The sequence below is a fragment of the Miscanthus floridulus genome, chromosome 12 (genome assembly GCF_019320115.1).
Source record: "Miscanthus floridulus cultivar M001 chromosome 12, ASM1932011v1, whole genome shotgun sequence".
NCBI classification, from domain to species: Eukaryota; Viridiplantae; Streptophyta; class Magnoliopsida; order Poales; family Poaceae; genus Miscanthus; species Miscanthus floridulus.
Genome location: NC_089591.1, coordinates 73587294 through 73648241, shown reverse-complemented (window position 1 = coordinate 73648241; position 60948 = coordinate 73587294). Strand labels below are relative to the sequence as shown.

The 60948-nt window shown below is 43.3% G+C and overlaps 5 protein-coding genes, 1 long non-coding RNA gene and 1 pseudogene across 12 annotated transcripts in view; 3 read left to right on the top strand and 4 right to left on the bottom strand.

Annotated features, from left to right (window-relative positions):
* The first annotated feature begins 14619 nt into the window (after positions 1-14619).
* LOC136497530 (autophagy-related protein 8C-like) lies at positions 14620-18232 on the top strand. 2 transcript variants are annotated; one of them, XM_066493366.1, is made up of 7 exons: positions 14620-14721; positions 14848-14913; positions 14997-15071; positions 16820-16875; positions 16958-17010; positions 17600-17718; positions 17895-18232. In XM_066493366.1, the coding sequence occupies exons 3-7, from the start codon at positions 15032-15034 to the stop codon at positions 17987-17989; spliced, it is 363 nt and encodes a 120-aa protein (XP_066349463.1). In that variant the 5' UTR covers positions 14620-14721; positions 14848-14913; positions 14997-15031; the 3' UTR covers positions 17990-18232. The 2 variants fall into 2 exon arrangements, with proteins under 2 accessions (XP_066349463.1, XP_066349462.1); XM_066493365.1 differs by having other exon boundaries at positions 14621-14721; positions 15017-15071.
* A 10025-nt stretch (positions 18233-28257) lies between these two features.
* LOC136497526 (aminomethyltransferase, mitochondrial-like) lies at positions 28258-31409 on the bottom strand. Its single transcript, XM_066493360.1, has 3 exons — positions 30715-31409; positions 29416-29534; positions 28258-28989 (listed from the first exon to the last, which is right to left on the bottom strand). Exons 1-3 carry the CDS (start codon positions 31273-31275, stop codon positions 28443-28445), a joined length of 1227 nt encoding a protein of 408 aa, XP_066349457.1. The 5' UTR covers positions 31276-31409; the 3' UTR covers positions 28258-28442.
* A 1530-nt stretch (positions 31410-32939) lies between these two features.
* LOC136497528 (signal recognition particle 14 kDa protein-like) lies at positions 32940-35671 on the bottom strand. Its single transcript, XM_066493363.1, has 4 exons — positions 35522-35671; positions 35204-35297; positions 34993-35102; positions 32940-33397 (listed from the first exon to the last, which is right to left on the bottom strand). The coding sequence occupies exons 1-4, from the start codon at positions 35522-35524 to the stop codon at positions 33209-33211; spliced, it is 396 nt and encodes a 131-aa protein (XP_066349460.1). The 5' UTR covers positions 35525-35671; the 3' UTR covers positions 32940-33208.
* A 990-nt stretch (positions 35672-36661) lies between these two features.
* LOC136497527 (glycolate oxidase 2-like) lies at positions 36662-40495 on the bottom strand. Of its 2 annotated transcripts, XM_066493362.1 has the most exons (13): positions 40116-40495; positions 39695-40036; positions 39194-39337; positions 38636-38760; positions 38503-38549; positions 38350-38427; positions 38137-38261; positions 37970-38036; positions 37792-37854; positions 37601-37670; positions 37418-37518; positions 37232-37336; positions 36662-37142 (listed from the first exon to the last, which is right to left on the bottom strand). In XM_066493362.1, exons 3-13 carry the CDS (start codon positions 39331-39333, stop codon positions 36960-36962), a joined length of 1104 nt encoding a protein of 367 aa, XP_066349459.1. In that variant the 5' UTR covers positions 39334-39337; positions 39695-40036; positions 40116-40495; the 3' UTR covers positions 36662-36959. The 2 variants fall into 2 exon arrangements, with proteins under 2 accessions (XP_066349459.1, XP_066349458.1); XM_066493361.1 differs by having other exon boundaries at positions 37232-37518.
* Positions 40496-44881: 4386 nt separating this feature from the next.
* On the bottom strand, positions 44882-49210 carry LOC136496305 (glycolate oxidase 3). Of its 3 annotated transcripts, none has more exons than XM_066491951.1 (12): positions 49072-49210; positions 48413-48556; positions 47451-47575; positions 47322-47368; positions 46678-46755; positions 46465-46589; positions 46295-46361; positions 46145-46207; positions 45895-45964; positions 45714-45814; positions 45431-45535; positions 44882-45346 (listed from the first exon to the last, which is right to left on the bottom strand). In XM_066491951.1, exons 2-12 carry the CDS (start codon positions 48550-48552, stop codon positions 45164-45166), a joined length of 1104 nt encoding a protein of 367 aa, XP_066348048.1. In that variant the 5' UTR covers positions 48553-48556; positions 49072-49210; the 3' UTR covers positions 44882-45163. The 3 variants fall into 3 exon arrangements, with proteins under 3 accessions (XP_066348048.1, XP_066348049.1, XP_066348050.1); XM_066491952.1 differs by having other exon boundaries at positions 48413-48625; positions 49072-49176; XM_066491953.1 differs by having other exon boundaries at positions 48413-48628; positions 49072-49152.
* Positions 49211-54444: 5234 nt separating this feature from the next.
* Positions 54445-56709, top strand: LOC136496126 (uncharacterized; annotated as a pseudogene).
* A 1963-nt stretch (positions 56710-58672) lies between these two features.
* Positions 58673-60948, top strand: part of LOC136496818 (uncharacterized) — a 2488-nt gene continuing 212 nt past the window's right edge. The window contains exons 1-3 of one of the 3 annotated variants that reach the window (XR_010769135.1): positions 58673-59497; positions 59732-59784; positions 60824-60948. The exon at positions 60824-60948 is cut by the window's right edge and continues 212 nt beyond it. This is a non-coding gene — a long non-coding RNA (uncharacterized lncRNA). Of the gene's footprint in view, positions 59498-59731; positions 59785-59904 lie in introns of all 3 variants that reach the window. The other 2 variants (XR_010769136.1, XR_010769134.1) reach the window with 2 other exon arrangements.

Below are 60948 nucleotides of genomic sequence, written 5' to 3'. Positions count from 1 at the left end.
GGAGTTCAATGTGGATACAGGCGAACCGGGGGGCAAATAAAATGAAATTCGTGCACCACTGTGGTTACCTTATACGGGACCGGCTCCCGATCAGTACCCGTGAATGGAAGAAGAAGACCAATGCTCCTCATATCAGTTTTGTCTCCGATCGTGACAAGACATTAATTTGGAATGATGTCTTGGAACATTTCACGCTCCAAACAGATGGTTATGATGATATAATAGATGGTGATGAATTGAAGGAGCAAGTTAGGGATTAGGCAATGAAGAAGATGGCCACCCAGTTTTAGACTTGGAAGAAATACCTATACACGACGTATGTCAAGAAGAACATAGCACCAGATTTTACTGTCCCAGGCCCGATCTCAAAGCAGAGGCCCTAGTGGGATGAGTTTGTACAGTACAAGACGTCGGAAGAGGGTGTGAGTCGAGTGATAAAGAACCAACATAATACCCAACAGAAGACATACCACCATAACTTAGGATCAGGTGGCTACCCGACTGCCATTAAGAAGTAGAACAAAATAGAAGCAGACCTTCTTGCCAAGGGTATCACACTAGAATCACTCGAGTGGGGAGAGCGTGCAAAGAATTAGTTTTTCGCTCATGGGGGAACACTGGACCAGGAGACAGGGAAGTGCGTTTATGACGCAAGACTGCAAGAAGCAGCAGAAATATTGTTTTATGCTCAAAGAGCTATTGCTAGTGGTGCGTTCAGGCCCAACAGAGAGAAGGATGAACTGACATACGCCATCGGGACTATTGAACACGATGGCCGGACTAGAGGCAAAGGAAGTGTCTCGTGGGAGCATGGATTCCCTCAGGACAGACCTTCCTATAGAAGCCGCCAGAGAAAGAAGGAAGAAGAGGCACAACGGCTCCAAAGGTTGGAGGAAGCGGTGCATGAAGCACAGGAGCGGGAAAAAAACCTTGAAGCGAGAATGCAGGAGGAAATCAGAAGGCAAGTGCAAATAGCAGTGAGTGCAAGCAAGCAGGCATCAGAGCCAGGAATCAATATTAGTCAATCTATTCAGTTGAAAAGCAGCTACGCTTCCACAGAGATACCAAATCAAGGGGACACAGGACTGTGCTTCCCTGTGGATGACGTCACTGAACCTTGTACATCGTGTGAGCTACACATTCCGAAGGGGAATTCCACAATCAAGGTGGCTATCGGTCTTGTTAATCTTATCGACCGAACCAAGACACCAAGGATTCATAGGAATATAATCCAAGAAGGATATGCTACCATCTCGGTAGATAAAGCTAAAAAAGGTTTTAGTGATTTGCCTCTTAACATTCCTGGAGATGATGGCGAGAAGACTCTCGGAGAAGCAGAGAAGACATTCATTCTATGGTGCAAGCGCTACATCATCATTCCCAGGATGTCGCCTCTACCTCCTCCTGAACTACCTCACCATAGGTGCAGATGAAAACACTACATCATTAATTTATATTGGCTTAAATAATTAACAATCTGCTCATAATAATATGTCATTCCTTTTTTTATAGCAGATTCTCCCCCAACCTAAGTCTAATTATTCAATCGCCAAATCATCGTAGTGCTCTGTACGATGACAATGTGTTGGAAGGCGAGGCTGCATCCACACCATCTCTAAGGAGGTCTCCAACACCGCAGCCGCCACCTCCAAGGAGGTCTCCAACGCCGCTGCCACCACCTCCAAGGAGGTCTCCAACGCCTCCCCCGCCCCCACCTACCAAGAAGCCAAGTACTAGCAAGAGGCCAGCCCTGCAAACAAAGAACTAGCCCCCGCCGGCAAAGAAAGCCACCGTGAAACCAAGGGCTATTCCCAAAATAATATCTGAAGAGAAGAAAAAAGTAACTGATGCATATAAAAAAGATATGTCCAGATTCTATGACAAACTTAAAAAGGATCAAGAAGCAAGGAGTAACCTGGAGAAACCATACTTCTTCGTAGCTCCAGATATTCTAAGAAAAAAGGTGGCTTCTTACCAGCAACAACAGCGAGAATCTCGTAAGCCGTCCAAAGCAACGTTAACGGACTATGACCGCACTCTCACCAAGTCAATTGAGGCGGCATAGAAAAAGAAGCAGGCAGGGAAAGGAGTTGCACAACTCGGATAACAATCGTACCAATCAGTCCCCCCGCTAGTTGTTGGTAATGAATATAGTTCGAATTTAGGATTAATGCATCAGACAAACATACCTCTGGATATCGATTTGGATCACCTTGGTGAATTTATTGAAGAGACTGGTCTCAACCTTTACCATATGTTTGGTGATGGAAACATTGAGAGTGCGGCGGAGGTTGATATTTGAAAGAAAAAAATTGTACTAGGCCAGAGTCTATACAACCCTTAAGCCTTAGATGATCTGGGGACGCAAATGTATCTACTAAATAAGTGGTACATGCAGGCGTCTACCAGTGGATACTTCTGCGTTGGTGTCAGAATTAGAGACGAACATTGGTTCCGTGGCGATGATGTTATGTATGTTGACTTTGCAGAATTTCATCAACTATGCCACCTGACCTCTCTGGACAAAGTTATCATTAGCTGCTATTGCCTGTAAGTAATAATTCTTTCGATCTATTATTAAACTCATCATATGTGTGTATATGCATATAAATTATCCTAACAAGTACTATATATATGCAGATTTACAATGACAGAGCACAGAAAGAAAGGCTGCAATGAAATTGGTTTTATTGATCCCCATATAGTATTCAAAGACCCAGTTACTCCAAAGCCTAATTGGAAGTCTGAGTCAGAGAGTAACCTCATGAACTTCTTAGTGAACCAACGCCACAAGAAGGATATACTCTTTCCCTACAACTTCAAGTGAGTGTTAATAATATCGATCATCCTTAATGGCTCATATGTTGATTCTAGTTAATTAATGAGTGTTATGCGTTATATCCTATAAACATATGCAGCAATCACTGGATATTGATGGACATCGATCTGGTGAAAAGTCACTTGATAATCTATGACTCGATGAGAAAACTACAACAAGACTACCAAGATATGATAGATATTATCCAGAGGTAATTTCGGTATCTCTAGCAACTATATATACACACAAACATGATGATTAACTATATCTGATGATGTGGCAAATTTTTTATTGGGCAGTGTTTGGAAAACTTTTATTGAGAAGCAACACATGGGAAATGCAAAGCGCCACTGAATGTAATCCATTTGAAAGTAAGTCCCCTAAATCGCATCATCTTTATTAATTAAACATATAGCTTTCACCGGATCACCAGATTGGATGATAAATCTTTTTCTCGTAAAGTGGTGTCTGAGGCAGGAATAGGGGGAACAACTGCTGTGGTTACTATGTTTGCAAGTTTATCAAGGAGCTCTCCCAAAGAACTCCTATAGAGAGACTCAAAGTACGTTAAAAATACACTATATATTCATTTAATTATTATTATTGATTGTGTTACTATGTCTTTATATATATATATATATATGTATGTACATATATTAATTTATTTTTCTTTAATTCAAACCTGTAGGCTCGATGGTTGGAGGAAAAGGTCATACGACAAGACCAGATCAAAGCAATTCAAGAGTCTATAGCCGGATTTTTTTATGACCAGGTCATCGATTCCAAGGGCGAGTTCTACTTCGATCCAACACTGCCATGGAAGCCAAGCTAGAGGATAAGAGGAAAATTGTTATATCACAACAACTGTAAAATACACATATGCATGCATGCATATATATATATATATATATATTTCTATGCTTGAATTGTGTTATTTAATACGTTCATTGTGCTTGAACCGAAACATACTAATACGACTTTGAAAACCTATTTAAAAAAAACAAAAAAAAGAAAAGAAAAAAAAATAACTTTTAGTTCTGGTTGGTAATACCAACCGGGAGTATTTAGTCCTCTCGGGATTAGAGGAGGTTTTCCACCGGAAGTAAAGACTATCTCTGTACCAGCGAAGAGGAGCACACTACCCTCCGGGCTTTCGCCTTAATGAAGCGGAGCCCCGTGCTAAGAATTACGATGTGGCACTAAAGTATACATTATTGATTAATTCTCTATACCATATGGAACAAACGTTCTAGCTTCCCCACGTGCCAGCCCGTTCTGTTCCGGCCCGCGTCCGCTTCCGATCCGCTCAGCCCATCAAAGATCAGATTGACTCCCAACTCGACAAATATCAAGGGTCCAGATCAAAGACGCTATTGGTATTCAAACCGGACTAACGCAGGCGCTGACTTCGAATAAAACACAAGCACATCATGTTGAAGTGAGTGAGAGGGGAAAAAAGGCTATTTTGTATAGCATATATTTGGACCTCTTGCATGCAAATCCTGCGCCTCGCTCTGCCCTCATCTCTGCATGCAAATGCACATGTATACAGCGCGTTTATATTACGGATAGCTACTACTAGTGCTACGTACAGTTTGCCTACACATCTCCTTCGTTGTCATCAGGTCGCCCACGCCAAGCTAGCCAGGGAGTGGCACACTGGCATACCGGTCGGTACGAGATTTCACTGCTCTGTTTACATCCCTTGTGGCATTGGTAGTTGCTGCTAAGTAGCTATATATCCTATCCTAACTTTGAGAAGTCAAAAGGAGTACTGGTACTATGGTAGACAGGTAGTAGCTGCTGATCGATCCGTTCAATTATCACTCGGCTGATGATTCAGTGCATGTAATTACCGTGTGCGCTGCATCGAGCATCGACCACCTTGCTGCATTGGACACTGTCACTAAGAGGACTCCACCCGAATGGCAATATAATCATTATAAGGTCCATCTGTACGCTCGCAACAAAGGCTAGTTGGTGGCAATGGCAACGCACAGCAGCCAGTAGGATAGCAGGGTACAAGGCAAGGAGGCCTGGCGCGGCAGTGGCACGGGTGCGGACTTCGTCGGACTTCTGGCACGATTTGACTTGGGACTTCTGACGGCACATGGCTGGTGGACCGGGTATTATACGGATCGGCGTGATTTGGTATCACCGGGTAGATGATTAATTTAGAGTCTTTTTTAGATGTAGAGATAGAGATTCACTTCAACATGATGTTCTTGTTTTATTCGAATTTCGAAGTCAGCACCTGCGTTAGTCCGGTTTCAATACCAATAGCTTCTTTTGATCTGGACCCTTGATATTTGTCGACACGAGCTTGATATTTGTCGATATATTTGAGTTGGGAGTCAATCTGATCGTTGATGGGCTGAGCGGATCGGAAGCGGGCGCGCGGGCCGGAACAGAACGGGCTAGCACGTGGGGAAAGCTAGTACGTTTGTTCCATATATGGTAGAGAATTAACAATCTATACTTTAGTGCCACGTCGTAATTCTAAGCACGCGGGTTCCACTTCATTAGGGCGAAAGCCCGGGGTGGCGTGCATAAGTTGTTGTGGTTTGTCTGCGCCACGCACACTTTGCAAAAACACAAACAGTAGATTAAAAAATCGTCGGGTCATCAGCTTGACGTCGTCATCTATCGCCCCTCTATGCTATATAGATGCTGCTAGCGTATGACATGTACGCCTAGCTAAAAAAAACTTTTTGCACGTTTCAATCTTTTTTGTCTTTTTTATTTTCATTTTCATCTATTTTTAACTACAAGTATTTAGAATTGAGATTGCAAACAAATCATGGATATTTGAGAGAGAAATCTATAGCTAAATCATATAATATTCTCTAACACTTTTCTATTTTACTAGTAGCCCCGCACGAGTTTATGTTTACAATGCTTGGCGTCTTATTATTCTATAGTAAGATACGGTTTTTAAATTATTTTGTTAATGACACATGATGATTGTTTTCTTAAAATACCACTTCATCACTCGGTTGCTCGATAACCCGCTTAGTCACTCAAACACTTAGTAACTCAATCACTCGGCCGCTCATCCAATTAGTTACTTGGCAACTCACTCATCCGATCACTCGCTCACTCGGCCACTCAACCACTTACAGCATGTTCGTTTGGCTGTGGCTTGTCGTAAACGATCGTAAATTTTCAGCCGGAACAGTATTTTTCTCTCACACAAACCAGCCAACAATACTTCTTCACGAACCAGCAACGATACGAACCAGCCAACCGAACAGGCCGTTAGTCACTCTGCCACTCAATCATTCAGAGCATCTCCAATAGTTCCCAAAACCCACTGTCAATCTTGTTTTTTTTTGGCATGATTGAAAAAAAAGAGATATATATCTCTAACATTCCTTATCCCAACTACCAGTCTCCGCACTCTCAATGCTGCCTGTTTTTTTTTTTTTTTTTTTGAGGACATCAATGCTGCCTGGTGATGGATCGGTGGTCGCACCGACTGTTGGAGCGGACTGGGTGTGCCAAGGTCAAGGCCCAGACACAAGACCCTATGTATGGGCCGGGCCATCACGGGTCCAATGGTTATTGGACTATCCGTGCTTGGGCTGGGCCGCGGGACGTGGGCCTTTTGGCCAACTATAAGCTAGACGATCGAAGTTCAAGAAGCACACCTATCATCACCTTAGAGAAACTTTTGAAACTTGCCGTAGAGAAACTTTACTAGTGCCCTAGAAAAACTTGCCGACGAAAACCCACCCAACCCCTTCGATCAAAATATGTAAGAGCATGAAAAGATATGGATATCGACGATCTGAACTTCACACTGAAGACTGTAGAAGAGAGGATTCACGTATATACTGGCATACTGCTGTCTGCTACCACCGACTGACGCCTTGCTCGTGTTGCAACCTCTGGATATTTGGACGCACACGGTAATACATGCACTGGGCTTTTTTTCTTTGTTTTTTCTCTCTCACACTCGCTTTAACGTGATGTTATTTTTTTATTCGATTCGAAGTCAGCGCCAACATTAGTCCGGTTGGAATAGAGTGGGTCTGTTCCCTGTTTGGTTTCTGGGCTGATAAGCCCAGCTAATGCTGGTTTATTATGAGAGAAAAATATTGTTGGCTGACCGATAAGTCATGGCTGAAACTAACAGACGAACAGGCTGATCTCGACCCTCAACAATGCAAAACAAGCGTGAACGAAGATCTCGGAATTGTTGGGAGTCAATCGGGTCTTTGATGGGCCGGCTGAGCGAACGCACGGCTTGAACTTCAACAGGCCGCGCGGGGGGAGGGGGGGGGGGGCAGTGGCGAATCTAAGATTTTAACTTTAGATATGCCGCTAAAAAAACATTTCATATATAATTTGGTAAATTTATTTTAGCAATTCAGTAACAATTGTAAATTTTACAACGTAATTTGGTATACATGCACTAAGTAACATGTTAAGGCTTCAATTCAAGGATTAAGTTGAAACCATCTACTAGATACAATATAAATAGTTCAAAAGTCATACCGACAGTTTAAATATAGGCATAAAAGAGTACCAGAGGCTTACAATGCTATTTTTCATACTGTTTTATTCGACGCATTCCAAGAAATATGAATGTCTTACTATATCTTCTTCATCAACCAGATCAACCACCAATCTTCCACCACTAGTTCAACCTAATCAGGTGGAGGATTAGAAGGTTCAACTGGCTATGAATGTTACCAAATAGCTATGAATGTAGAAAATAATTTTCTAAAAAAACACGAAGAGTAAAGATTAAAATTTACCTAACCAAAATAGTGAATCAAGAATTCAAGACGATAAGTCCTGGCTGGCACAACCATATATTCTGCAGACAGGACGTGAGAATTAGATGGCGATCCTCCGATCTAGCATTTAGAGCATAGCCGGGGGCGGCAGGGCACTAGGGGTCGTGGCCGGCCGGGGCGTCACAGACTCACCTGTCAGGCGGCGACGTACGTGTTCCTCCGTGGCTCCCCGTCTTATCGAGATTAAATTAGGAAATTCGAACGTATACGGAGCGCACATACCAGACGTTTGGACTTTAGAGAATTAGAGTTCCCTTGTCACATGGGCCACGTCAGTGCATCATATGGACCTCCCGTCATCACGCGATGGTGTCCACGTATGTTTTTTTCTTTTTAACAAATATAACGTATATACAATATAATAGTATATATATATAGGTCTGCAGGGTATGCTGGTGCATACCTGGCATACCCTGTGGCTACGCCACTGGGGGAGCTAATACTCCTCGTTTTATGTTTACTCTTTTCAACGGGGAATAAGTATTTGGTCCCACATTGTAGATCTTAACACGGACGTTCTGCTTCATAAGGGTCCAATCCAGAAGGGATGCGTCCTCAACACACCTACCCAGCAGCCCATGTTGCTGTGGTTTGTTTATGTGCGGCACGCACACTCTAAGGCTATGTTTGGTAGGGCTTCACTTCATTAGTGAAGCTATTTTTTTTTTTTGCTTCAGCTCCACGAACAGTTCCACTGGTAGAGCGGAAGCGGTTTTGATAAATCGTTTGGCAAAATGGCTTCTCTGTGAGAGCATGTTTTTAGGGGCCTAGAGCAGGAGCCGAGAGAAGCCACTTTTTTTTGGCTCCATCCCACCCCAAATCACCGTGAGAGCATGTTTTTAGGGGCTTCACAAGTGAAGCTATTTTATTTTACCCCGTTTGGTAGAAAACGGCTCCAAACGGCTCATGAAACCAGTAGAGAAGCTCTGCCAAACGGGACCTAAAGCAACAATCCAAATTAATCATCAAAAATCCGTTAGACTTGAGCTCGACGGTCGCCATCGGGTGCGAATCGACATTCGAGATCACCTCCTAGAGAGAGATGGTACTGGCGCATGACATATATATACGCCTAGCAATTACCTTTTTTCCATCTTCATTTATCATTTTACAATTTTTTTTTGGTTCACACGGGTGCCCAGCCCTTAATATAAAAATTATTTATTCCATAATGATATTCTTAAACTACAAAGTGCATTCTTCGAATCGTTATATTTTAATTCCTACAATACCTTTGCGCGCGCACCATTATTATTATTTGTTTATGATCTAGATTCATGATCCATGCTCATATGACACTACGACGATAATGTGCGTCCATCATGATACGAAAACTCAAAACCGTTCAAGAAAAGGAATGACGCCCAAAGGCACACCAACATCGAGACCGACAAGGTCACTAGTAAGGGTTTTCGCTAGCACCCCACCCACAGCTGACACGCAAAAACAATCTGTCATCGGTAAGGTTTTTGCTTGGTGAATTTGCGCACAACGCACTTCGACGCGAAGATCATCGACAACACCCTCTTACTCCTTAGCACCATGACTCGAGTGCCCGGCTGCCTCCTCTACGCGCCAACGCGAGCATCCTGGTGCTTCTCGATCGACGTCCGTCATGCGGCGCTCGAGGTTGAGATCGACATCGGAGAAGCATTGGTCCACCTACGTGCTTTGTTGGGCAAACAAACTCTAGATCTCCTCGAGAAGCATCTTCCAATCGGAAGAGACGACTTCCAATTTACGCTGCAACTAGGTGTAGTGGTTGTGACCAGGGACCGGCAGCGGCCGATCTTCCAGATGGTGCGATTCTGCTATAAATCAAGGGGTTATTTGGATCTATGTCATTACAATTTTTGCACTTCTGAGATATACCATTACTATTTGTCTATTTAGAAACTTGCAATTATAATTCCTCTCTAGCTTGAATCATGCCATTTTCTACATATTCGGTAGCATTGGGCCCACACGCAGGTGACTAAAGGCAGCATTCTCGTATGGCCCAAAATACCCTTGCTACTTCTCTCCCTCCGCACGCTGACGTGTGAACCCCACACATTAGCTTCTCCTTCAATCTCAGAAGAATTATAATGGCAAGTCTCCGAATAAATAAATAGTAATGACATATATATCTTAGAAGAGCAAAATTTTTTTTGTAATGGTATGGATCTAAATAACCCTGAATCAAGCGACGGACCGTGAAATTATAGGAATTCGACAACCAGTCAGGTTTACCTAGAACCAATTAATGAACTAAACCAACCAGCCGCGAGTGTCGATCAATAAAAAAAAATTAGAAATGTAGTTGGGGAAAAACAAAGGAATGGTAGTATTTGAGCTATGATGTTCATACATAACTCAATGCACACGTAGACTAGTGGCAACTCACGCACTCACAGTCCTGGGACGAGTCCACTCTGGGCCGGCAACGCGGACATTAGGCTTGCAGCTTCTTTCACCCCTATGAGGCCCATGGACGGGTGTGCTTTGGATGCCATCTTCAGACGCTGTCGCAGAGTCGCTGACGTCATAATGGCAAGGACGTATGGTGTAGTAAAATTTAGTTATTATTGTTTTGTTTTTCGAAATTTCAGTCAGACGATCGAAGCTCAGGAGCACACGTGTATTAGTGCCAAGAATATAAACCTTAATATTTGGACTCTCATCGTGCAGTGAATCTACAGTACGTACTTACAAGTTTACTCAAAATGTGTATGAGCATGAAAGGAAACCGACGATGATCCGAACTTCACGCTCAAGACTGCAGTAGAAGAGAGAGTCCACATATGTAGGAGTATACTATATTTGTGTTGACTCCTTGACCCCATCTTCATCTCTCTAGCTAACAAAACGGTAGTGCTAGCGCCGGGACGTTCGGACTCCGTTTCACGCTTCACGCGGGGCTCACACTGCCCGAGTGACAAGACGGGAACGGCGTGCGGCGCCTCCGATTCGGAAGGACCCGGCCACGGCGTCGTATGGATGCTCTGCTGGCGCCCGAAAGAGACGATGCAACAGAAGGTGGGGATGAGAAATGCAACACCCGATCTACTTTTGAAACATCCAAATACAACAGTTGCAACATACGTCTGAAGGTAGTTGAAACACTTGAAATATGCTTTTGAAACACTTCAAAAAAAACACACGTGAAAACACTTGAAAACCATTGCAACCATATGCAACATCCAAATAAAAACACATGCAAACATATGCAACGTCCACATAACACGCTTGCAACATGCGTCCGAAAAACAAAGATGAAACATAATTCATAAACATACACTTGCAACATGCCTCTGAAACAATTGCAACATGTGCAACATCCCCGATCTACTTTTGCAACATCTATATAAAATAAATGCAATATACATCTGAAACATCTGAAACACTTGAAACATACATATACAATGGCCCGTTTCCTAGACACTACTTTCAATCGGACAGAACAGTGATTGGGCTTGGGCCTCAGGTTCAGTCTTGTGGGGTAAGGTAAGCTGTGGTCCAAAGTGAGGCCTGGTTTTGTAGGAAAATCAGCCCAATAATTCCTGGCCCTGTTAAGGAGTTATGGGCCTCTGGTTCCTTTCTCCAGCCTGAGCCTGCTTCTGTTTCTTGCATAAGCCTTTGCAGGATCCTTCGGTAAGACTACTAGGCGAGACTCGTGTGGAATATACGGCTCCGGTTGAATCCTAGACAACCATAATGATTTTGCTTAACGAAAAATACAATTATTATGACTAGCCACTCCCTTTGATAAATAATTTTTCACGCATTTCCATGTCATTGACTGAAAAGGCTGGAGCATTCGCATCAAGCGTTAGAGCTGATGTAATGGTTATAAGGTCAAATTCCATGAAGATAATTGGCTTCCATTTCACCCTAACCCTTTAATTAATATTGGGAGGTTTACATCTTGGTAAACTAAATGAAAAAAACTCAACCCGCGAAAAAGCCAATACAATAATAGTAGAGTTGTGGGATGGCACTAACCTCAAATGTACTTTGAGAAGATGTGCAGATGCATGGCTCATGAACTTAAGGTTAGATGTCGTTCGGTTAGCTTCAACTATCTGTTTTTAATATGAAGATGCCTCTATTTGGCAATTTAGCTCTAGCGGTTTGTATATTCCTCTCGATCTCTATATAGAACCTTCAATTTTAGGGGGAGGGGGGGGGGGGGGGGGGGGGGGCTCCTATACACGTGCGTCTCTGGGCTTTGGTAAGTAAAAGTACCTTAGAGTCCTTTTTTCATGTGTGGTTACTCTCTAAAAACAAGCCATTAACTAGAATAATTTAAGTATTAAATTAAGAAGAAAAGTAGAAGACATGTCCTTGTCTTTTTATTTTGTTAAGGAAACTATTCATCATTTATTTTTCGTGGAGTGACTTTCTGTTTGTAGGGCAAGATATGGTTAAGTAAAAGAAAGTTCATAGTATGCAATATTTCTCTACTATGGCCCTGTCCGGGCTCTGGAAACTTAGAAATAGTTTATGTTTCTAGGAGGTCTCGTGGAGGGATATGAAATCTCTCTTGCTAAAGGTTGCTATTTTGATCCAAAGTTTTTTATAACTGTATTTTGATCCTAAGTTGGGTGATCCTATGTCCACGAAGCCATGTTCAGGAGTTCACCTCGAGACCCGCGGAGTTGAAGAAGCTAGCAATAAGACCAATGAGACTCATGTGATGATCTTCAAGAAGAACAAGTGGGAACAAGTGTTGTACATGAATGTAGCAAACTGATGGTCCAATACTTTGCCACCGAAGGTGAGGCCCCGTTGTCCAAAAGCTCGTCTTTGGGAGGGTGTGACAAATGGCTCGAGTTAACTAGGCTAGATTTATCTTCTAAGCTGTGAGTGTGTTTTACTCTGTTTTTTTTTTTTTGCAGGCCTGTTTCCAATTGGTGTAAATGTGAATGATGGATGTAATAATGTTTTGGTCTATTTTCAATGCTCTTGCCCCTTTTACATGCCTTTTATTTTATATAAGAAATTCCCCTCGAGCTCCTATTCTATCTTCATTTCCTCTCTAAATTTAACTCAAAGATACATTTCAATGTCATTTTAAGTTTTTTTTAGAAAGGCGGCAAGAGATTTGACGGATTTTTATTAGACGAGCAAAAAGAAACAAGAAAAAAGAATTACAACAAACAACGGGAGACCAAGCTCACCACCACCACGGCACACCGGCCGACAACCCAAGTAAATATCCAACTGGACGACAACTTAAAGTATAGAAAAACACCCTGAAGCCGAAAAAATACAAAACTAGACCAACCGAACAGTGACCAACAAATGCTAGAACTACTCCTGTTGTGGTCCATCATGAAATCTTGTTGCCAACTGGTATTGCTCTATATCTTTCTTGCAAAGGAGTGCCACCTGACTAGGCTGCAGCGACTTGTTCTGAAATGTTCTTCGATTCCTTTCCTTCCATAAATTTCACCAAAAATAGATCATAATGCCATCAAACGCCTTTCTCTGATCTTTGTCTGTCTTAATTCTTCACTTTCATCAGTATTTGTGCAGGGATCCTGTCATTCCAACAGTATCAATCACCGATAGGCTGAACCATCGCTTGATGAAGGACCAAACTTGCCTCGAGAAAGTACAGTCCTTGCAAAGATGATTTTAAGTTTTTTTTAAATGAAGCAATCAATCATTGTAGGGCTCCATGCACCAAGGCTCAAATCTTAGTGTTCATCAATTTACATGTTTATATAATTCAATGGATGCATACATTTCGGTCATTGTAGCAACTAAGGATGTATACAATCACTGAATTATACAAAATGCAAGTAGGTGCACATTTGAACCCTGTTGGTTGGGGCCTGCACCGATGACTCTACCGACCAATATTGTATTATTGACATTGTACACAAGTGATCAAGGACTAAGAACATGTTACTAAAAGTTAATTATTTTTATTTGGATTGTAACATCAACATTTGTGTCATCTGATAACAATCTTTAAACTATCTATTAAGGGGTATGGATGGCTTTTGGCGTGCAACAAGAGGAAACCTTAGTTACGACCAATAGGGGCATCTCCACTTCCACCCGGGGATGGCAGCGACGGATGGAGGAGAACCCTCATCCTTTTAATATTATTGTATATAGATATATAATCATTTCACATGTCATCGTGTGCAAATCCATAGAAACATAAAAAGTCTTGCTCAAAGTTGACTGGAGTTTGGTACAAATCTGCTTTGGTTAAACTCTACTCCTTTCGTTCCAAATTATGGTTCGCTTCAAAGTTTTCCAAAATCAAACTTCTCTAAGTTTAAACAAGATTTGAAAAAAAATACATTACATACAAGTACAAATATATGCAAAATTAAGGCATATGTGATGAAAAAACAATGAAACTAATTTAGTATTGTAGATGTTGATAAAATTTTTCTGTAAACTTTATCAAAAGTAGAGAATTTTGACTTGGAAGAAAGCTAAAGTGCGAGCTGAGAGATTAGACGAGGGCAAAGATGTTATAATTCGAGTTATTTTGGAATGTATTAATTGTGCTAAAAAGGGTAGCATTAAGGAATTGACGGGGATTTCTATATGTATGTAGTACTCAAAAGAATCACCACAACACGTCCAGAGAAGTTTTTCTACAAAGAAAAAGGATAATTGTGACTATATTTATATATTATTATAAAATTGATAAATAATAATGTGAATAAATTCATCAACGAGGATCCCATTCTCTGTTATAGCCGTGGCAGTTATGAATTTGTACGTAATATGTGAAGATTCTCGGTCATAGCTGTAGCAGTTATGAATTTGTACGTAATTTGTGAAGGAATTTATCAACGAGGATACCATTGCCTATCTTCTTTGATCGAGTAGTATTATACGCTGCCTTGCATTATTGGATCATCATGACTTGGGTTTTCTTACGCGAAGGCAGCCGTGCCTGTTTTGTGTTTTCTCCAATCAAGTTTCCTGGGCGTTACGTTTCGTGCGCGCGTGGGCCTTTACATAAGCAACCCCGATGCCCCCACTCCTTCCCCTACCCCTTTCTTTACCCACCGCTCCGTCTCTCCGCCGCTTGCTTGGAAGACGAAGAAACCCTCCCCCACCAACCCAATCCCGCCAAATCCGGTGAGTCCCGTGCGTTTCTCCTCAGCTCTTCCATCAATCGGCCCAGGTTTCCGCCGATCGGGGGGCTTCCTCTAATCGATCTGGTGTCTGTTTTCTGGTTTTGGTCTGGGTCTGGGTGAACTCTAGGTCCCGGAGCAGTTCGCCGCCTTCGTTCGATTCGTTCGCATCCCCCAACGCGGTTCGATCCAACCGGTAAGGTTTTACTCGATTGGTTCTTAGTTTTTGCTGCTCGATCGGCTCGATTGATGTGCGGTTTTCTCGGTGATTTGATTGAGGGATTGGTTGGTGCCTATAGGCAGGAAGGAGCGTGATGGCCAAGACGAGCTCGTTCAAGCTGGAGCACCCCCTCGGTTCGTATAATGTTCCCCATGCCCCCTTTAGGTTTTGTGGTTCTGTAGAAAACCGTTGATCTCTGCTGCTTGCTTGTTGGGGGCTTGGACGATTGACTGTAGTACAGATTTAGGAGGGTAATTTTGCGGATTGGTAGTACTCTGAGGAACTGAACAGATATCCATCTAGTTGAATATATTTGTGATCAGTCGTGATTGGTGGAGTTTCCTTATGTGATTTGCTTTGATTTGTGGGCAAGCTTGCCTCTCTTCAAAAGCTAGCAACTGCAGATTAAATTATCAGAAATGTTATACAACACGTGTGTTTTAGCACAAAAAACACATGGATTTTAGTCCACCAGATCGTTGCCTCGGTTTATCCACGTCTGTCAGATCTGCGTCCGTCAGGCACCAGCAGCGCACCAGCAGATCTGCGCTTCGAATGACCCATGACGCGACGCGACGACCCATGATGCGACACCAGCAGAGGCAGCAGTGCACCAGCAGCGCAGCACCGGCACCGGCCAGGGGACCACGACGCGACGACCCATGAAGAACGGGCAATGGAACCAACCCCTCTGTATTTTGTCCTTCCATAGAAAAAAAAATGTTTTCTGTGATATGTGATTTGTGATATGTGGATCTGTGATCTTGTGATTGTCTTGAGGTAGAAGAAGGCTAGAGATAGAAGAAGGATGGAGGCTGTTGGATCTTAATCTTATGGTGCAAATAAATTCATGTGTTGGAATTGTATAAAACACATGGTTGTGCAGTAGACAAACTCTTAAATTATACATATAAAAAAAAAGGGCGTACCCAGTGTAGAGAGCTCCCGCTCTGTGCGGGGTCTGGGGAAGGGTGTCAGTGGCAAGCCTTACCCTCGCCTGTGCAATGCGAGGAGACCGCGACTCGAACCCTATACATATCTCGTGCCAAAAATTTTGAGCAGCCAATGATTATTGCGGGATTATGTATTTGGTGTTGATTGGGTAGAAGTAATATGTGATTACAATATGTACTTTGACTTAGCGTTCTGCCATTCAAGTTTGTGTTAGACAGTGATATTCAGTAGTTGTTCATGATACAAGTGGCTAGTCAATCTGAAAATCTAAAGTGATCATTGGGTTTGTCGTGTGAGATTTTTCTGAAGTGGTTCCTTATCTGGAGGATCATATATTTGAGATTTACTTACTAATTTCTATGAATCACATAATACATTTGACTCAGAAGAAGTTTGTACCATCACAAGAGTTTGGGCAGCTGTAAAATGCGTTTTAACGTGAAGCTGCAATTGTCTCTTTTAAAACTGTATTTGGTATTGTAAGGTTGCTGATGGTTAACAATGTGGTCATGCCCTTGATAAGTTACAGGGCAATCTGATTTTATTGTGCTTTGTCCTAAGTTGTTACTATTTCCTAGTTAATTTTATAAAAAGAAAAAACTATCTTATATGGTTGAATTGACATGAGTTGGTTGAGCTGGTTTCTATCAATTCATTGACATGTGTGCCCTACTTGACATGGATAATAATAGTTTTTTCTGCTTTTCCTTAAGAAGCTGATAAGATAAAATCTGTACTTGATAACATTTGATGACTCTGTTAGTTTGAGTTCTCTTTGGACAAAGACAATTCTATGTCCCAGCTAGCTATGATTTCCAACATGTTCTCAGTCGCTATGGCCTTGTTCCGTCATTTCCCTATGAGACAATTTAGCTTTTTATTCAGTTTACATCACTGAACCCTTAATCAGACATGCCTTGTGTTGCAGAGAAGAGGCAGTCTGAGGCTAACCGGATCAGAGAGAAGTACCCTGACAGAATTCCAGTAAGCTTCTACCCTCCTTTCTGCACTGCTTCTTTCTTCATGATCGCTTTGATCCAATTTATGACAATATTTTATAATGCAGGTGATTGTTGAGAAGGCTGAGAGGAGTGATATTCCTGACATCGACAAGAAAAAGTCAGTTCTCAACTTTTCTAAGTTAATCATAACCGTTATACAGATATGTTGATCTTTAAATGTTTATGAGTTAATGCTAGTGAGATTTCTACCGTTTTTCTGATAACTGATGGTAGTTGGTGCTATCCATTTTGCATTATATTGGGCTGCCCTGATATAAATGTGCAACAGTATTGCATTGTGGTCGTTTATGCACATATATTATTTCAGTTGTCCCAATTACTATATCACGATCTATGGTTCCATAGAAATTGTTTGTTAATTGCACCAAATTGACACTATTCCTAATAAACAGACTTGTTGAGTTAAATATTTACTACCCTGTTCACTTATGCTGAAATTTGGCTTATGCTGAAATGTGAGAGGAAAACACTGTTCCATTGCTGAAAAAGTAGCTCAAGCATGGTCCTGAAATGGTTGGTGATTTTAGTTTCATTTTTTTGAATCCAAGGGGCTCAATTACCATTCTGTATCAAAAGAAATGCTACTGCATTAAAGCACTATTGCACACATCAAAGTGTTATATGTGCCTTGTCAGCCATAGCAAGCAATAAACTGTTCTGATTTTCTGATTGCCACCATTTTGCAGGTACCTCGTCCCTGCTGATCTTACAGTTGGACAATTCGTGTATGTTGTTAGGAAGAGAATCAAGCTCAGTGCTGAGAAGGCTATCTTCATCTTTGTGAAGAATACCCTTCCACCAACAGGTCTGGAAAATAAATACAGAAACAACATACATCTGGCTCTGATTTTGCTTCCTATAAGACCTCATGACACATACGTTGAGCATTTGGGGACATGATCCCTGTTCTCACTTGATTTTACTTGCATTCTCACTTGATTTTACTTACATTCTCACTTGATTTTACTTGTACTTGTGCAGCTGCTCTGATGTCATCAATCTATGAAGAGAACAAGGACGAGGATGGGTTCCTCTACATGACTTACAGTGGCGAGAACACCTTCGGTCTGCTCTAGATGGATGGCGCAAACACCACAGCTCACCGCAATCGGGTCGCCTTGCCCTTCTTCCCTACTAAATGCCCTGCCCATGCCTCGTGTAAATAAGACCTGCCAAGCAACTGTGTATATTCTGGTTTCCTCGTTGCCAAGTGATTGCACTCTACTGCTAAAACCTACCTATCAGATTGTCGTCGATGTTGTGGACATCCTTTAAACCAAGTAATTGACTGGACCTGAATCTTGGGTCGGTATGTGACATCTCCTATGTCAGTTTACGGTTACTGGTCCTTGTAAGGCTGTAACAAGGTCAATCTGGGTCGCAGTATGCCATTGAATCCGATTGCTGTTGCCGTTTTATTGCTTGGCTGCTGGCTGCTGCCGACAGCAGCAGCTGATAGAAAAGCTCACCGGCAGGCACGAGGGCCTTGTGTCGCCGGTGCCATTACTGCGTTTAGGCTCTGGCTCTGTTGCTGATGGCTGCAGAGCCTGTGTGGTGGTGGGCGTGGGTGTCAGGATCCGGGAATTCGAGCGTGTTTGGTTGGCTGGTTGCCCTGGCTAGGCTTCCCTAACGTAGGCCTCGTTCGCGTGTCCTTCAATTTGGTATGATCTGTTTTTTTATCCTTTTTTTTAATCCAAAACAATATTTTTCTCTCATAAATTTCTTTAGATTCATCCAGGCCAAAATTTCTCAAGTGAACAGGGCCGTAGTTTTCTCGTGTTTGGTTGCATGCCTAAGCCTGGTTTTCTCGTGTTTGGTTGCATGCCTAAGCCTGGCTCAACTAATGCAAAGAGGCCTCTAATGCAAAAGAGGGGGTCTGGCCTCGCTTGGCTTGCTGGGAACGCTCAATCCCATCGTTCCCAGCAAGCCTGGCTTGTGCTAGCGACGCTGGCCCACGGACAATGGTTTGCTCACCTCCGAGAGCGTCGCTTCCTCCGCGCGAGCTCCGCCTTCCCCGTCGCCGGCCAAGCTCCGCGTCTCCGCTATCCTTTATGTCCCTGTCGCCCACCCCCCGGCCACCACGCGAGCGCCGCTGCCCCTGCGCGACCTTCCCCAGGCCCTGCGTGCGCGCTATGGAGGACGCCGACGCCGATGTCGGCCATGGACGCCGCAAGTGCCCTGGCGTGACCTTCCCCAGGCCCCAAATCACCACCGCCGCCATGGACCGATGGACGACTCCAGGTCGAGGTCGTCGATCTCCCTGCCTGAGCCACCTCCGGCTTCGATGTCTCCCTCTACGGGATCGCAATGTCGCCACGAGCTTGCCCCGCTGCTCCTCCTCGACGATCCGTGGCTGCATCGTCAAGCTCCACCGAGCGTCGGCGACTCGTCGGCCTCACCCCGACGCGCCCTAGCTGACCCGTTTCTGCTGACGAGCGCACCACCAGCCTGATCGCCATGGTCACCTCCTCCTATGCCGCCACTCGCCGGAGCTCCTCTCTCTCTCTCTCTCTCTCCTGTGATGGCGCGGTGGTGGGGCTGCTGCTGCTCTTCTTCCTGCTCGCCGGTGGTGGCGTGGGCTAGCTGTTCCGACGGAATGTCCCTAAGAAGAAAGAACTTCATAGGTGCTGAAGAGGTGACGGTGATGCAGCTAAAACTCACCCACACATGTACAAGGTGATTGCATTCAATCTAGGCAATGCAGGTTTAGCTAGTACCGCGAAACCAAACACCAGCCTCTTGCGTTGCATACACCAGGCTGTGGACGTTGGGGCCGGTCTGTTGTTGCTACTAGCATTTAGGCTGTTGGTACGGCATGGGTTCTGCTCTTCTGGAATTTTGATTTGGCCGTATGTTTTGCTGGCTTATGGCTAAGGATTGCCAGGTTTGCCATTGGGTTAGTGAGTGAAGGCGTACACATTTGAAACCCATTTCTCATCAGCCTGGACAGTCGTGTCCCTAAGACAGCTGCTGATGGGAAGTTTGAACCACTCGATGACCTAGCTGAAATTGCAGCAACAGTTCATAGCTAATTGACACGCACAGAAGTAGGTATTTGATCGACCTAAGGCTTGGTAAGCTAGAGTGGATGGACCAAGAGTCCAAGACTGATCGCTTGGATGGTCCCTTTTGCTGGCCGACAAAAGGACAATCCAACGTCTATGCATTCTCTCATCGATGCACTCCCTCGGTCAAAAAAAAAAACGTAATTGAACTTGGACACGACGTATTTGCATATTCAGAGCTAGAATTACGTTTTTTTTTACGGAGGGAGTATGCCTGTACAGGCGTGGGTGACACACTGTTGGCCGCCAGTAGGCAGTAGCCCGGACAGTGCCAGTAGGAGCAAGTATTATAGGAGTAATATGATATGATGTAGGAGTAAGTAGGCTATGTTGAGTTGGAGAGAAAAAGTAAAAGAGAAAAATAGTGTGTGTGTGTATATATAGCGAAAGTTATGCATTTCTTCGGTTTCAAATTAAATTATAAGACGTTTAAGTTTTTCTAGATACATTGATTTTATTATTATTATTATTATATTTAGATATAGTATATATCTAAATGCATAGCAAAAAATTATGTATCTTTAAGAAAAGTCAAAACGTCTTATAGCCAAGCAAACCATGTACTTACTCACCCGCCGCCTCTTGTTCAGTTAGATAAGACTTGCACAATTAAGAAGTACTCCAATTAGGAGCAAACAGATCGATATTATCGTCCGTGCATAATCCATCGCGCGGTACGCCGTGAGCAGTGACGGATCTATCCTCCTGTTCATGGCTGGAAGATTATAAAAAAAATATTATTCGTTAGCTTAAAAAAATATAGCTTATATTTCCTAAGCTAGAGATCGAGCTGCATGCATGCAGGGCTAGACCAATCTCTAGCTAGTAATAGCTACAGGTAGCGTACCTGCTGCTTTCTCTCGTGTCGTCGCCGTTGTGCACGGCTGCACTGCACGGGGTGCATCCGTGCTGCCGTGCATGCATGCATGGTCCATGCGTCGTACTGTACGCACGCAGTAATTGTACGGGTATCTCCGTCCCCTGACTTTGCCATGTGTTGTCACAATGTCAGCTACGAAACACGTAGGCTCCCCATGCGATGTGCGTCAGTGCGTGTGGCCACTACTACTAGCACGCAAATCGTTTGCTCATTGGAATGTACGTAGTAGAAGTATATTTGTATACATTTTCTAGGAGACGCAATAATCACGCAACGGAATGGAAGCACATGCCGGTCGTCCAAGCACAAGCAACATATATATATATATATATATATATATATATATATATATATATATATATATATATATATATATAGGGAGAGGCTATTCAGCAGCCGGCTACAAAATAAGTTATTCTGTAGCCACCTCTATTTACCATAATTTTATATACTAATTTACCATAATGTCAATATATATTTACGATAGTTGGGTTACTATAACACATGGGAATATTTACCATAACGTTATAGTAAACCACTTAGTAAGGAGTTACTGTAAATCTCGTAAATTAACATAGTAATTATCGTAACTCAAAGTGGCTACAGAATAAGTTATTCTGCAGCCAGCTATAGGATAGTAGTTCTATATATATATATATATATATATTTCTCACGGCAACGGCATGTACGCCTCGTCCGTGACCATGTTGCGTGACGCTAGCTAAGCTCTCAGTCAAAAGACATGCAGTATATACGTTGTGAACCGCGCGCCATCCATATACGGAGTATAACTATTCCTGCGGTCCGGACTGGCGGCCATGCATGGCCTTGGATCGAGTCGGCACTCGGCACTACAGATACATACGGAACGAGCGCAGGCGGGCCGGGGAGGAAAAATAAACAAACCGCATGCGGAGGCCACGCGCACCTGCGACTGCGACACACAGGCACACAGCGACAGCGAGGTGCATGACTTACCGGTTACCGCAGCAGAGCCGGCGATCGAGCCACTATACGTCCCGGCTGGCCGGCTGGTTGCTTGGAAGCATGGTTTACCGCAGCGGCCGGCGTCGCGGCACCGCCCGGTGTGACGCCGCTGCCGGTGCCGGTGTCATCACACACGCACACGCACACGGCAGTCGATAGTTTCCGTCAAGGCAATGCACACGCTTGTCCGTCGCCGCATCCACATGTGCCGATCGATGACCATGCATGCATGGCGCACAACGGCACAACGTACGTAGAGGCAGGCAGAGAGAGGACACGACGCGACGCGACGCGACGGCCAAGGCAGAGGCAAACATCCCATGCCATGCCTGCAGTCTGTACGTAGTAGGACGTGCGTGCGTGATGGCAAGTTGCTGCAGAGCGCATTCACCGCGGCCTCCCCCATCAGGCAGCAGCAGTGCCCTTCGTCTGTGCCGCTGCCGCCTATTGGAATCCATCTTGAATGCCTCCCGGCTCCATACACCTGTCCATCTCCATCTCCATCTCCATCTCCATCTCTTTCTCGCTCGAGGCATCTCGTTGCGATCGAGGGTGTGGGTGTGACGAGACTCTGATCGGCCCCCGCGCGCGCGTCGTCTGTTCAATTCAATGTGGCACTTCAATTCTCCAACCTCCTCTTTGTTGGGTTGTTGGCGCATTCACTCGGGCCCTCGCGCTCGCTCGTCGATCGCCGCTACGGCGCTACCACGCATGCACCTAGGCCGGCTAGCTTAGGCCTGCTCCTCTATGTAAAGGCACTATGGCTGCTTCAATTCGGCGTTGCTGTCCCTCCATCCATCCGGCCTATATGTACCCATGAACGTCAGTCACACGTACCACCCACCGTGCTTTGCATGCTCTCCGGCCATCTCCTCCTCACTCTTAGATCATGTTTGGTTCTTCTAAGGGCCTGTTTGGAAAAAAAAAATACAAAATAGAGGAAAAGAAGAAAATGCAGGAATATGATATAGATGTGTTGTGAGAAAACAGAGGAATGTAAAAACACACGAAACATATAGATAGGGATGTTTGGAACGTAGGAATTATAACACAAGATTCCCAAAACATGAGGTATGATTAAAAGAGATGAATGCTTGTTTTATTATTAAAACATTTGTCATTACAACATCAAATTTTAATTACCAAATAAATATATGTGTAAAGTTTTTTTTTGCAAGGAGTAAAGGAAAATAGTAACAATTTAATATAATTAATAGACATGTGATTGTTCCATGGCGGGAGCAAGACAGGAATAAACAAGCACGGACAGCAGCCGTGATTACCGGACTAAAACAGAATAGTAATGTGTGGCAGATTAATTTGCTAACATATAGTTTAAAAACATTTATGTGATTACAAATCAAATTTACCATTTTAATTGTTTCTGGCACGTAGGACCTGTTGTTGGTCAAAAGATGGAAAACTCTATGGTGTCTCACATAAAAATATTTAACTCATTCACTGTTGTTTGTTCTTATCCAAACCTTCTCTTCTTTTAACGTTATCCGTTCACTGCTCATGCTCTCTCTCTCATAAAAATAGTTAACTCATTCACTTGCTGAACTGATGAATCGCGCATGCTCTCTGCAAACACGCTTTCCTCGGGCTTCCGAGAAAACATTGGCTCCCGGTGGATGTTCGGATTCCTTTGTTCTGTGAAGCATGCTGCCTTTTCTGGAGGAACGGTAAAGTCTAGTTCCATGGATCCAAACGGCAAGTGACGTCATCAAAACGCTGGAATCACTTTCCTTTGAAATTCCTCTACGAATCCCTCATTCCAAACAGCCCCTAAGAAAAATGAGAATGACATCTAAACATTTGAACTTGATATTATAATCCAACTATGTGCCAAAACCTACTATTTGGAGATTTTTACTATACACAAACACAATAAAATGAGGTCCAACCACTCTTTTTTTTAATCCAGAATCCAGTCTACATTCATGGCCTGTTTGGAATGCGGGAAATTTTTCTTAGATTCTTGGTTCAATTCAATGTGGCACTTCAATTCTCCAACTATGTGCCAAAACCTACTATTTAGAGATTTTTACTATACAAACACAATAATCACTATGGAAATGAGGTCCAAACACTCCTCATTTTTTTATCCAGATCGAATCCAGATTCTACATTCAGGGTCTATTTGGAATGTGGGAAAATTTTCTTGTTCCAGCATTTTTCTCCTGTGTTCCAAATAGACCTTCACTATCTAGCATCCATAATCCAGATTCTATCGTTCGCGATCTAGCTAGAATTCAAAATCTCACTATAGGAATAAGATCCAAATAGGGCCTTAGTTTATTTTATTTTGAAGACATGGGACAAGGAGGTGAGCCTCTAGCTATCTTATCTAAGTTGGATGGGAGGTGTGGTATATAATGCATGCATTCAACCATCTAGATCTTAAGTTTTCCTAAATTCGAGTTTAGATATTTTTTCTTCTTAATGAAAAACCATCTTGGATGTTAATCACATCCTTCAAAACATACAAGCACCAAACTACCACTTACACATGTTAGCATTGACGCTGAGTCGAAGACTCAAACTTAAATCGACAAGTTCCATTGTAAGGCCAATCTCAATGAAAGTTAGTTTCATGTCCAGTTCCAACACTCCATATATGTTGAAAATAGTGTACACTAGTTTCACCCCATGAAACTCATTTCATCTCGTGAAACTTTGATTATCTCTCTCTCTCTTCATTTATATGATATCATGTCAGCATATTTTTTGCTAAGTTGGTTGTTTATTTAATGGGTGTTAAACTCTACTGAAACTTTTATTGAGACCTGCCTCAGCCCCGGCCCCCCTCCCACACTTGCTCTCCTTTGCATCACCTCCAACAAGGCCTATTAAAGAAGCCCGTGCCTTCCCCTCGTCCTGCTCTCGCTCTTCTTTCACCTTCCTCCGCATGAAACAAAAGGGGGGTGCCTTCACATACTACTGCTGTTCCTCAGCTGTCGTCATTGATGAGCAAGTTAATTAGTCGTCTTATTAGTGTTCTTCCATTCTCTTTCGCAATGATGACTTGCTATTGATGCGGTTTCTTCCTCGCTCCTTCAATTCGGCTGTGCTGCCATCTCTGCTCCGACGCACGTACGCGGTAAGAATGCTAGCTGTGCTTTACCGATCGAGCGATTCTCTAGTAAGCCTACGAGATATTGGCGCGGTTCAATCAGAAAGCTTGCGCTCCAAAGCCCAGGGGCTCCACTCTTTGATTGAGCCGTGCCAATATCACGTCCTCGCTTTGCCCATATATATCCTCATTCTCAACCCTTTGCCAATTACGTAGCCTGAATCACATCTTCTCATGATTTTTTTTGGGTGTGTTTGTGGGGTTGTTCTTAACAACTTCATGCTAAGAGTTTGTGGAATCTCAAAGCACTCATTTCTCCTGCACGTGCGTTTCTGTTAATAACATATACTTACCCATTCTAATGCTTTCTGTGTACTAGTGTACGTACTACCCATGACCCATCTTCTATCTGTACGTGCTAATGTTATTCTTCATCATTTCATGCTTGCGAGTTGCATCCTCGTATCTGCAAGAAATAAGATGATTTATTACATGGTATGTAGCATTCCTCTCGAAAAGGCGAAGACATTGGCCCTGTTCGCTGGTCTGAAACTTGGCTGAAACTGGCTGAAAAATACTGTTCCGGCTGAATTGTTGTGAGAGAAAAACACTGTTTCGGCTGAAAAAATAAGCCGAACAAGCCATTTTTAAGACAAGCGAACGGACCATTGTATATTTAGCATGATTTGTAAAGCTGCGTCTAGCAAGCGTGACTCTTTTGCACCTTCTCTCTCCTTATATATCATCTTTACAGCAGTGCATCATTTTTGTAGCTAGCACTATAGTCTGAGTCAAGAGTATTCATGACTATTCTTAAGCTGAAGATAGGACGACGATGACAGTTCACAACTTAATATGTACTACGTACGTGTAGAATTAGCTATGGCAAAGTTTCCCACTCTTTCATGAGATTTAGCCCTACATCATAATTTCTCGACACTTTCCCCTTGTTTTTCTTTGCATATACAGTATATAGCTAACAGTGCGCAGAAAAACTTCTAGATAGCTAGTACATCAACGACAGTTCATGCTCAATGTGGCATGCTGTTTTCGAAGAGCAGTACAGAGATGCAGTTCTCTTGGAGACCTAATGTATATCAATTAGACACTACACGCAGAACACGCAATGACTTGTAAAGAGGAGCAAAAGAGATGTATATATTATGTAGAGAGACAAAAGGATGCATGCATGCATATTATTGCCATCGTTTGTTGCTAGCTACAGCATGGGCAGTTTCTGCAAAACCGAAAGCTGATCATGAACATGCCCAAGGGAGGCCGGCGACGACCGATCTACTACTACTACTACACTGCAAGTCTAGCTCAGTGCCAGTGGCCCTGGCCTGTACGTCATAAAGAGCGTAGCTTGAAAAGGGTGCTCGCAGTCTGCAGAGTGCAGAAAGGGCATCTCGAATGGACAGCTTTCATGTTTCTGCATTCTGATTTCCCTGATCTTCATTATTATCTATCAGCAGAAAGACACTGTGTTTCGATCCCCAGTGTAACAACAAACCATGGACCTCTTGTTTATCTATCTCTGCATTGTTTTTTTTTTTTTGGCGAGGAAGTGAGGAACTCTGCATTGTGTATATATTCAGCTAGATCTGCTATTTTGGGGACCGATGAAGATGCGGTCGTCATGAGTGCCCGGTCACCTAAGCACTACTAGCTAGAGGTACACTGGTCCTTCATGGACGTAGAGCGGCTTGCACGCAGATTCTGATTGCGTATTGGCATTTGCAATCTCTTTGAAAAGCACATTAAGTTTGTTAATGCCTGCATGGTCCTATATGATTTTTCATTTTTGAACGAATAGGCAGGTACGAGACTACTGCCAATTTCTATTATTATTATTACGAATGAAATGAGCATTATATATATATATTGTGCTATATAAATAGGCAGGTGTACGTAGAATATAATGCCGTAGTAGCGTGGTACAAACATTGGACGCTCTCCGAGAATAGCCAGGAGGACGGACTCCGCCTATCTTTATATGTAAGTGAGACACGGGTACGTACAGACTTGCAGAGCGAGACATTTGAGCTGCTCCCCGGCTCTAATTAACTTGTGAAATCACAGTAGGTGGTGGACTGGTGGGGTACGTATATACTTGAAGAAAACAGACATTTGAGACGTTTCAGTCGTTCTGGGCCGGCAGACGATGATGCAATGCTGGTACGCAGTAAGGTCGTTCAACGGCAGCAGCGAACAATTATTGGCCGCAGAAAACTAATTTCGTACAGTATGTTTTTCTCCCAGCCATATGCGTCGCAACCTAGCTTCAGATTCATTGACATTAGGTTACCAGGATTTTTCTTTTATAAGGTTTGTTCGGTTAGTCTGCGATCCGAGAGGAATGAAGGGGCCGAGATTGAACCGGTGGTAATTTTGCTTCTGCGTTTTTTTTTAAGGGTTCAAAGCAAACAAGCTCTAATTAAGTATCTGATGGGGCTGTGAAGGTCGATCGGAGGTAATCAGGCTCCTTTGGCTGGCATGCATGAGGCAACGAGTTCAGGGATCAGGGGTTTAGGAATGAGTGAGGCCCATCGGACGTTTGGACACATGCATGGAGTATTAAATATAGACTAATTATGAAACTAATTACATAGTTTGTGACTAATTTGCGAGACGAATCTTTTGAGCCTAATTAGTCCATGATTTGACAATGGTTTGTTACAGTAACCATGTGCTAATGACGGATTAATTAGACTTAAAAAATTCGTCTCGTGGAGTACTGACGAGTTATGTAATTTGTTTTTTTATTAGTATCCAAACACCCCATGCAACATCCTCTTGACACACCTCCTAAATTTTAGTAGCTAGATCCAAACACCCCCTAAGACGACTGACTGATATAAGGATCCAAAGCTGCAACCTGGCAGCGCTGCAAGATTTCGTTCGCATTCAGATAGACTGCATGCGGCGTTTGGAAATTAGAAGTCAAGATACAGACGAGGTGCCAGACAGGCACACACAAAGCATAAGTCCGCAGGGAAGCCAGGATCGGATCAGGGCCTCAGTAACTGGTTCAAGGAATCAAGGCTAGCTCTATAGGCCCACACATAATAATTAAAATCTTCATCTGGAGGGAAATTAGAATTCAAGATATATACATGCAAGTAACATGTGGGTGCCATGGTTCAGGACTTCAGGGTGAGCAGAGAGCTTGCAGTGGCAAGTTCCACTTGGGTCGTAATATTGTGGCCCAACTGGACTTTCCAGCCCGTGATCCAACCAACAACTATGACCGGAGCCCGGAGGATGCAACACCCACTCACCCAGCAAGATTCAATTCATCTGCTCAAAAAAGAAGAAGAAGAAGAAGAAGCAAGATTCAATTCTTCACACAGGCACATGCTTTGTTTTGGGGAAAGAAGGCATTATTAGGCAGGCATAGATAAAACGTCAGCTGTAAGATACGCTTACAGAAGTTACAGTTGCAGGCTTAAACAAACCTGTTAAGGACAAACCGCAACAAGAGAAATGCAATAGAAAACTGAGCGTCCCATTTGTACAATCTACGAGGGCTTGTAGTACTTGGTGGGCACGAACGGCATCTTGGTGACCACAGCGTCGTAGGACTTGCCACGAACAACCACCTTGAATTCTGTCCCAGCCTTGTGCATTCCCGATTTCACGTAGCCCATAGCGATGTTCTTCTTCAGGCACGGGCTGAACCCTCCGCTGGTCACCTCGCCGATGCTCTCCCCCGAGCTGCTCACGAGCTCGCTGTGGCTCCGCGCAGGCGGCCCTTGCGTGATCATGCCGACCCGCCTGATCTTTGGGCCTTCCTGAAGCTGCTTCAGGATCACATCTGCACCCAGGAAGTTGCCTTCCGCTTTCCTCCTCTTGCCAATTGCCCATGAGAGGCCGGCTTCGACTGGCGTGATGTGTTGCTCCATGTCGTTGCCGTACAGGCAGAGGCCTGCCTCCAGGCGGAGACTGTCGCGGGCGCCCAAGCCTGTCAACCGCACCTTGCCTTCGGATTTCTCCAGGATGGCCTTTGCAAGATCAACTGCATTCTCTGACGGAACAGAGATTTCGAAACCATCTTCGCCGGTGTAACTGAAATATAAGAAATAAGGCATCCTTACAATACTGAAACCATGTTCAATTCTGAAACAAATATAGGAAAGTTCACATCAACTCGTCATCATCCAAAAGATACAAACTACACATGTTGGAAAGATGAAAAAGAACAGCTATGTCAATAATTGCGGAATTCACATAGTAGTGGATGTAAAATCCTAAACTGAACTCGCCCCCTCAAAAAAAAAAAAAAATCCTAAACTGAACAATAGTCAAAAAGTTGTTTGAGCAATTGCTACCAAAGTACGCCACTTTGGCATGCTGGAACAAATAGGAAATGATATAGATTTCTTTAGGTATTATGGAAGAGCGATGGGTAATCTATGAGAGGAAGATAGTACTTAGGTTGTTAAGGGTTTTGTCTGTTTTTTAAATAATGGCAGTGAAGAATCAAAGTAATACCCAGTTCTCGTGAGAAAGCATGAATATCCATTGATGTCAATGAGCTTGAAGTCACTGAAGTACATTTTGCTCAAATCTTCTTTCGTCAGCAACTGGAGAGTTGGTGCAGCAAGAGGACCCTGCTTATGTCAAGGAACAGGTTATAATGCTGCCTTTTTATGAACATGGAAAATGGTACACAACAGGACTCGAGAGATGAACTTTCCACATGCCATTAAAGTGAAAGTTGAACGCTTCTGTGAGATCATATTAAGTATGCTTAGGGAGAAAACAGATTTGGAAGACTGCTTTGGTGCTTCCAAAGCAATTAGACATGAAAATCATATACACATCATGCCGATCGATTCTGTCCATGATTAGCAGTGTGAACAATTAGCTACCTACCCCATTAATGTTTTGACATTCCACTCCAGGCATTTCTTAACCACAAAAGCAAGACCATGGAGGAAGCTTTACTTCCACCAACCAAGAAAAGGACAGCCAGACCTGCTGAACTGCTATCTAAGATAAACCAATCCAGTGAAGCCCAGAAGGCACTCTAAAGTAATCAAGATTTGATTTAGCTACTAGCAAGCAAGCACCATTGCTTGATACCTAAATCAATTAGTAGATACAACTAAATGGCATTGATGTCTCTCTTATGATTCATCAACCTGAAAACCATAGTTAACAATTGTAAAGAAACCCACCAGATACATAACATCACAAAAATTAATGTTTTACTATCAATATACATCAAGATCAATCTTCTGGTCTTCATACTGAACTACTGTCATGCCACCACATAGTAGGATATTGACCAAACACAATCGTCTTGCTAAAGGAGTCATTACACAATATTTTGACAAAAAAATTCAAACACAACAGGCTATCACAGAATTCACTGACAAACTGCAAACACTATGCACTATCATAGCACTCATCACTGGGCGGATACTGAAATTAAAAATCCTTTATATGCCACAGCTGAAACACAAAGCAGAAAATCATTTTTCTGGGAACAATCTACATTCAGTCATAAATTTTGATTGCAGTCATTGATATAGTACTAGATTAAAACCGCAAAGTGTCAAACAAGCCTCTCCATCTATCTAGTGATCTTGCTGCACCTTTGAAATCAATCATATCTTTTTTTTCAAACACTTGGCCTGTTGTCACTCTATCGCCAGCATATCTCCATATATCCTAAAAACTCCATTCCCCGAAGTAATACCACTCAGGAACATAATATAATATTTACCCATCGCAGTCAGTCATCAACTGAATCAGAGCATGAAGAGGGCAAGAAACGGCAGTGACCTGCAATGCGAGCAGCGATCGCTCGTCGTGGATGTGCCACTTGACGTCTCCGCCCTTCTTGTTGAACGCCTCCATGTGCGCCTCGATGTGGGCGAGGTCCTTGTCCCTGCACCCGGCGTTGACGACGAGGTAGATGTGCTGGTCGGTGACCTTGGTGACGACGGAGTCGTCGATGGCGCCTCCCTTCTCGTTGGTGAAGACGGTGAGCGTGCCGGTGCCGTCCCTGAGCGCCGCGACGTCGGCGATGACGAGGGACTCGAGGAACGGGATGGCGTCGCGGCCCCTGAGGCTGAGGCCGCACATGTGGGCCACGTCGAAGAGGCCCCCGTTGGCGCGGCAGTTGACGGTGGAGTCCATGATGGAGTCCCTGTACTGGATGGGCATGCTCCAGCCGGCGAACGGCACCATCTTGCCGCCGTGGGCGACGTGGAAGTCGTACAGCGCCGTCTTCTTCAGCCCGGCCTCCGCCGCCTCCGCCGCGCCCGCCAGGTGGCGGACGCGCGCGGGCGCGGCGGAGGCGGCGCGGCGGGCGAGGGCGGCGCACGCGAGGAGGCCCCTCATCGTGGCGAGCCCCGGCACGGCAGGCAGGTGGCGCGGGGTTCGGTGAGATCGGGATCGGGATCGGGTGTGGTGGGGGGTGAACTGGTGGTGCGCGCGCTCGTAGCAAAAGGCAGCAGCAGGTTTGGTGGTGATGACGGATCAGTGAGTGATCAGTGATCAGAACTGCACGTCTTTTGTCCGGATCGTGACGGCTCCTCGACTCACCAAACCTCACCCACCCGGTGCACAACTGCAGGGTTTTGTTTCCATCCACGCTTTGGGGTTCGGATCGGGATAAAAAGATTGCAGCGGTTCAGTTGAGTTGTGGGCCTGTAAATAAAACAAATCAAAGATTTTTCAGAACAGCATTGCTGATTTGGCAGCACAAAAGAATGTTTAATGGAAGACCAATTATGATATAATCGTATTCAGGCGAATCTAGACCAATTATGATATCATCGTATTCAGGCGAATTTAACAGCGTTTTTCTGCGCTGGAAAAACGCTGTTAAAAAAACAATGCATGCAGTGTACACGAAGTTTTCGTTGCTATGCATTTCTTGTAGAGAACTTAGAGTTCAGACACTTGACTACTTGAGAGATGGTGGGCTGGTGGCACAACGACTGAAAGAGACCAGGAAAGGAAGCCACAGGCTCATACGTAACTGAGGGATGTCAGGGTCGGCAAGAAGCCATATGTCCTGGTTAGTTTATGTACCGACCGACCCATCCTGAAACTATAGAAATTATATTCTGATGACCACTACCAATATGGGATTGTGTGGGAATCTCAATCGCGACATAACATTTTCCAGACAGTTAATGGTAAGCAGAAAAGCAATAGATAAGCATAGCCTTATACACCCTTTGTTCTAAATTATAAGACGTTTTGATTTTTCTAAGTACAAGGTTTTTTTTCTATATACACTTAGATACACACTAGTATGTCTAGATACGTACATCAGAGCAAAAGTGATTCTGCAGCACAACCCTAACTGCAAACTCGAAATAATACCCCATACCGAATTGTCAGTACCAATGAGACATTGAAACTGCACCAGAATTCGATAATCGGATCTAAAAGTACAAAACTCGTCTTTTTTGTTGATGCCAGTCAAGAAAACACAACGGCTCACGCTCACCTGAAAAATCTGCTTCAAAAATGTTACTCCCTCCATTCTAAATTGCATGTATCTAGATATATTATACTCAAAAAAACGATAAAGCGACTTACAATTTATTTGGAATGAAGAGAGTATTACCGACGCACGGCTCTATATAGGTATATTCACAGGCTTAAATATTATAAGGTCCATACCGAATTCTATCAGTACCAATGAGCCTTGCAAATTGCACCAGATTTGGACGATAAGGTCTTAAGATGTTATTTGATTCAAGCATTTTTCGACGTTATCCAATCACACAGTGAACTAATGGTGAAGCATATATCATTTTCTGTTTGCTTCACCATCAATGGGATTTGCTTAACCATCGATAGGATCCAACATGTATAGGATAATCAATCCCATGCTTCAGTAAGTAGATTACGCCCGATTTGAGCAGCAACCGATTGTGCATTTGCGCTCACATCCACCCTGTTACCACGGGTGAACCAAACACAACATGTAATCATCGATTCCCTTCCCATTCCAGCGACGAAGATATTCTCTACCAAACAGCACTAAAAGTTCAAAAGGCCTTTACCTTTATGCAACCAAACAGCACTAAAAGTTCAGAACTCATGTCTCCGTTAATGTCAATCAGGACACCGCAGCGCCTCACATTCACCTCAAAACTCTGCTTCAAAAATGTTAGTATCGATGGCACGGCTCTATATAGGTGTATTCACAGGCTTTCATCTCCCAGACACGAATTCGGATAAAAACCAGATAAGAAAAACTTCTAGACACTCTGATTAGTCTGGCGGTAGACACACATTGAGTTCTGCGAGTGTCTTATGACTTGGACCCCGAAGATTTCTTTGAAGATGCTTTCTTCTGCTTCTTGGGTGCGGTCTCGATTGCCTTCTCAGCATCTGCAGCCTTCTTCTTGTCTTTCCTCTCCCTTTTCTTCAGAGCGTGCATATGGGCCTTAAGAACTGTTGCGTATGAAGCTTGGAACTTTGCGTACTCCTTTAGAGAGACCTGAGAGTAAACATAGAGTTCCAACAAGTTGGGATAGTGTTTACGAAGCAGGAAGGATACATGAATTAACCATCATGACGACAACAAAAGAAGTTGCAAATGAGTGTACGCACCTTGGAAGACATTGCATGGAAAATACCAATGTCAACATCAAGGTAAATATAACACTAGCAGGCTTATCAATCTCTAGTGAAGCATTTGGTCAAGAAGATGCCTTAATTGGATGTGCACAAATTTGATACAAGGACAAGTAATGTGCACAATATAGAACAAAACTAATCACATACTTAATCTGTGTTACCACAATACAATTTGCCTTGCAGTCAAGTCACAGTTCCATGATGAAGAAAATGCAAAGTTACTAATATTGCTTGTGATTGCGCCTTTATGTGAACATGGAGTTCACAAATATTCTGGATCCATGTACCAATATTTTTATCCTTAGATATGGAATAGTTTAAATCATCACATCACATCATTAAATACAAGTTCAAGGAAATTACTTATTTAAGAAGGGGTATAGGAACTCTAAACATGTCATGCCTGTCCATGTAACAACTGGAAAGGTGTCCAAACTGACTGTTTATAGGAATATTATTATACAAACATAAAAAAGGCTACATGCCTCACTGTTTTGAGGTGAAAAATTAACATATAACCTTGATAAAGGATTCCACCAACAGCTAAAATGTAGAAACCAATGAGCATCATCACTGTTAAATGCAATTACACAAATTAAACAGCGCAAGTAAATGACTGTCATTCTTTACACATTTGATGCTTATAAGTGAGATATCTCAAGTAATCCACACTTGATGAAAGAAAGACTTGGTGAGGGCATGAAAGGATGCAATACTTAGAAAGGGATTCACAAACCTAGGAACTAACAACAGATACAACTGTTAAGTATATGTGGTAACCATAAACATTTCCTTTAGATCAACAAACTAGCTGAATGTTAAGCATATTGCTTGCTCATGTCATGCACCAAAGTTTGCAAGAATTACAACAATAGAAACCAAACAATCTTTATGCTATTTCATTGTTAAGAAAGTACAACTCAGAAAACACAAATGTATAAATGATATATATTATTAGCAATGATATCCTATGGATTCCAATTCTAAGAAGCTGATTTCTAAAGTTTCTCTCTACTTTCCATCATGCTAGAATGCTACAGAAGAGAAGCTCCACATACCGTCGAAGCTATATGCTCTACCCCATGTGGCCATGGCCCTGACTCACTCCACTAGTCGTCACATGATTTCTAGATATTGAGGACACTGTTTTGATTTACTAAGCTTGTAGGGTTTCCATCTGCTTTTTCTACATCCATATACATTCCCTATGAGAGAACACAAAATGGCACACCCTACCACTATGAATCCATAATCAGTGGCCATGATGATTTAGCATATAGGCAAATACATACGAAAATGTCTGATCCTAAATTCATACTCATAGCAACTGCATGGACATAATTAGCAATGGATTTGCTAGCAAACTGCTGACCAATCACCAGTACAAAGTATGCACAAAACCAGCAATCTTATCCAAAACTAATCCCAGCAGCTGCACAAGGATAGTCACAGTACCGAGGTTGAGATGCTCTTCTTGCCATCAGAGGCACGGATGAGGCACCGGTGCTCTACCTCCTGCCCCTTCTTCTCCGTCTTCTGCAACTGTGCCTTGCTCTTGAGAGTCGCTGCCCCCCCCCAAAAAAAACAACAACGCCGCATCAGGTCAGACCTCAACTCGTCAGCCGCTCCAATCTGCAAATCAACACGCAACAGAGAGATCACTCACATCGCTTCATGGTGACCCACACGGATCCCTTCTCCGTGCTCCGCTCGTACATGCTCGTCAGCTCGCTTAGGAACCGATCTGGTTGCAGGACCACCTGAACAAACCCACACAGATCAGGGGGCGGACCCAACAAAGGATATGAGTGTACGCATCTACGCCCGATAACGTTTTCGCAAAACAATCGAAGTTAGTAGGCATAATTCATGTATGCGCTTGCGATTAGATCAGGTCCGATTACAAATTGCCAAATAGCTTAGGTTAGGCTTTGGTGCTGCTCGATTTCGCACAGCAGGTAGAGAAGAGAAGGGGCGGGCGTACCATCTTCGGGTGCTCGTTGCCGGAGAAGAGGCCGACGAAGATCTGGGCCGTAGGGCGTCGGCGGCGTCGGCGGTAGCGTAGTCGTCGCGCTGAGATAGGAGAGACGGAGCACGCCGGGAGAACGAATATAGCCCAGTCGGGGGGCTGTTCGGCCGAGGGAAGCGATGGGCCCGTTCATTGTTTCAAACAATTCTTTAAAGTTTTTTCTTATTTCTTTCTTGTTTTTTTTAATTTTATTATTATAGGGATAATTTGTATTTACTCTTTTTATGGAACAAATGGATGGATGAATATTTTTTGGTTTAAAATTGTTGAAACCGTGATGATAAAATTTATTGGAACATTGAAAATTAGCGGGGCCTGTTCGGCTGGTATTATAGCCGGCTGATAAGCCGGCTGATAAGCCGACTGAAGCTGATTTATCGTGAGAGAAAAATACTATAGCCGGCTAATAAGTTCAAGCGAACATGCCCTTTTTATGAAGGTGGATCTTTTTTCTAATGAACTGAAACATTTTTCTCTAGAATCTGAACTTGCGACATTTTTGTCCTAAATATTGTACTAATTTTTCCATAAGGATATAAACCAAGGACATTTGCCCTGTTCGTTTGGGCTTGTTTGGCTGATAAGCCATGACTGAAAGTATTGTTAGCTGGTTTGATGTGAGAGAAAAATACTGTTCGTTGTCTGATAAGCCATAGCTTATAAGTCAAATACGACCAGACGAACAGGCTGTCAAAAAAATATTTCAACATTATTAGAAAATATTTTCTAAAAAAATATCATCCAAATGCGTCAAGCGGGGGTCCTGTTTTTAATATTTCATCGTAAGAAATACAACGGTGCAATCATAATTTAATTTGGATGCATTATTCAAAAACTATAACATTTTGTGTCTCAAATATTTTTGTCGTCGGTGAACAAGGTTCCTCCACTCGAGAAAATTAATACGATTCCAGTATCAACCAAAATGTCCGATATATCTCATACTGTTGACTAGATCCACTTTGGTACATAAGTAGTTCCATCCCATCCCAGCATCTATACAGGCCAATACTAGTTAATATTAGCCACTCCGCCCTATATCAGTCATTTGGCCGGTGTCGAAACTCAAGTGAGACCTGTTTGATATGCAATTTTGTGACTTATTGAAGCATATATTATCAAGCACAGGTGAGCAAAAGTAGGCCGAAAATAATGAAGTCATAGAGTGACCGGCATATCAATGTCACGTCTTCATTTGGGTCAGCCTTTGAAATTGTAAGCCCTCAAGGCTTGATGGGCTAACAATCTGAATGGTAGACGCAGAGAAATGAGAAAAAGCCCAAATGAACCTATTAGCACATGGGCCAAGAGGTCAAAACCAATCCGATGGGCCCAGACAGTCATGCCAGGGCAATGGGCAACAGACTTTCAGTGCTGCACAACAGCAAACGAATCAAAGCCTACATCGACGGATCATGTCGCTCTCAGTGATAACGCGATCGCGGGTGATATCTTTCAGCGATGTACAGCCGCTCAGCGCCATGGTGATCTCGAGCTCATCCCTCAGCATTCGCAGTGCATTCCTCACCCCAGCCTTGCCGTCCACAGCAAGGGCGAACAGTACAGGCCTTCCAATCTGACAGAGGACAAGCATGAATGCATGATGCAGTACATGTCAAGAAATCTTCCTGCATTGAAGTAAGATTAATCCAGGAAAGGACTTACAAATACTCCTGAGGCTCCCAATGCCAAGGCCTTGAACACGTCAGTGCCACGGCGGATGCCGCTGTCAAGGAACACAGGCACACGGCCCTTTGCTTCTCTTACAACCTGAAATTTTCGTTGCCAAGGCAAGTTAGCATAAAGCCATGAACCAGAGATATCCGAGGCAGCTGTGATTGATTTGCATACCTCTTCAAGGCAGCTGATGGTTGCAGGAAGATAGTCTAGCTGGCGGCCCCCGTGGTTGGACATAATAATGCCAGCAACACCGCATTCAATAGCAAGTCGAGCTGCAAATTTGCAAATGTTTTATGGAATCATAGATCAGGTTGAGTGGCGTAGCATTTAAAACAACTGAAACCAAATACTTACCATCTTCTGCTGTTATGACTCCTTTCACTAAGATAGGCAACCAGGTAATCATCTGTAGCCACTTGATATCCTGCATTACACTATGTTGATAGTTCATTTTCACTGAGGTTTATGCATGAGATACTGTCATCTGATGGTTGAAGTCATTTATAGCAACTAACATTAGCTGATTAGCATGTTGCAAATCCTACCTTCCAAGAAAGAGAGCTGTCAATCTGACTAGTGACATATGCAGCAAGGCCAGAAGCATTAGTCTGAAATATCAATATCACAAAACAGCTGTTATGAAAATAAAATAAAAAGAAATGAAATATATCCATCTCAATTTGAACCCCCATGCAATTAGACCAGCTCAAGTTTTCAGAAAACCTTGTCCATTTTGCTGAGATCCAGTCCTTCAAAGCACTTCAATGCCACATTTTCAGGCAGCGTGAATCTAGTGACACATAGAACAATACATAATTTGTTGTAAAGTATGTACTGCTCAAATACAGAACTCCTGCTGAAACTACGTTGTATATATTCAAGATGCATACCTGTTCCTGACATCAGCTTCCCTGCAACCAAGCCGTGGAGCATCGACAGTGACGGCAATTGCCTTATAGCCAGCATTTTCTGCCCTTCTGACAAGTTGTTGCACAATATCCCTGTCCTTGAATGCCTAAATGTGGCAATGACAGTAAACAGGGGAAAGATCAAATCAAGCAGGGAAAAAGGTAAAAATGTAATGATGAGTATGAACTTCATACTGAAAGTTGGAAGAAACGAAGTCCTGGTGCACTTGAGTTAACTTCCTCGATGCTGCAAGATGACCATGAAGACCATGTCTGAAAAATGTAACCAGTAAAGGAATTAATATGTGAGTCATCACTTAGCCGATAAAAAGGTGCAATCTTGCAAACCATTATAGTTCCTGCAGCAGCTGTTGCCTGGGCAGAAGCAACCTCTCCTGCATTTCAGATGAACCTCCGTAAAAGAACTTTCCTTTTAATGTTGCCAAAAGAGGAAAAAAGGTGAATTATAACAAGATAGAACCTTCTTGGTGGGCCAGTTTGTGCAAAGCAGTGGGAGCCACCATAATAGACATGGAAATTTTGTAACCCAGTATACTCGTAGACATGTCAATATGAGACACATCAATCAGCACCCATGGTCGAAACCTAATACCGTTCATTAGATGGACACAATGAGGTTCTCAATATCTCTTTTCTTTTCTGGATTCTAATTTGGATCAAACACAAAAGAGCAAAACTTGAACAATTCAATTGGATTGTACTGAATAAAGAAGATAAACAAATGTAAGCGACATTTCACGACTCATATATTTTCTGCAAAAGAAATAAGCATAGGAGAACATGTTTGTATTCACTAAAGATAAACTTGCATGCTTGTGGTTCTTCAAACTAGGCAACAATATTTGTCAGTTCCTTTGCATTTTAGTCTACAGTTCAGAAATCATATGTTAAGGCTACAAAACGTCTTTTGAAAACCTAAAACAAAATCCAAAAAGTTCACAAGTGGATGAAGTGATGTAGGTCATCCAGTTGAGCTTATAAACATAGCTAAGACCTAACAATCTGGAAGATAGCTTACAAAATCTTGGAGAATGCCTCCTTATTCTCCTTGAGTGTCCACTGGTCTTCTGCACCCCCGGCATAGAAGTCATAAACCATTTTAGGCAGCTTCTGCCTTGCAAGCTCCTCATAGTCAGAGACATTCGTGATCAACGCCATCTCCCTGCCCAAATTTGGGGGAAATTCAGAAGGTCAGAAAAAAAAAATTGTTTAGTGGTTGACATATATCTGTCAAGAAGGGGGCAAAAACAACACGAGCAAAGGATGAAGGCAATTCATGAACTGCACAGAGGCAAACTGAGGAAACATGTGAGAAGATCAAAACAATATATAAGATAAGACGAAATATCAGTGCTAAGCTATAAATCAAAACAAACTCCACAGTGTGATGAACTGAAATGGAAGTCTGCATCTTTCAATAAATCGACACAGATCCATCAAACTAAGATGAGGAGAAATAGCACTAACAACAAAGCAGTTTTCGAGTTTTTTTGCAGGAGGGATCAACAAGAGGACTTACTAGACTGCGGAGAGCAGGCTCAGCGTTTGTGCCTGTGTGAGGGAATGGATTATCTTTGGCTGGTGACGGTCTGTTCCTACCGCTGGGACTGGAAACTGTTGCTTTGGTAATCAATTTCGTCCTTTGCGTGCATATGCTGGAAAGTGTTGGTAACTGGTAACCAATTCGTCGTCCTTTGCATGCATATTATGCTGGAAAGTGTTTGGCTTTTGGTAACCACTCAACCAATTTCGTCCTCTTCGTGTATATGCAAAGACGAGGATAGTGTGATTGGTATCTGAATATCTGATCTATCAGCAGTGACCGACAGTGACAGTGCAAGTAGGCTTTCTAAAATATCTCCTGCAATAATGCGTTTCGATTCGAGTATCAGACAGGAGCACTTCTGCTCGAAGTAAATTCGTGGATAAACCGTTCGCACCTGCTGTTTGGCTGTGGAATTCGACGCTCTGTAGCTGTAGCTATCGGGGACGAGTTCGCCATCCCTTCCCGCAGCAGTAGCCAGTAGGCGATGAAGCTGTTGGTTGTGATAGCGATAGACTAGGATGAGACGGTTCAGCATGACGCGGATACTGACTGGCTGCGGTCATCCGGCGAGGAAAAACGATGCGATGCCTCCGTCAGTTCAGTTGGGGGAGGCGGCGGCCGGCGGCTGTAGTTGGGATTAGGGGCGGCAGCATCGGCGCTGGTGCTGTACTGCTGGTTCGAGCGGAGCCGTCGGGCCTAGCGGATGCCTCGCCGTGCGTGCGCCGAGGCGGGGCAGGTGACGGCCCGCGGACGGGCGAGGCGGAGAGTGGTGGGGAGTCGGAGGTAGCCAGACAGGGTTAATTTCGGAACCTAAGGATATTTTTAGGAACTTTGAACTGATTTTGCTTTTGTTGACCATCAAAAACTTTATTTTTGTTATACTAGAGTAATGCTCGTGTATTGCACCGGATAAATGATCAGATGTAAGATCAAAGAAAATAGATAAATTTTATAGGACATCAGCGGAGTAGAGCACAGAAAGAATATCATACAGCCTGTTCGGTTGGCTGGTTCGTATCGTTGCTGGTTCGTTTATGTGAGAGAGAAATACTGCTGACTGGTTCGCGTAAATAGTAGGCATGTGAGGAGGCCGCCAGCCCAGCCAGCCCCAGCCCAGCGATCAGGCTGATAGTCCTCCATTTCGGTTCTTAGCTAGCTTAGCTAGTTTTCGTGCACTCATGGTTAGGCCTTGTTTCGTTTCAAAAAAAAATCCAAAAAGTACTATAGTACCTATCATATCGAATCTTACGATACGTGTATGGAGCATTAAATATAGACAAAAAAAAATTAATTACACAGTTTGGTTGGAAATCGCGAGACGAACGTTTTGAACATAATTAGTCCATGATTGAATACTAATTATCAAATAAAAACGAAAGTGCTACAGTAACTAAATTCCTAAATTTCACCTAACTAAACACAGCCCTGCTCCTGTGAGTCATTGGGCAAGTTGTGTTTTATGTGTCGAACTTAGTGATGCCCAGTTGTCTTTTTATGTAGGCAGTCATCAGCTAGCCACCTACTCCTTTCTCAAGCATGCATGTCTTGGTCGTTGCCTCATTGGTCAAGTCAGCTTGTTAAGAATTAAAGCTTTAGAAGCTCCTTGTGGCTCTTTGGTAGCGGCTTCCTTCTCGCCTCGGGCCCGTATGGCAGGAACGGAGCCTCATGGAGCGCTATGGCTCATCGTTGTCCGTGATGGAAATCTTTTTAGCACGAGCATATGGTCGACGACTCAATGCGTTCAAGGTGGAGCGCTGCGCCCACCACACGAAGATCGGGACTTCTTATCAAAGACGGTGGCGTCCTATTGGACGCGGAAAAAGGAGTTCATACCAAATATGGACGCGATTTGGTATCACTGGATTTGGTATCACCGGGTAAATGATTACTTTAGAGTCGTTTTAGATGTAGAGATGTTCAATTAACTTTTTGTCCAAATTGAATCATCTTTATTCTATCTAGACTTTGGCTTCTTTTGGGCATGATTTAGGATATGTTTGGTACAAATGACTACTTTTTTCATTCTAAATTAGAAGTCGCTTTATTTTTTTACATCCATCTTGTATCTAGATATAAATATAATAATATGTTTAGATATATAGTAAAATGGATGAAACCAAAAAAGTCAAAGCGACTTACAATTGAAACGGGAGCAGTTACTAGTTGAGCCTAAAAATTAGACTAAGGCCATGTTCGGCTTACCCCATATTCGGCTTGTTCGTCTTTTTTTTTTCAGTCGAAACAGTATTTTTCTCTCACAATAATTCAGCCGGAACAGTGTTTTTCAGCCAGTTTTAGTCAAGTTTCAGACCAGCGAACGAGGCCTAAATTAATTATGGTTGGCTGGGTAGTTAGCTAACAACTAGTTATAGACTTAGCTAAAAAAATTAGTTCCCCACAGTTCGCTTGAATTTATCAGCACGGCTTATCAGCCATTGTACAATTTTTTTCTCATAATAAATCAGCGAACGGTATTTTTCAGCATCAGCATAAGCTAAATTTCAACGAAACGAATAAATAATTTTATCAAAATTTTAACTAATTATTAGCCAACTAGCTAGCGACTAACTAGTTATGCTTCGTCAAACCCTCACCACCTTACTGGTTCTCTCTCTAGCTATGGCGTTGAAGGGACAGATGCGTTTGCGTGCATGGGGGGATGGTGGAGGACTGGAGGGCTAGCGGGTGGGAGAGTATACTCCTCTATCCTGAAATATAATAGAATTCAGATTTGTTCTAAGTCAAACTAAAGTAACTTTGTCTAAATTTATAGAAAATAATATTAACATCTACCCCATCAAAGATGTGTATTATTAAAAATTCAAAATATATTCTATAATATATCTAATTAAGTTAATTTCAAGTTAAGTATATTTTCTTTTTTTCTATAAACTTGGTTAAAGTTATTATAGTTTGACTTAGGATAAAATCGAATTCCTTATATTTTAGAAGGGAGAGGGTAGCATTTATATCACTACGGAGAGAGAAATTATCCCATACCCGTCCCTTGATAGATCAAATATCCATCGGGTATGAGACCCATTGCCAACCCTATGCGTGGCGTAATCTGGTTTTTCCAACACTATTTTGACACCAAAGGATTGTAAGTATACATTACTTTTCCAGTTCTTATCCAATGTTCTAACCAAAGGTCCAACGGAATCTCCACGTTGCGCAACAAGTGCTAGAAAAAAAATCCTAATTTTTTTCACAAAAATTATAAAGATATAAAACCACCGACCCTGGAAAGAGATACTATAATTTAAGCTAAAATTTCAACTAAATGTATATTAAGATAGACTAGGTCTCATGCAAACAGAAAATATTATGGATATAGATGAAAAAAACATGTTGATCAGTAAATCGATAACTATCACATCTTGATAGTGATTATTACTCCATCCGTCCAAAAAAATGCTCTTCTAGAACAGTGTCATGTTTGACCAATTATAGATAAATAAGTATAATTATTTATAATATAAAATAAATATCATTAAATTAAATACGAAATGTGTTTTCGTAATAAATTGATTTGGAGCCATAATTGTGAATATTATTTATTAGAAATTTGATCAAACATAAATCACTTTAACTGGCACGCAACCCATAGTTGCATCATTTTGGGATAGAGGTACATATAGAAAATGAACAAAGAAAAAAGAAAGCTCAATTAAATATAGATATAGGTAAACTTTATTAGTCATAGATATGAAACATCCTCCATCGTGGAATGATAAACGTGTTTTGTACCAGAAAAAGTCAAATTTTATAAACTCTGATAACAATTAGTCAATAATACTTGTTTATTTTGTCTAAAAAATAATACATGTTTATAATACTAAAACTTGTATAAGTAGATTGTTTTCAAGGTGACTTTAAAATGATATTGATTCTTCGACAAATGGCAACATATTATAAAATAAATTAAGAGATAAAATATATTTAATACTATTTTTTGTGGCAATGCTAGTGTCCGGACGTCCGGATAGACGCTCGCTCTACACTCCTGTTTCCTTGGCCCCCGCCCGTGCCTGGCAGCCTGCATTTCACGTGCCCACGTGGGGCCACGCCGCCAGACCGCTCGCGCCCCCTCCACTTCTCACACGCATTGCACCATGTGCGACACCCGATCTACTTTGCCACATCCAGATAAAACACTTGCAAAATACGTCCGAAACAACTAAAACACTTGCAACATACGTCTGAAATACTTGCAAAACACCAGAAAAACCTTGAAAACACATGTGTAGCCATTGCAACACATCAAGATAAAATACTTGCAACATACGTTTAAAAACACTTGAAACACTTGCATATATATGAAACATCTCGTTTGCAACATCCAAATGAAACACTTAGAACATACGTCTGAAACAGATGAAACATTTGGAACATACACTTGAAACATACGTGTATAGCCCATTGTAATATGTGCAACATCCCGATCTACTTTTGTAACATCCCTATGAAACACTTGCAACATAGCTCTAAAATATCTGAAACATTTGAAATGTACACTTGTAACATGCATTGTATCTCGGTGCGGCCTCCTCCGTCGTCTGCATCGGGGCACCGTAGCCTAGCAGGAGGCGAGGCTGGAGGGCTTCCGTGCCAGGGCTCGACGCTTCTCCTTGCGCAGTAGCCTTAGTTGCTAGCTGGCGGCCGAGGGAGCGGTCACCTCGCATGGGCACGGCGGTGCCCGCACTGTTAGGCGAAGCGGGCCGCAGAGCAGAAGCAGCGGCAGAAAGCAGCGGGGTGGCGCGGTGGAGCAGGGGAAGGAGCAGCGTGGGGTGACTGTCGACGGCGGAGCAGGCCGTAGAGTAGGAGTAGCAAGGCACCCGACTGAGCAAGAGCAGGCGGGGGCACCGGCGACGTGCGGACCAGAGCGGAGTAGGTCTCTCGTCTCCTCCTTTCCTTATCCAACCGACCCAACGGAAGAGACGGACATGAATGCCGTAATAAAAAACGAGTGGGTGTAGGCCAGAGGTTTATTGGGCTCGTATGCAGGCCCACGAAGTGGCATTCGGACTGACAAACGTCTCGTGCGTAGCATTTTCGTAATTTTTTTCTATTGAAAATATAATTATCATTCCAATGGAAGGAGTCGCAGCATCCGATGCTTATGACTCCCAAAATTATAAATTTAAACACGGATTGATGGACTAGTGTATTATTAAACCGGCCCCAGATCCCATAAATTCCTTTCCATGTGTCGAAACCCAAACCAACCACCAATTGTTATAAAAGAAAAAACAACCACCAACGCCAATCAACACTGGCAACTAGCCAACTACGACTGCGGTGCAAACAAACGTCAGCAACAGGCACACACACACGCAGCTTCCTTATTTGCATAACGTAAAAATGAGAGCACAACAGCTAGCGGTATCTAGAATTAGGACAGTTCAGTCGAGACCAACATGCTGAGCTGAACTGTACATTCTACAGCCGCGAGCGGGCGATCCTGTCGCTGTCGGTGATGACGTGGGCGCGGGTGATCTCCCTCAGCGACGTGCAGCCGCTGAGCGCCATGGTGAGCTCCAGCTCGTCCCTCAGCATCTGCAGCACCTTCCGCACGCCGGCCTCGCCGTCCACTGCCAGCGAGAACAACACCGGGCGGCCGATCTGCAACACCAAGCGACAGTGTCAGGTGTCGAGCTTGAACGAGATAACAATGTTAGCAGTATCCAGTGGGCGCGTCGTCCTTACGAACACTCCTGAAGCTCCCAACGCCAGGGCCTTGAACACGTCCGTGCCACGGCGGACGCCGCCGTCGAGGAACACCGGCAGCCGGCCTTTCGCTTCCCTCACGACCTGAATTCATGTGGCCCTTCTCGTAAAAACCTCAGCAGACATGGAAGTTGGAAAGCCAGGAAGCACAAGCAAAGCTTCTTCTGAAGACTCGGCTATTAATAATGAAGCTGTCTGTGCTTTTCTGGAAAACGTAACCTCTGAAGCTCTGAATCTGAATACAGAAGGATAGTTAGCGTACCTCTTCCAGGCAGCTGATAGTTGCAGGAACATAATCTAGCTGGCGTGCGCCGTGATTGGACACAATGATCCCAGCAGCGCCATATTCAATTGCAAGTCTAGCTGCATTGCGTATATGTTTAATGCTGATGCGAAACTGAAGCTGCACCTCAAAGTCTGAAAGTCTGAAACTGAACACTTACTGTCTTCTGCGGTCACGACCCCTTTCACTAAGATCGGCAACGAGGTAATTGTCTGCAGCCACTTGATGTCCTGTTTGTTGTATTGCTACTTATCAGCATTTTATTGCCACATACTAGAACACTTGAATGCAAGTAGAGTGAAATACTATTGCATTTGTGTTTTTTGAATGCATCTTCCATTTATGTCAAACTTCAGATTAGCTGTTATCTGAAACTAGGAAGCTAGGGTGTAGTCGTGTAGAAATAATACCTTCCAGGAAAGAGTGCGGTCAACTTGACCAGCAACATAGGAAGCAAGGCCAGAGTCGTTTGTCTGACACATCAAAAGATATTTGGTAAGAAAACCTGAAGAAATAGATGCATTTTTATAGCCCTATGTCAAGCTCAGTTTTCAGGTAACCTTGTCCATCGTGCCAAGATCCAGCGCTTCAAAGTTTTTCAACGTCAGATGTGGAGGTAAGGTGAATCTGCATGGTTTCACAGTATATATGCAGCGTGTATTGGATTCCTAATAGAAATAATGAACATTCGTCCTGTACAGCACGCTGGGTTCAGTTGTTAGATTCGCACCTGTTTTTTATATCAGCTTCCCTGCGGCCAAGTATTGGAGTGTCTACAGTGAGTGCAATAGCTTTAAGGCCAGCCATTTCAGCCCTTTTCACGAGTTGCCGTACTATATTCCTGTCCTTGTAGACCTGATGATGGAGACAGATGATTCATGGTAAGATCAGTGTGATGAATAAGCAATGCCTCTTGTAAGTTCATGCAGATAATCATGCATACATAGAGCTGGAAGAAACGTATGCCTGGCCCAACTGAGTTGACCTCTTCAACGCTGGAAGTAGACCATGAGGACAATGTCTGAAAAAAAAAAACAAAAGATCAGTCATAGGATCAGCACAATGAATTAAGGTGTGTTTGGTTCCATGGATATCCATGGATACGAGGTGCTTAGTTGAATGGACAAGCTGAACCTAGATATCCACGACAAGGAATATTATGAGTAGATGCTGGATATCCTGGCCCTCAAAAATATGGCGGATGAGGATGATGATATCCACATATTGATTAGCGCATGTTTTGTGTGACAATTAGAGTAGTATAGTGCTAATTAACATATATTTATTTTTAATTAGTGATTATAATGACAAGATTAGTGTCAATGCATATTTATTAGGGTATAATTAGTTGTTATTATTTTTAAATAATAGATATAATTAGTTAAGTATTTCATTCCATGCAATCTCATCTATCCAACCAAACAGAAAAATGGCTCATCCCATCCATCCAACCAAACAAACAACATGGATATCCATATCCCGAAATCCATGGATGGCCATATCCCATCCACCCTTGTCCTCAAACCAAACACACCCTCAATGTTCAGGTCATGACTGAGGTGCCACAAGCAGTGTGATCTTTCAAACCATTATTGTTCCTGCAGAGGCTGCTGCTCTTGCCGTAGCAAGCTCTCCTGCATTCCAGATAATTTCTCCATAAGAACTTTCCTTTGAAAAATGAGTAGAAAAGTGTAATTATTGAACATTCGTCCGAACCATCAGGATGGGCCATTTTCTGCATGGCCGAAGGAGCAATCATAATAGGCATGGAAATGTTGAATCCCAGGACGTTTGTGGCCATGTCGATATGGGAGACGTCAATCAGTATCCGTGGTCGAAACCTGTAATCATTTCCACAAGGAAGCACAAAATGAGGTTCTCAGAGAACAACGTCTCCTTTTCTCAAACTTGAGTTGATGACTTTGGTGTCAGTGTGTGTGTTGTGGATAAGTTAATTCTTACTATTGTCAAACGTGAATAAAAACAACAACGGTTGAATCAGCAGTGTGCTAACAATCGAGTTAGTGAGCAAAAAGTCTTGGAGATAACTATTTACTGTCTACTACAAACATGACAAATGCCATACTCAACGTCATCTGTATGAAAATTCAGAGTCCAGATGCATGACCGAAGAGCTGAAACCTGCAAGGACAATAATTTTGCACATGTCCATGCATTTCTAATGTCATGTGTCGTATCTGAGAGTTCCTAGTGAAGTTGCCATCTTCTTTTGACCATGCAGGCCACAAGTCACAAGACAACTTCTGATCTCTTGTCCTCTACTCCATGTGATTGGTCCACTTTGCTACCGTTTACTTTTATTAATCAAAGGTGATTTTATCCGCTTAGACTAAACAATTCGACAAAGTCACCTCAGACTAATTGTTATCATGAAGCTATACATTTTCCACAAGGATTGGAGAGGCGCCACATTCATTATCCTACACGCTCAAAAACTTAAAATAATATATGAGTTTTCTTGATACATGACAATTTCTATCAGATATCAAAATTTATGTCATCCTTGTATACTTGTTCTGAACGTTTTCCATAAAGTTCCTGATTTTCAGTGAATTATTAGCTGCTGACGTGAGTAAAAACAAGAACAGTTGAATCAGCGGTGTGCTACCAATCGAATACGGCTAAAACCTACTGTTTTGGAAGGTAGCTTGGCTTACAGAATTCTGGAGAAGGCCTCCCTGTTCTCCTTGAGCGTCCACTGATCTTCTGCGCCGGAGGCATAGTAGTCGTACACCATCTTCGGCAGCTTCTCCTTGGCGAGCTTCTCATACTCGGTGACATTTGTGATCAGCTCCATGTCTCTGCCCAGACAATTCCTCACAGTTAGTTCCAGTTCATCGGCAGTTCAGACTTCAGACAACTTCTCTGATCTGCTAATACCACATATTCCACTTTCCATCAGAAGGATTCAGAACAATATAATGATGTTCTTTTGAGGCTGATGATGAAAAATAACAAGAACAAGTGGGGGTTGCCGTATAGTTCAATACAGAGAAATCAAGCAAGGTTAAAACACAAATCAAAACATGGGGCAAAGCAACAAGACCGCAACAACAGAATGATTCGCGGATTCAGAGTTGGGGACATTCTTTGGTAGCCTAGCTAGGGGCATCACATAAATCATCACTGCAAAGACAGGAACCGATCCAATTGAGGCCTCCAATTGATTCCAGCGACCGAGAGGCGAGAGGAACGATTACCCCTACCCTTTCCTTGCGCAGTAGAACCCAAACAAGAAAAAGGGCTTAAACAGGGCCGGAAAAACTAGACCAAATGAAATGAAATGATCAGATGCGAAGGTTCCCGGGGAACTCACTGAGCGCGCAAGGGAAGCGGAAGCGGCCGAGGCTCTGACGGACGCCCGTTCGCCGGCCTTGGAGTGATGAATTGGAGCAGGGGTCTCGTGGTGTGGCCAGCCGTGTGGGTATTTAAACACTCAGATCAGATGGTGTCATGGTGTGTTGTACCGCTGTCACTATGATGCGCCCGCCCGTGAGGGCTAAGTTGAGTCCTGAGCATCTGACGTGGCAGCATATTTGCTTGTGGGCATGCCATGTAAGGAAATGAGGAAAGAAGAATGAGCAACTAGCGATTCAGAGAAATGTTTCAGAGCAGTGCACGATACTGTCTCACGTTGTTTTGGTCCCTGCACATGCCCTGCAGTTTTGTAGCCGTTCAGGCTCGCTGGACTGCAATTGCAAAATCGCTGGGAGTTCGGCAGCACGGTGCACGCACATGCACGCTAAGGACAGGATAGAGCAGGCGTGCGCCAACTTGAGCTTTGAGTTCCGCGCTTGTATTGTCTGTACAGATTCCTGTCATCCTGTCATTTTGCAGTGTCATTTCTGTTAATTGGCACGAACACAAAATTCTTCATTCTCCGCAGCATTTCTGTTAATTGGCGCGTGCCTGGAATCTTATGTATGTATGTCCAGTCCAAAGTACTACCTCAGCGTCCTCTTCCCCCACACCCTAGCGGCGTCGGCGGGGAGAGAAGAAGACGATCCAGCCCTGCTTGCGGCTACGGCGCAGAGAGAAGAACCCTCCCCCCCCCCCCCCCCCCAATCCCCCATGCTTGCGGCGTGGAATGAGGTAGTGGAGCAAGGAAGAGGAGGCCTGAACGAAGAGACAGTGGATCCTTCGGATTGGCGGCGCATGGCCGTAAACAAGGGGGCGCGCGCGCCGACCAACCTCCTTGGTTTTCTGATGGGTGAGTACCATTTTTAGGGGGTTTTCCCGCTTCGATTGCTTGGTCCTTGTGATTGTGGTCAGTTACGTGTAGTAGTCGTGGTTGATATAGTGTGATTTTAGATAGATAAATGTATGTGAACTCGTTGTTGTTCATCTGTAGGATGGACCCTGCTGGTAGCTACAACCTAGAAATCCTGATAACTGCTCGCCATACTCGTGCTCGGTGGTTTAGCTTGAACAAAGTCGTCGATGCTGATCGTACCAACTTCGTAGATCTGGTTGCTGAAGTTGAGAATAAGTATACTTCTGATTATGGGGATGTTGTGAGATTGTTTTACTTCTGCATTGAGAGACAGATGAACATCCAAGTTTGCACCGACCAAGATTTGCTTGACATGTTTGCAAAACATAATGCTTCCAAGTGTTGCTTCCTGACTTTTGGTTACCACAGTCCCAGTACAGAGCCTCCTGAAATTCCTCCTTGGGATTTTAGCGGTTGGGATTTTAGCGGTTCTTGGTAGTCTGTTGAGAACCCCTTCACCCCTTCACTGTCTTGTCCTAGCATTGCACAACCAAGCCATACCCAGAGTGAACTGCAGATGATGAATACATGGCTAACCCAAACCCATCGAATGAGCATGTGGGTGTTGATGAGGAAGGGTTGTATATAGACCTTGGTCCTCAACATCCACCACCTTCAAAACCTCAGAGTCAAGGTTGCAGCAGACAAAGGGATTGTGAAGGATCTGATGCAGATACATACTGTGAAACAGACAGTGATGATAAATCTGTGTCTGATGATGATGATAATTATGAAATGGAGGATGTAGATGTCATTGTTAAAGATAATTAGCCTGATCATATGCCTGATGCTGAGTATGACAAGAAGGATCCTCCTATGACAGTAGGCAGTGTGTATAAAGACATGTATGCATTTAAGCTGGCTTTAGCTTCACATGCTGTGAAACATTAGTTTCATTATGACATTGAAAAGAGTGACACGGGAAGGTACCGAGTTTACTGCTGTGGGAGTACTAAGGGCTGCGGGTGGAGAATTCATGCCTCAACCATGAAGGATGATGAATCAATTAAGGTAATCTGTTAGTTTTGAATTTGTATGTTTTTTTATCTGTCAGTTGTTTTCAGATATAAGTATTTCATTTTTATGCCATTTACAGGTGAAGAGGAACACATATCCCCATACCTGTGAAAGCAAAAGGAGGCCTGGTGTATGTAAAGGGGTTACATAGTTTTGGGTCTGTGAACAAGTGATTGACTCGTTGAAAGAAGATGCAACTGTTGGTGCTACTGAACTCCAAAGAAGGCTGAAGGATGAGTACAAAATCTTAATACCGTACAAGAGGGTGTGGAATGGTAAGAATCTTGCATTGGATAAACCGTATGGGCCCTGAAATAAAAGCTTTGATAACCTGTATAGATTCAAGGCCCAACCAGATGAAATATGTTCTGGTTCATTTGTTGTGATTGATCACCACGCCATTAACAAGAAAAATAGGTTTAATAGGTTTTTTTAGCCCTGAAACCATGTGTTGATGGTTTCCTTAGAGGTTGTAGGCCATATTTGGCAGTAGATAGCACTTTCTTGTGAGAAAAATTTAGGGGATAGTTGTGCATTGCTTGTGCAGTTGGGGCCTGTTTGGTTTTGACCCTAGTGAAGGCGCCTGGGCCAGGCAGCTCCCTAGGCCGTCGATTTTGAGCGCCTGGCGGCCGGATCGAGCTGCCTGGGCGAGCACCCCCAGGCCACGCTATGAACCAAATAGGCCCTTGATGCGCACAACTGGATGTACCCAGTAGCAATAGGTGTCATTGATTCTGAAACAAATGAAAAATAGGTTTGGTTTATGAAGAGGTTGAAGGAAGTAATAGGCACCCCACCTGATCTGACATTTTGCACTGACTGCGGGCAGACAATAATGCATGGTGTTAGTGAGGTCTTTCCACGTGCTGAACATAGAGAGTGCATGTGGCATTTAGTTTAAAATTTTACGAAAAGGTTCAGTGGTAAAATTTTGAATGATCACGTGTGGGCATCTGCCTACTCTTGGAGCAAATACATGTGTCTGCCACTCTAGCTAGGGGAAAGATATGTCTACCACTCCAGCTAGGGGAACAAGCAGCAAGGCTCTAGCTGACCCTTCCAGCCCAGCTAAAAATATCAGAAGTAAGAAGTAACTGCTGCTGGAATGAACAAAGGTGACTCCACCATGTTGTTTTGATGATGCATTGGTGCTGTACTCCTGGAGAATACCTTGACTTTTGTGGTATGAAATCATTTGGATGGTATGAAATGCTGATGTAATGGAGCTGTAATATTTTGCATATGGATGAATGAACAATCTGATAATTTTATATTTCTGGACCATCAGATAGTCTCTTCTTCCTGAGGGTTTGCTTATCTTTTTTCTCATCCATTAGCCACAGTTAGCGTTGTATTTAGACGGAATGATTTATAAGGCAAAGAAATTTAGAGCAGTGGCACCTGTGTACGATCAACTTTTTTTAATGATTTATGTGTAATTACAATTTTTTTAATGGCACTTAGATAAAAGGCTCATCTCTAAGTGGTGGGCATGATCGGTCAGTATATTGCAATTCCAACAGATCATGCCCACCAGCCTTCTCGAGTGATCTCGAGTGAACAGTAAAGAGAGGCGATTTCCTCATCTCCACCCCATTCTGCTCGTGAGATTGGAGGAAGCTGTGCAGGCACCATAGGAGAGTGCGCTGCTTGCCTAAGCCAGAGGCGGGGATGTGCTCCAGTGTTTGCAGGTGTCTCCGTCCAGGTCTTGCTGCTTCGTGGTAATCTTCTCTTGGTGATCTGTTTTGATTTGAGTTCCTTCACCTATCAGCTCTATCTACACTGAGCTCGGATCTGATTCGGGACGAACAAGGGGTGATCGTAGCATCGCTGCCCGTCCTTGGTTGGATTTTGAGTTCCAGTGGTGACAGTGGCTGATGGCGCGGAAGCAGGGGAAAGAAAAGGAACTTGCAGCCTTGGAAGTTGGGGAGGTCTCCCCCTCGATTCCTGGAGTTGGTATAAGGGAGAAAAGATGTGAGAAGGAGCAATCTCTTCGAGTGGAGGAGCAGGTCTCAGATTTGTTTGGTAAGCTTAATTTGACTGCAAAAGAAAAGGAAACTCTAGTTCTAGATGATGCAGAAGATTCAGACTTAGCTGTGGGAAACCATGCGGTGATTGGAAAGGTTCTTGGTCCCAATCCTTTGCAGTTGCCAACCATTATGTCAGCTATGCGCCCAGCCTGGGGTAATCCAAAAGGTTTGGTGGCACGAATGGTGGGCGACGATCTTTTTATTGCTGAATTTGATTCGGTGCTGGACAAAAATAGAGTTCTTGATGGCTCCCCATGGTATATCGAACGACAATCTGGTGGTCGGCAAGCTGTGATTTTACAGGAGTTTAATTATGATTTACGCCCAAGTGATGTAACTTTTGACGAATTGGCTATTTGGGTGAACATCCTAAATCTCCCTTTTGAGCTGCGTGATGAAAAGTGGGGTTTTAAACTAGCAGGTAAAATTGGAAAGAAAGTGTTGAAAATAGATGTGGACAGGCAAAAAAAAGTAGTTAGAAAGGATCTAAGAGCTAGGATAATTATCTCTTTAAATGAGCCTTTGCCGCGAGGTATTTCTGTGTTCGCATCTCGAAGACAGAGAAAGGAATGGTACGATGTGGTCTATAAGAGAGTTCCTTTCTTCTGCTTTTCATGTGGAATAATTGGCCATTTAGAAATTGACTGTCCCACACCAGCTACTCGAGATAAAAAATGGAAATTTGCCATGCAGTGAAAAATTACGTGCTCCAGAGGATAGAAGGACAAAAAGTCAGGGCGAATGGTATGTTCAAGGGAACTCATCTAGAAGGAGCAACTCTTCAAGAGCTTGTGGAAGTTTAGATTGTAACAAATCAGTCACAAAGAAGAGTAATGACAACGATAGAGATGTTAGCAAGATAGATGGCGAGGATGAGGGGGCTGAAGTTTCTTCACCAATTGAAAATGAAGTGCCTGACTTTGCTAGTGGATCTTACGATGATACGATAAAATAGGGGCGTACCCAGTGCAGAGAGCTCCCGCTCCGTGCAGGGTCTGGGGAATGGTGTCAGTGGCAAGCCTTACCCTCGCCTGTGCAATGCGAGGAGACCGCGACTCGAACTCGGGACCTTTCGGTCACAGACGGTAAGACTCTACCGCTTGCACCAAGCCTGCCCTTCATCTTACGATGATACGATGGTGGATGATTTTTCTATAGATGATAAGCTGATTCCTTCCGACACCAAAAAAGGGAAGTCTGACATGAGTTTAATGAAGAATAGGCCCAAGGAAAAATCTTTGGCCCTTGTGCCAATGAATCCAGAGAGATTGTCATGTCAAGAAATAAAGGGTGATAGTGGGGATTTTGAGAGTTTGGAAAAGATGAAAAATGAAAATGCGGGGCTGCTGGAGCAGCCTCGCGTGCAAAAATGAGGTTAATAACGTGGAATTGCCGGGGATTGGGGAACGGTCCGGCAATTTGAGGACTTCTGGATATCCAAAAGCGGGAGGCCCCTGATGTCCTTTTCCTCTCAGAAACTAAACATGATGGGAAATGGATGGAGTGGTTGAGATGGAAGCTGGAAATGCCTAATTTGGTGACGGTGGATAGTAACAAATCAAGTGGTGGTCTGGCATTGTTTTGGAAAAGAGGAGTAGATATAGGGGTTAAAAACTTATCGGAATACCACATTGATAGTATCATAAAGGAAGATGATGGGCTACTATGGAGATTTACTGGTATTTATGGTGAGTCAAGAAATGATAAGAAGGAAAACACATGGGTAACTATGCATGAGTTGAAGGCAAAATTTGACTTGCCATGGCTGTACAACAGAGACTTTATTGAAATTTTATTTGGATGTGAGAAGGAAGGTGGCTCACAGAGAGCAAAATCAAATATGCAGAAATTTAGGATGGTACTGGAGGACTGTGATCTTCATGATCTGGGGTTTGTGGGTGATCCATTTACTTGGCGTAATAACCATTGCTCGGCTAGTAGTTTTACAAAGGAGAGGCTAGACCGAGCCGTTGCCAATAGTGCCTAGAGATCCATCTTTCCTTTGGTTAAGGTTACTAATGGAGATCCTAGACATTCAGATCACAGACCAAATATAATTGATGTGGGGAGAAGGGAATGTATGGCATGGGGGGAGCAAGTGGAGGTGTTACCAAAATTTGAAGCAAGGGGGTTGGAAGAAGAGGATTGTGAAACCAAAGTAGTGGAGACATGGAGAGGGGCAATGGAGGAAGGATGTGACTGCATAATGGCGATACAGAAGAAAGTTCTCGGGGTGTTAAAGGAGTGGGACAAAAATGTGTTGGGTGAGTTAGAGAAGAGAATTAAGAAGGTGAGAAGGGAGCTAGAGATGTGGAGGAGACAGGGAATTTCTCAAGAATCAGTAAACCGACAACACATTTTGCGTTATAAGCTCGAACGCTTGCAAGACCAGCAAAATGTTTACGGGAAGCAACGAGCTCATAACACATGGTTGTTGAAAGGTGACCGGAATACTGTTTTTTTCCATGCCTTTGCCTCAAAACGGAGAAGGAAAAACCATGTTACAAAATTAATGGATGATAATGGGAATTTTGTGGCTGGAGAGCAATTGAAGAATTTTATTACTAATCAATATCAGAGCTTATTTATGTCTCATGTGGATTCTTCCTTTGATGAGGTGCTGAATTGTGTACACCCAAGAGTCAGCCTAGAAATGAATGAAGCATTACTCGCTCCATTTTCTGGAGAGGAAATATGGAATGCTCTTGTGAGCATAGGTGACTTGAAAGCCCCGGGTGCAGATGGTATACCTTCTATCTTTTATAAGAAATTCTGGTCTCTCATTGAATAGCGTGTTAAAAAAGTTCTTGATGTCCTTAATGGTGGGCCAATACCTGATGGGTGGAATGATACAATTATTGTTCTAATTCCTAAAACTAGCTCACCAAAGATGCTGAAAGATTTACGGCCAATTAGCTTGTGCAATGTTTTTATATAAGCTTATCTCAAAAGTGCTTGCCAATAGGCTTAAGATTTTTTTTTCCTGAGATTGTTTCCCTTCTCAAAGTGCCTTTGTGCCAGGAAGGTTAATTACTGATAATGTTTTGTTGACCTATGAATTAATTCACCACTTGAATTCTAGAAAGAGGGGGTAAAAGGGTTGACTGCTATTAAGCTTGATATGAGTAAAACCTACGATAGAGTGGAGTGGACCTTAGAAAATATGATGAGGAGGATGGGTTTTCATCATAGATGGGTGCAACTTATTATGAAATGTGTTTCCTCGGTCTCATATAAGATTAAAGTCAATGATTCTTACACTCATCGAATCATCCCTCAACTGGGTTTAAGGCAGGGTGATCCTCTTTCACCTTACCTGTTTATTTTATGTGCAGAAGGGCTTTCAGCATTGTTACAGAAAGCTGAACAGGAGGGCAAGCTTGAGGGCATTAAAGTCTATCGGGGAGCACCAAGAGTAGACCATCTTTTCTTTGCAGACGGCTCATTAATTTTGATGAGAGCAAAGGCAAGTGATGCACAAGAACTAGGCCGTATCTTGAAAGTCTATGAAAGAGCTTCTGGGCAAGTAATTAATAAAGATAAATCAACAATTATGTTCAGCCCAAATACTCACCAGCGGGTCAAAGATCATATGAGAACTACACCTCTCAATCTTAGAGGTTGCAACAAGTGAGCGTTAATTGGGGCTGCCGGTTTTAGTTGGAAAATCTAGGAAAAATACCTTTGAGTATATCAAGAAAAAGATCTGGTCCAGGATTCAAGGCTAGCAGGAGAAACTTTTACTTATTAAGGCTGTGGCACAATCTATTCCAACCTATGCCATGTCCCGCTTTGATCTTACCAAGGGCTTGTGTGAGGATCTGAACATGATTATTGGGAGATACTAGTGGAGTCAGCAGGACAAAACAAAAAAAATACATTGGCTAAGTTGGAAAAAACTGACCAAATCAAAAAAGAAAGGTGGGCTTGGATTTTGAGACTTGCACCTATTTAATATGTTTGACAAGCGTGGAGATTAATTCCCTTCCCTGATTCTCTCAGTGGGCAAGTCTTGAAGGCAAGATATTTTCCAAATTTAGATATACTACACTGTTCGTCCCGATTTGGTATTTCATATACATGAAGTAGTATTTTGAAAGGGGTTGACCTGCTGAAGGAGAGGATCATATGGAGAATTGGTAATGGTGAAAATGTGAGAATTTGGGAGGACCCATGGCTGCCCAAAGGGTTGACAAGAAAGCCGGCTACACCTAAGGGAACTAACCTCTTAATAAAAGTTAGTGAGCTTATCAACCCTGTAACATGTGTATGGGATGAGCAACTTATTCGTGAAATATTTTGGCCGGAAGATGCAAATGAGATCTTAAGAATACCAATTGCTAAAAATTTGGAGGATTGGCCTGTATGGTACTTTGATGCAAAAGGTTTATTTTCTGTCAAATCTTCCTACAAGGTTGCAGTGGCAAGAAGAGATACATTGGCTGGTTGGGATGCTTCTACTTTAGGGACCGTTACAGATGACAGTGATTTCGAATGGCACAGAATACGGAAACTCAACGTACCTAACAAAGTCAAAATGTTTATGTGGCGTTTTGCTCATAACAGTTTACCGGTACGAAGAAATTTAGCAAGGCGCGGAGTTGTCATTGACACGAGGTGTTCCGTCTGTACAAGGCTTGATGAGGATAACCGGCATCTCTTTTTCAAGTGTAAGTATGCTAAACTATGCTGGCGTCTAATGAATATGGAACACATCAGGATTCAATTGTTGATTTCTGTTTCGGCATGGGAAACCTGTAATATTATTTGGAAGCTAGAAAAAGATACTCAATTGAAGGTTATAATTTTCCTTTGGAGGTGGTGGTCAGCGAGGAACAAGGCCAATGACGGGGAAGGATGCCGAATGTAGACAAAATTAATAATTATGTCAATTACTTTTAAATGGAGTTTGAAAAACTAAACGTGTCCAAGAAGAAATCAATTCAAGCTACCAAAGATAATGGGAAGCCACCACCTGAGGACATATATAAAGTTAATATTGACGGAGCTTTTGATCCAAAAACAAGAACAGGAGGTTGGGGCTTTGTTGTGCGGAATAATCATGGTGAGTTGCTTGCTACAGGGGCTGGAAAGATCAACTATGCAGCTTCAACTCTACACACTGAGGCAATGACGTCATACAAAGGTTTGCTTTTTTACTTCACAATGGGGCATGCCACGCATCATCCTAGAGACATGCGCTTTTGTGTTGGCCTCTGCTCTTATTGCGATTGGAATTGATCGAAGTGGTGTTGGTGGCCTCATATGACAAGCCCAACAAATAATGCGATTTGAATTTTCATCATGTGTTATCTTAAATTGTAGAAGGTGTTGTAATAAGGTGGCTGATGTTTTGGCTACTTATGGAGTCTGTATGTTATCATCTGATACTGAGCTGTTAAATAGCCAAAGCCCTGACTTTGTAAGTAAACTTGTTGCAGATGATTTGTCTCAATGTTGTGTCTAATGAATATGTGATTTGCCTTTAAAAAAAAATCAGAACCAAGCTCGCGTATCTCATCGGGCCACGTCGCCTGTTTTTTTATCGGCCGTTCCATCCCCGTGTCGAGATTGATCTAACCGTTCAACCTGACCGTCTAGCACGCTTCGCGAACCCTCTCCACGCCTTCGACGGGCGCCGCTCCTCCTTCCTAGTCTTCTCCGCGCCGCCGCCCCTCCCTGCTCCGGTCCCTCCCCCGCAGCCGGGCGAGCCAAATCCGTCCGTCCGAGAGGTAGACCTAATCGGCGGCACGTCTATGGCGACACAGAGGAAGTGGTGATGCGGGTGACCTGTCGTCGCGGGGCGGCCTCGACCCTGCAGCCTGGGCGGTCGAGCCATTGGCGCCCGTCCCGCGCGGGGATGCTGCGGGCGGCGCCAGGACGGCCGCGCGAGGAGGCGCCCAGACAGCAGCCACGGCGAGGGGTCCCTACCAGGGACGTATCGATGCGTGCTACTGTCGTCGCGGGGCGGCCTCGACCTTGCAGCCTGGGCGGCCGAGCCATTGGCGCCCGTCCCGCGCGGGGATGCTGCGGCCGGCGCCAGGACGACCGAGCGAGGAGGCGCCCAGGCAGCAGCCGTGGTGAGAAGTCACTAGCAGCGGGGCTCCTCGGAGGTATGCAAGATTCCCGTCGTGCTCTGGTCCGCGCGTACTACTGCACGCCGCAGTGCTCGGGCGCCAGCTCTACGCATTCCCAGCATGCCTCCTCCAAATGTGCACCTTACACGCCACACTGTCATTGATGTGGAGAAGAAGGTGAGCATGGCTGCCATGAGGAAGAAGGCAAGTAGCACCGGCGCTGTGCAGCTTCCCCGTGCCTCTCTACTCCCTCCCACGCCTAGAGCGTGCATCTAACGCCCCAGCAGCTGCTAGCAACATCGCCATAGACGACACCCACCATATGCTCGATCAAATGACTACAAGGTTTAGCTCTCTTTAGCGGACAATTATACTTTGCATATGAAAGGCTTCTTTATCTGATAGAAAACTTACTCTTTGATTCATTAGAATATACTAAAACACACTAAAGTTTCAGTCCATTTCTATGTTGAAACACCTCTCATGCTTAACTTGAAAGTTTATCTGGCATCACTGAGATCTCGCTCTCGGACATGCCTTTTTTCTTGACTAAAAAACGTTGGTCGTTGAATTTTGCAGAATGAAAAAAAAACACTGAAGACGTGCCTGGGCAGCACCATGTTAACTAGAAGGTACAGATACTAAGTGATGCACTTCTAAAATCATTTGTGTTGATCACTTGAGATTGTGTTTAATGGCATGCTTTAAATAGTGATGACTTGTATCCTCCATGTGCTTTCAAACTCTTGTAGAGTTTCAACATCCAAAGAACTGCTTGCCTGATGAAATGGTGGTTCAGTGTATTGATTGATGAGAGGTTATCTGCCCTTGTCAACTGCATAAAGCAGCATGATTTTAGGACTTCAGCAAAAACAGCTTAGTGTTGAAAAATAACATAGCTTTTAGCTAAGCTTAGTGTTGAAAAAATAAGATAAGATAGATTTTAGGGCTAGCTTTGTTTGGAGCAACCTCAGAACATGCTTTATCTCCCTTTACTTGCAATCATCATCTTACAAGTTTGACCTTATAGTACATTGCTTCCACTGGTGAAGATAACTAGAAGACAAGGATATCTGAAACCAAGAATTACATAGCATAGTTGGACACAAATTTACTTTCGTTGTCAAAGTTCTACAAAGCAAGAGCATAAGATAAAGGGAAAAAATAGAAAGCAGCCAGATATACCACCTTAAAAAAACATTTTTGCTGTCGTCTGAAGCTCTGATAGTCCGGTTTTCCAGTGCTTAAACGTGCACATTTTATCAATACCTATACACATATCAGATAATTTCGATGATGGAACTCACAACATAAAACTCTGCAATATATCCAATAGTTCTGTTGCTGACAATTTCATTGTCATCGCCTTGAAGGTGTTCTTACTTCTTAGGAAGCAGTTAGTAAACGAGATGATTGTGTTCTTCGAGATTGCTTGAAAGTAGCTCGAATACAAGTGCATCCTCGGTAATTCTACAGATCTCCTGACATGTTTCCTTAGGTGTTTTATGTTTTGCAGTTAAAAGTGCCGTACATCTGCCATTTAGTCATTTCAGTTTGCTGATTCTTTTTTAGTTTTTGCCACATGGATTTCATCCCCCATATCCTAATTTAGGCATCTGATATTTCTGCTTCTGTTTGATGAAATTTCCATGGCCAAATTGCTTCTAGCAGGCGGTGTTGATTGGTCTATTTATCAGTTATGTGCTCCATGCCAGCGGTGAAGTCATCAAAGGCAAATGTCCAATGATCCAGCAGAGGGGCCAGCACCGTCACGCCACTCATAAGCGAGTGGTGAC

Coding starts and splice junctions, on each gene's coding strand:
- LOC136497528 (XM_066493363.1), bottom strand. Junction 35,103..35,203: donor GTGGGTCACCATGAAGCGAT/GTGAGTGATCTC, acceptor GGGGGGGGGCAG/CGACTCTCAAGAGCAAGGCA. Junction 33,398..34,992: donor AGAAGAGCATCTCAACCTCG/GTACTGTGACTA, acceptor GTTTACTCTCAG/GTCTCTCTAAAGGAGTACGC.
- LOC136497530 (XM_066493366.1), top strand. CDS start 15,032: ATGGCCAAGACGAGCTCGTTCAAGCTGGAGCACCCCCTCG. Junction 15,072..16,819: donor CAAGCTGGAGCACCCCCTCG/GTTCGTATAATG, acceptor CTTGTGTTGCAG/AGAAGAGGCAGTCTGAGGCT. Junction 17,719..17,894: donor GAATACCCTTCCACCAACAG/GTCTGGAAAATA, acceptor GTACTTGTGCAG/CTGCTCTGATGTCATCAATC.
- LOC136497527 (XM_066493361.1), bottom strand. CDS start 39,333: ATGGCGTTGATCACGAATGTCTCTGACTATGAGGAGCTTGCAAGGCAG. Junction 38,262..38,349: donor TTCGTTTCTTCCAACTTTCA/GTATGAAGTTCA, acceptor TGCCACATTTAG/GCATTCAAGGACAGGGATAT. Junction 37,519..37,600: donor AGTCATAACAGCAGAAGATG/GTAAGTATTTGG, acceptor GCAAATTTGCAG/CTCGACTTGCTATTGAATGC.
- LOC136496305 (XM_066491951.1), bottom strand. CDS start 48,552: ATGGAGCTGATCACAAATGTCACCGAGTATGAGAAGCTCGCCAAGGAG. Junction 46,590..46,677: donor TACGTTTCTTCCAGCTCTAT/GTATGCATGATT, acceptor CTCCATCATCAG/GTCTACAAGGACAGGAATAT. Junction 46,362..46,464: donor GAAGCTGATATAAAAAACAG/GTGCGAATCTAA, acceptor GAAACCATGCAG/ATTCACCTTACCTCCACATC.
- LOC136497526 (XM_066493360.1), bottom strand. CDS start 31,275: ATGAGGGGCCTCCTCGCGTGCGCCGCCCTCGCCCGCCGCGCCGCCTCC. Junction 29,535..30,714: donor GATCGCTGCTCGCATTGCAG/GTCACTGCCGTT, acceptor TGACATAAGCAG/GGTCCTCTTGCTGCACCAAC. Junction 28,990..29,415: donor TGCTTTCTCACGAGAACTGG/GTATTACTTTGA, acceptor CTTATATTTCAG/TTACACCGGCGAAGATGGTT.